Source organism: Salvelinus fontinalis, chromosome 26 (genome assembly GCF_029448725.1).
Source record: "Salvelinus fontinalis isolate EN_2023a chromosome 26, ASM2944872v1, whole genome shotgun sequence".
In the NCBI taxonomy this organism is placed as follows: domain Eukaryota; kingdom Metazoa; phylum Chordata; class Actinopteri; order Salmoniformes; family Salmonidae; genus Salvelinus; species Salvelinus fontinalis.
In genome coordinates this window covers 23,605,189-23,665,329 of record NC_074690.1, presented here as the reverse complement: position 1 = coordinate 23,665,329, position 60,141 = coordinate 23,605,189, and the positions used below count along the sequence as shown (strand labels likewise).

At 42.2% G+C, this 60,141-nt stretch overlaps 4 protein-coding genes across 14 annotated transcripts in view; 3 read left to right on the top strand and 1 right to left on the bottom strand.

The window, feature by feature from the left end:
* The window catches only part of LOC129823969 (GRB10-interacting GYF protein 2-like), a 28,585-nt gene extending 26,714 nt beyond the window's left edge, over positions 1-1,871 (top strand). For all 11 annotated transcript variants that reach the window (XM_055883142.1, XM_055883152.1, XM_055883151.1 and 8 more), the window contains exon 28: positions 968-1,871. In XM_055883142.1, coding sequence (XP_055739117.1) covers positions 968-1,035 — 68 coding nt within the window. In that variant the 3' untranslated portion in view covers positions 1,036-1,871. The remainder of the gene's footprint in view (positions 1-967) is intronic.
* A 95-nt stretch (positions 1,872-1,966) lies between these two features.
* On the top strand, positions 1,967-23,925 carry LOC129823970 (protein SNORC-like). The gene is made up of 3 exons (XM_055883154.1): positions 1,967-3,226; positions 20,617-20,787; positions 21,143-23,925. The coding sequence occupies exons 1-3, from the start codon at positions 3,151-3,153 to the stop codon at positions 21,250-21,252; spliced, it is 357 nt and encodes a 118-aa protein (XP_055739129.1). The 5' UTR covers positions 1,967-3,150; the 3' UTR covers positions 21,253-23,925.
* Positions 23,926-28,790: 4,865 nt separating this feature from the next.
* LOC129823968 (G-protein coupled receptor 55-like) lies at positions 28,791-38,304 on the top strand. The gene is made up of 3 exons (XM_055883141.1): positions 28,791-28,872; positions 30,298-31,030; positions 37,326-38,304. Exons 2-3 carry the CDS (start codon positions 30,305-30,307, stop codon positions 37,539-37,541), a joined length of 942 nt encoding a protein of 313 aa, XP_055739116.1. The 5' UTR covers positions 28,791-28,872; positions 30,298-30,304; the 3' UTR covers positions 37,542-38,304.
* A 10,777-nt stretch (positions 38,305-49,081) lies between these two features.
* On the bottom strand, positions 49,082-58,437 carry LOC129823967 (integral membrane protein 2C-like). Its single transcript, XM_055883140.1, has 6 exons — positions 58,202-58,437; positions 53,307-53,444; positions 52,837-53,025; positions 52,332-52,442; positions 51,672-51,825; positions 49,082-50,757 (listed from the first exon to the last, which is right to left on the bottom strand). Exons 1-6 carry the CDS (start codon positions 58,292-58,294, stop codon positions 50,666-50,668), a joined length of 777 nt encoding a protein of 258 aa, XP_055739115.1. The 5' UTR covers positions 58,295-58,437; the 3' UTR covers positions 49,082-50,665.
* Between the last annotated feature and the right edge of the window lie 1,704 nt (positions 58,438-60,141).

Here is a 60,141-nt window from a genome sequence, read left to right as displayed (position 1 = left end):
GCAGTGCCATAGACCGCGATGCAGTGCCATAGACCGCGATGCAGTGCCTTAGACCGCGATGCAGTGCCTTAGACCGCGATGCAGTGCCTTAGACCGCGATGCAGTGCCTTAGACCGCGATGCAGTGCCTTAGACCGCGATGCAGTGCCTTAGACCGCGATGCAGTGCCTTAGACCGCGATGCAGTGCCTTAGACCGCGATGCAAGCCTTAGACCGCGATGCAGTGCCTTAGACCGCGATGCAGTGCCTTAGACCGCGATGCAGTGCCTTAGACCGCGATGCAGTGCCTTAGACCGCGATGCAGTGCCTTAGACCGCGATGCAGTGCCTTAGACCGCTGCGCCACTCGGGAGGCCTGTCAATGAGTTTATTTATTAACTTCCTAAATCTCTTCTCATATTTGATACAGCCTTAGTTGGCAACCCAGAGCATGAACTATCCACCAATTTGTGTATTTAAAGAAACAGTGCTACACCAAGACATTCTAGTGAAAGGCCCTAACAGCAAGAAAGCTGAATAGCCAATGTATATATGGCTGAGAGCAGGCGGGATTCTTGGCCAATCACATTCACGTTGAAATGCTGTGTCACGCAAATGCTAAGCCATTCGTCAACCACTACCCTCTAGAAAGTCAGGGTATTCGTCAATAAACAATTTTCCTTAAGTACGTAATGTCACGATTACAAAACTATGCAATATTATTAAGGAGAAAGAGTTGATAATCTCACATCTCGGAAAAGATCTGTAATGTTGTGCGTCTTGTTCACGTAATTCATGCTAGTGTTGGGTTGATGAGCTAGCGCCCAATTGATTCCCATTCACTCCTTAAAGCTTTGCACTCCTTGACTCAGAATGTACTGTTCTCATTGGCTTTACGGCTAATGCTAATTGGATTAGCATCTCTTCTGACTACCACATGCATACCTCTGATACTAAATTCACTTTCCCTGTTCTCTCTCATCTTCCCAGGTTTTTCTGTGAACGCGGCGTCTGAGAGGTTGAACATGGGCGAGATCGAGACGGTGGAGGACTTTTAAAGGGACTGCTCTGCTGCCAACCCCACTGACCATATCGTTCTGAACAGCTGCCATTGTACCCCCTACAACCACCACCTTCACACCCCAATCCCCCTTTCCTTTTGTGAACAGCATCCTCTTTCCGTTCTGTTTGTACTTTAATTTAACATTTGTCATTGGAAGCTGGGGACGCTTGCCAGTGCTAGAGGACCCCTCAAAAAACATCCCAAATGAGTATTTTGCCCTATGTGAGACAGGGAGAAGGCTAACGAAGCAGCCAAACAATCAAACAGAACCATAAAAACCAACCAAGCATTGAATCGAGCAACAAATCAATCAATGCAAAGGCCTAACCTGACTTCTCCCAAAGAAGAGAGCTGAGGGGAGGACATGGATGTCTCCCTGTCTATGGTTGGCTGTTCAGTCCCCTCCTAGTATCTTGTCTGAAAGTATGCAAAAGAGAGACGTTACCTGATGCAATCTTCTCCCCATGAAATTGAACGCATTTGGGGGGGGGGGGGATAGAATACTTTTTTCTGTTTTGTTATTTTTATTTATTGAATGTTTTTCTCCCCCCTCTTCTCCTCCCTTCACTCCTGTTTTCTGCCTGTTTGTGGATGGTGGTGGTATTGTAGGAGCCAAGGATGTGTGTGCCCATTGATGTCCTGTTTTAAGGACATGTTCGAGAGTTCCAAGTAGTTATCCATTTCTTGTAAAATACTAGGCTGTTTAAAGAATAACCTTTCAATTCTGCATCTGTATTATAATATATGAAAATGATGAACTACTGGAGTCATACTTTTCTATTGCGGTATGAAATAAAACAGTCTCTTGTGTGGGCTGTTCACACCTCTGAATCAATTATCTCCTTCCACGCACAACACTTTACTCACGTTTGTACTCAATACTTTTTAATGCGGATTCACTTGACAGACTAAAATCTAAAATAACATAAATCATGTGTAAGTCCAAAGTTGAATGCAATAGTTGTGAATATATCTCCTCCCAGTTACTGGTTTAGATTGGTAGTTATCATCCTATAATTGATCTAATACCAAACCAAATTATTTTGCCCTCCTGAGTTTATCATTCCCTGCATTGATGTAATTTTGCGTTATATCCTAAACAATTCACCCTACTGAGCATACCTACCCTAATTTCCAATCATTCTTAAGCAATTATGCCCGAGGAGGTACGGCTAAGGGATGTTCTTACACACGGCGCAACACGGAGTGCCTGGACACAGCCCTTAGTCGTGGTATATTGTCCATATATCACAAACCCCTGAGGTGCCTTATTGCTATTATAAACTGGTTACCAATGTAATTAGAGCAGTAAAAATAAATGTTTTGTCATACCTGTGGTATACGGTCTGATATACCACGGCTTTCAGCCAATCAGCATTCAGGGCTATAAACTGGGTGGTTCGAAGCCTGAATGCTGACAGCTGTGGTATATCAGACCTCCGGATCGCGTCGTGCATAAGAGCAGCCCTTAGCTGTGGTATATTGGCCATATACCACACCACCTCGGGCCTTATTGTTGAAATAACCCACATCTGTCTGTCGACTCGAAACATAGGGATAGATTGAAACGCACAGCTTCTTCCAAAACCCCCAAATATCTCCAAGTGGCAAGCTTGACGCCCATAACCCCTTACCACAGATCTAGGGTCTGATAAGCCTACCCCAAATCCTAAACTTTGTGAGAAAATATCTGAGCCTGTATCAGTGACGTCTACTAACTGGAAGGTACAGGACGATGGACTGACTGTTGGGGAGGCGTTGCGATGGCCAGTCCTAAAGTCTTCCACTCTCTGGTTAGAAGTTTCCCATGAGCAGATCTAGGATCAGCGTACCCTGCCCCAGTCCTAATTTTAAATGTTAGTGTGGAAAAGAGTTGGAACAGAGCTTGGATCAGCGTCTACAGGCAACTCCTTGTTTGAGTAATATGAAGTGGGTGGGCCTTCATGAGAGGTGTTCGCAAAGTCTGCCCCATCCAGAAGCTTCTCTCTCCATACCCAGTCCCTCTTCCACCTCTCTCTTCCCCTCTTTTTTTGATCCAGCCCTCACTAGCACATGCTTCAGGAGCTCTGGAGACTCAGTCCAGTCGCCCTAGCTCGACACAGGAACCATCATGGCCAACTGCAGCAGTGTATCCAGACTCGTCCTTCTGGTCCTGCTAGGCCTCTGGGTAGCCACCATCCACTCAGGTAAGCTCCCTGCCAGACGTTGTCTCCTGGTTGTCCTTGTATTGGAAAGGAGTATAATATATGATACATGCATTTATTGGTCTTTGCATGTTTTTGAATATCCCAAGTGTGAATGCATTAAAAACCGTCCACACTAAGATACATTTATTTACTACTACATTATGTGTGTTTATGTTTCGTTACATTGCCTTACTCAGACCTCACCTCAAAAGGTCAAGGGATTGGAAAGATTGTTGGGGCAAGGGGAAAACAATAATTTGGTTGTTGAGGCTTCTATGGAGAGAAGTAGATGAGAAATGACACAATGTTTGTTGAAAAACACTAGATTTGCCACCAGAAATGCAGGGTTGTTGAAGTCAGTTGTTGCAAAGTTGAAAGCAGAAAATATGCTGCCTGCTTTTCATCCACTCCAACAAGCACATCATCAACTAGTCTTCTATTATCTGCAATTTCAGTGACATTCAAATTGAATTCAAATCAATGTTTGACTTGTTATTTCTGTGGACAAATCTGAAAAATCTATTATTCTGAATGTTGCTCATTTGAGTGGGATTTGGGTAAATATGGTCATATTTAGCTGAGCTCAAGGTGTGTATACGTGTCATTTCCCTCCACTATTGATCTAGAGGCCCGGTTGCGAGAGCCCTCACCCTAAATGATGCAGTTGTTTGAGCGAATGGAAATTTGGAGACTGAAAGCTAGTCTTTGACAAACACGGTGACTCACTTGCTTTCATAATGCCTCACGTTTAGAAGCTGTCTGAAACTGAAATATTGGCTCATTTTGCCAGTGGTTTCACTCTGCCAAGTGTTGTCGACCTTTTTATGTGCTTATTCATAAGGGTTTATGAACATTTTATTTCGAAAATTGTTAGGTATGAGAGGAGAATATCAAATACGCTGGTATTTGCGAGTTGACTACAGAAGAATGCACTGATAAAATGGTTGAAAATGATGCCAAGTACTAGCAATTTGTAGTGGTTTATTTGATTATTTTTTATTATCAGTGTTAGTGGCTTTGTTAGAAGAACCTTTTTGTACCATCTTTGTGTGTGGTTTTATTGCCGATCTAGATACAGAGTCAACAGATTCGCTGGAGGTATCTCACCCTCGTTTTCTTGTTCTTTTTCCCTTGTTTATCTCTCTCCCCCTATTTCTCTCACTGTCTTCTAGTTCTGTATCCCTCCATTTCTTTCTTTCCTCTTTCCAGTTCTCTGTTTACCTCTCTCTTCCTCTATCCATTTCCCTCTCTTTCTCTCCCTTCATTTATATGTCTGTCTCCTACTCTCACATCTGAGTGATAAGCCTAAAGAGCGGCATGGGAAAAGAGGGGATTCCACAAAGCCCGGTATTGTGAGGGCCTTGGGAACACAGCACAGCAGCATTAAGGCCCTAGGGGTCAGGTCAAGGGTTAGAGCCACAGCAAGCCACCAGGAACATAGCACTTTTTCCTCAAAACAATGACCTGTACACAACTGTCACTATGCAGTGAGGAAAATAAAACACCAGAATGATAGTAACATCTACGCATTTTTAGTTTGAGGTGGTTGGTTTGATAATGAACAGTGTTGTTGACAATTTAGTTACTGAACTCGCAGTTTCTTTGTTGATCTACATTTGCATGATCATGATGTCCAGTTTAACATTGAACTTGGAACTTTGTGCATTGTCTCTTAAAACTGCACTTCCTTTTATGATGATTTGTTACTTTAGGGATTTGCAGTTCCTTTTATGATGAATGTCTATGGTCTCACAAGCATCAGATTCTGTATCAGCACCACCGCATTCCGTTTTCCACAAGATAAGTAAATCTCCAAGATGACTCGTATGAATGACTTCCGCTCTACATGTTGTTTTGGACCAGTGATACCAGTCATGGTGCCACTCATTTCCTCTAGGACTGCTGACTTGACCGTAATACAAAGTGCTTACTAAATCGTTGCCACCAAACCTTTCTTTCCTCAATCTACAACTTTTGACCTATCCAGCTCATTCATCTCTTAGTGGGCACGAAGTAAAGTAGACAAGGAAAGAAAACAGTTTTAACAGTATTGGGACCCAACCAAAGTAATCTTGTTCTCCACTTGCAAAGATTCCAGAGACCCAAGCCCTCATCTCTTGAGAAGGGAAGTAAATTTAAAAAAATAAGTTTAGAATTATTTGGACCCAACCATAATACTCCTCCGTTGTACTAACCTCCCAGTGACCCATGCCCTCATCTCTGTGAATTCTAAAGGAAAGTAGACAAGGAAATTAAACTGTTTTACAGAATTGGGACCCAGCCATAGTACTGGCTGTTCTCCTGGGGGCTGATTCAGACTTAGGAAATCTATGCCATATGCACGCTTTTCCTTCTCCGTATTTGGTATTCAGACATACATTTTATATACAAAAGTATGTGGACACCCCTTCAAATTTGGATTTGGCTATTTTAGCCACACCCATTGCTAACAGGTGTATAAAATCGAGCACACAGCCATGCAATCTCCATAGACAAACATTAGCAGTAGAGTGGCTTTACTGAAGAGCTCAGTGACTTTCAACGTGAAAGTCATAGGATGCCACCTTTACAACAAGTCACGCTTCACCATCTGGCAGTCCGACGGATGAATCTAACTTTGGCGCATGCCAGGAGAACGCTACCTGCCCCAATGCATAGTGCCAACTGTAAAGTTGGGTGGAGGCGGAATAATGGTCTGGGGCTGTTTTTCATGGTTCGGGCTGGGCCCGTTAGGTCCAGTGAAGGGAAATCTTAACACTACAGCATACAAAGACATTCTAGACAATTCTCTGCTTCCAACTTTGTGGCAACAGTTTGGGGAAGGCCTTTCCTGTTTCAGCATGACAATGCCCCCGTGTACAAAGCGAGGTCCATACAGAAATTATTTGTCAAGATCGCTGTGGAAGAACTTGACTGGCCTGCACAGAGCCCTTACTTCAACCTCATCAAATGTCTTTGGGATGCATTTGAAAGCCGACTGTGAACCAGGCCTAATCGCCCAACATCAGTGTCCAACCTCACGAATGCTCTTGTGGCTGAATGGAAGCAAGTACCCACAGCAATGTTCCAACAGCTAGTGGAAAGCCTTCCTAGAAGAGTGGAGGCTGTTAGAGCAGCAAAGGGGGGACCAACTCTATTTTAATGCCCATGATTTTGGAATGAGATGGAATGAGATTACTTTTGGTCATGTAGTGTACCTTATTCCGTTGCATAAGGCGCTCTGCAGGTGTGGCTGCCTTGTTCGCTCTGAATACATGTCATTCAACTGCTGAGAACCCTCCCACCATCCCTTTAAAATACGTTGTACCTTTTAGTTAGAATTTTGTCGACAGACTCACTAGAATATATAGAGAGAACGGGTTCAGAATATTAGGGATCAATGAAAGAAAGCCCTCTAAATATATACATATTCATCTCCATTTCAGCTCCAATTGGTAGATTTAAAAAAAATACTCTGATCTGGAGAGCCTTTACGCACGGAAGAAAGAAAGCGGTGGTTTGATTCATTCTGAAAATTGCCACATTCCGTTATTTAATCCATGTTAATGTTGGAAGATTAGTGTGTATATGTAGAATTATAATAGGGAGAATAGTTTACAATAGTAACCTTGTCTATTGCCAGCATTAACCATGGAACTGTGTGATGACACGGCCAGGTATTGCTCAATGCGCCTGGTTCAAACTGTTAGGTCTTGGTCCACGCTCTGCTCCATAAACATTTAATTAGTCTTTTGTAATATTATCATCTGTTACTAATGATCCTCAGCAACAACAACACGGCCCTGACCGCGTTTACAGAGAGATCTAAAAGGTAAACAAAACAATGTCATTAAATGATTATGTAAACTCTGCCAACAAAGGAACTAACAGTAAATTGACAGTTGAATATGTGTGATTATCAGGTCTACTGACGACAGTCGAGACTGATAGTGGCTAATACTTAACTGGACAGAAATAGGAGACAAAGTCGGGGTAGCCTATAATTAAGACATTCAAGAGTCCTCATCCCTGCAAGTTAAAAGGCCATACAATATAAATTCTGCATAATGGCACAGCATTTAATAAACTTGTGGGAAAGTTGATATGCTTCAGTTTGCTGCCATATGACTGGTTTACATACACCTTAGCCAAATACATTTAAACTCAGTTTATCACAATTCCTGACATTTAATCCTAGTAAAAAGTCCCTATCTTAGGTCAGTTAGGATCACCACTTTATTTTAAGAATGTGAAATGTCAAAATAATAGTAGAGTGATTTATTTCAGCTTTTATTTCTTTCATCACATTCCCAGTCGGTCAGAAGTTTACACTCAATTAGTATTTGGTAGCATTGCCTTTAAATTGTTTAACTTGGGTCAAACGTTTCGGGTAGCTTTCCACAAGCTTCCAACAATAAGTTGGGAGAATTTTGTCCAATTCCTCCTGACAGAGCTGGTGTAACTGAGTCAGGTTTGTAGGCCTCCTTGCTCGCACACGCTTTTTCAGTTCTGCCCACAAAACATTCTATAGGATTGAGGTCAGAGCTTTGTGATGGCCACTCCAATACCTTGACTTTCTTGTCCTTAAGCCATTTTGCCAGAACTTTGGAAGTATGCTTGGAGTCAATGTCCATTTGGAAGACCCATTTGTGACCAAACTAACTTCCTGACCAATGTCTTGATGTTGCTTCAATATATCCACATAATTTTCCATCCCTCGTGATGCCATCTATTTTGTGAAGTGCACCAGCCCCTCCTGCAGCAAAGCACCCCCACAACATGATGCTGCCACCCCCGTGCTTCACGGTTAGGATGGTGTTCTTCGGCTTGCAAGCCTCCCCCTTTTTCCTCCAAACATAACAATGGTCATTATGGCCAAACAGTTCTATTTTTGTTTCATCAGACCAGAGGACAATTCTCCAAAAAGTATGATCTTTGTCCCCATGTGCAGTTGCAAACCGTAGTCTGGCTTTTTTATGGTGGTTTAGGAGCAGTGGCTTCTTCCTTTCTGAGCGGCCTTTCAGGTTATGTCGATATAGGACTAATTTTACTGTGGATGTAGATACTTTTGTACCTGTTTTCTCCAACATCTTCACAGGGTCCTTTGCTGTTGTTCTGGGATTGATTTGCACTTTTTGCACCAATGTACGTTCATCTCTAGGAGACAGAACGCGTCTCCTTCCTGAGCGTTATGACGGCTGCATGGTCCCATGGTGTTTATACTTGCGTACTATTGTTTGTACAGATGAACGTGGTACCTTCAGGCGTTTGGAAATTGCTCCCAAGGTTGAACCAGACTTGAGGGGGTCTTGGCTGATTTCTTTTGATTTTCCCATGATGTCAAGCAAAGAGCCAGTGAGTTTGAAGGTAGGCCTTGAAATACATCCACAGGTACACCTCCAATTGACATAAATGATGTCAATTAGCCTATCAGAAGCTGCTAAGGCCATGACATAATTTTCTGAAATTTTCCAAGCTGTTTAAAAGCACAGTCAACTTAGTGTATGTAAACTTCTGACCCACTGGAATTGTGATATTGTGAATTATAAATGAAATAATCTGTCTGTAAACAATTGTTGGAGAAATTACTTGTGTCGTGCACAAAGTAGATGTCCTTACCGACTTGCCAAAACTATAGTTTGTTAACAAGAAATTGGTGGAGTGGTTTAAGAAACAAGTTTTAATGACTCCAACCTAAGTGTATGTAAACTTCCGACTTCAACTGTATATATCGTTTCTTTCTTCGTATATATTTTTTATCTAATTTTTCCATCTACGGACTAAACATACTCCCCTGCAACCCGCCTCACCCAATGCGGTATGGATCTGTTATATTTTATACTTTAGAACTGTAACCCGCTTCAGTAGCTAGCCAACTAACTAGCTACTAGCTAGTAGTCAGTTAGCCATCACCATTAACTGGGACATCTGCCAGCTTCAGCCCGGTCAACTCCTGCCAGCCTGCACAGCGCGATATCAACCCAGAGCATATCGGAATGCTTTTCTTCACTATTTCTCTAGCACATCTCCGGATTCCTACCGCAAGCTCTGAAAGTTTACTCCAGCTCATCGCAGTTAGCTAGCTGCTATCCGAGTGGCTACTACTGGCTAACGTCTCTGTCCCGAAGCAAGCAGCAGTTAGCCTAGAGCTAGCCTCAAATCTAGGCCCATCTCCCGGCTAGCCGAAGAAATCCATCAGATAATCCCTGGGCTTCAATAGCTCTTTTGCCAATTGGCCTGGACCCTTTGTTGCCGAAACGGAGTCCCACTGATCCATCACGACTGGTCTGCCAACGTAACTGTCCGAGGGGGTTTCAACAAGTTCCCCCGTTGCGACGTCCCCCTGAGGCCCATCTGCTAGCCTGCTGCTATCCCCGGCCTGCTAGCTGTCTGAATCTCCGTGCCTCCAGCTCGCGTAGCTACTCACTGGACTCTATGATCACTCGGCTACACATGCCTCTCCCTTATGTCAATATGCCCCTTCTATTGCTGTTTTGGTTAGTAATTTTTTGTCTCATTTTACTGTAGAGCCTCCAGCCCTGCTCAATATGCCTTAGCTAGCCCTGTTGTTTCACCCCCCACACATGCGGTGACCGCACCTGGCTTAAATAGTACCTCTAGAGACAACCTCTCTCATCGTCACTCAATGCATAGGCATACCTCCACTGTACTCACATCCTACCATACTCTTGTCTGTACATTATGCCTCGAATCTATCCTTCCGCGCCCAGAAACCTGCCCCCTTTACTCTCTGTTCCAAACGCACTAGACGACCAGTTCTTTTAGCCTTTAGCCATACTTATCCTACTCCTCCTCTGTTCCTCTGGTGATATAGAGGTTAACCCATGCCCTGCAGCCCCATCATCTCTCCCATTCCCCAGGCGCTCTCATTTGTTGTCATTTGTTGACTTCTGTAACCGTAAAAGCATTGGTTTCATGCATGTTAACATTAGAAGCCTCCTCCCTAAGTTTGTTTTATTCACTGCTTCAGCACACTTCGCCAACCTGGATGTCCTAGCGGTGTCTGACTCCTGGCTTAGGAAGGCCACCAAAATCCTGACATTTCCATCCCTAACTATAACATTTTCCCACAAGATAGAACTGCCAAAGGGGGGCGGAGTTGCAATCTACTGTAGAGAGAGCCTGCAGAGTTCTGTCATACTATCCAGGTCTGTGCCCAAAACAATTTGAGCTTCTACTTTAAAAAATCCATCTTTCCAGAAACAAGTCTCTCACCGTTGCCGCTTGTTATAGACCCCCCTTCAGCCCCCAGCTGTGCCCTGGACACCATATGTGAATTGATCGTCCCCCATCTATCTTTAGAGTTTGTACTGGTAGGTGACCTAAACTGGGACTTGCTTAACACCCCGGCTGTCCTACAATCTAAGCTAGATGTCCTCAATCTCACACAAATTATCAAGGAACCTACCTCTTAGATATCATCCTGACCAACCTTCGCTCTAAAAACACCTCTGCTGTCTTCAACCAGGATCTCAGCGATCACTGCCTCATTGCCTGCGTGCGTAATGGGTCCACGGTCAAACGACCACCCCTCATCACTGTCAAACGCTCCCTAAAACACTTCAGCGAGCAGGCCTTTCTAACCGACCTGGCCCGGGTATCCTGGAAGGATATTGACCTCATCCCGTCAGTAGAGGATGCCTGGTTATTCTTTTAAAATTGCTATCCTCACCATCTTAAATAGCATGCCCCATTAAAAAATTTAGAACCAGGAACAGATATAGCCCTTGTAGAAAGAGGAGGAAGGGAAGCGCTACTATGGTACACAATAGTAAATTTGGTAGACAGAAGGTGCTCTTTGGTGAAAGGGGTGAATTGGTCATCAAAAAGAAAGGAGGACCAAGGCACTCTTCATATTAATTAAAATGCATTTATTAGTATGGCATGTTCAATAGAAACAAAGTTTTAAAAACCGACGCGTTTCGGCTGCATGGCCTTCGTCAGGAGTACTCCGTCGGTTTTTACACGTCGGTTTTTAAAACTTAAATATAGCCCTTGGTTCAATACAGTCCTGACTGCCCTTGACCAGCACAAAAACATCCTGTGTCGTTGTGCATTAGCATCGAATAGCCCCCGCAATATGCAACTCTTCAAGGATGTCAGGAACCAATATACTCAGTCAGTTAGGAAAGCTAAGGTTAGCTTTTTCAAACAGAAATTTGCTTCCTATAGCACTAATTCCAAAAAGTTTTGGGACACTGTAAAGTCCATGGAGAATAAGAGCACCTCCTCCCAGCTGCCCACTGCACTGAGGATAGGAAACACTGTCACCACCGATAAATCCACTATAATTGAGAATTTCAATAAGCATTTTTCCACGGCTGACTATGTTTTCCACCTGTCTACCCCTACCCCGGCCAACACCTCAACACCCCCTGCAGCAACTTGCCCAACTTGCCATGGGTGCACCTCAGCCACGCTCAAGTTCCTAAACGATATTATAACCGCCGTTGATAAAAGACAGTACTGTGGAGCCGTCTTCATCGACCTGGCCAAGGCTTTCAACTCTGTCAATCACCGCATTCTTATCGCACAGACTCAATATCCCTGGCTTCTCAAATGACTGCCTCACCTGGTTCACCAACTACTTCTCAGACAGAGTTCAGTGTGTCAAATCAGAGGGCATGTTTTCCGGACCTCTGTCAGTCTCTATGGGGGTGCCACAGGGCTCAATTCTCGGGCCGACTCTTTTTTCTGTAAATATCAATGATGTCGTTCTTACTGCTGATGATTCTCTGATCCACCTCTACGCAGACGACACCATTCTGTATGCATCTGGCCCTTCTTTGGACACTGTGCTAACAAACCTCCAAAGGAGCTTCAACGCCATACAACACTCCTTCCGTGGCCTCCAACTGCTTTTAAATGCTAGTAAAACTAAATGCATGCTCTTCAACCCATTGTTGCCCACACCCTCCCGCCCGACTAGCATCACTCCTCTGGACGGTTCTGATTTAGAATATGTGGACAACTACAAATAGCTAGGTGTCTGGTTAGACTGTAAACTGTCCTTCCAGACTCACATTAAGCATCTCCAATCCAAAATTAAATTTAGATTTGGCTTCCTGTTTTGCAACAAAGCCTCCTTCACTCATACCGCCAGACATACCCTCGTAAACCTGACTATCCTACCGATCCTTGACTACGGCAAATGTCATTTACAAAATTGCCCCCAACACTCTACTCAGCAAACTGGATGTAGTCTATCACAGTGCCATACGTTTTATCACCAAAACCCCATATACTACCCACCACTGCGACCTGTATGCTCTCGTTGGCTGCTCCTCACTACATATCCGTCGCTAAACCCACTGGCTCCAGGTCATCTATAAGTCTTCGCTAGGTAAAGCCCCGCCTTATCTCAGCTCACTGGTCACCATAGCAACACCCACCCGTAACACATGCTTCAGCAGGTATATTGCACTGGTCATCCCCAAAGCCATCACTTCCATTGGCCGAAAAATGCATTGAGTGGATATACAGTAAGTCATGCATATTGATAACATTGTCACTCCTGATGATCTGTCTTCCATAAACATGTCTGTTTGGCTCTAATGATCCTTTTAGTTGACTCTTGCTTTAGCACTTGGTAATAATTTCTATTTGTGAGTTGTTTTCAACTTGAGTTGAATCACCTTTCTACTATGTAGAAAATAGTAAAATAACGAAAAACCCTTGAATGAGTAGGTGTTCTAAAACCTTTGACTGGTAGTGTACCTCTGCCACACCTTCATTTATTCAATCTCCATCCAAACTAATAGCGGGTGAATAGCATGCTAGGTCGGAATACGCATAGAGGTTAAAGTGCACCCCCCCCCGAGACCAGAGCCCTCCTGTCTGACTTGTGACCTGTGCCAGCTTACAGGTGGTGACGAGAGGTCTGCTATAAATTCTGAAGCTCACAAACACACGATATTTGTAACTAACACCCTGTTTTGTGAGGAGGAGGAAGTCAAAGCGGGTGAGGGCATGGGTGATGCCCCTTTTTTTGGTGGGGGGGGGGGTAGTGCCGGGCAGGGTGGCGTTCACATACACCCGTTATGAAAGCTTTGTCATCTCTCCAGGCCGTGTGAAATCCTGACTGGAGAGGTCCAAGCCACAAACGTCTGTAGTACAGTATCGGATGTGTACAGGAGGCACGAAACTACTGAGATGGCATATTCCATCATCAGTGAGTTAGACTTTGGATGTGAAGCAGATTAGCTGTGTATGTTAGTGAAATTTGGATCTGTTCCCCTGGGTGAATGAGACATGGTGGTATGCCATAGAGGCTGGTTTAGACAGGCAGCACAATTCTGATCTTTTTTTCACTAATTGGTCTTTTGACGAATCATATCAGCTCTAAAAAATAAAAAATAAAAAAATAAATGATCTGATGTGAAAATATCTAATGTGATTGGTCAAAAGACCACTTAGTGGAAAAACAATCCGAATTTCGCTGCCTTTGTGATCACAGACAGTTTAACTGCCACACTGGAAATGCCCACCTAATGTCAATGAGTGACAGCGAGCCTATGTGTTTCCTTGCCTCATAGATGTAAGACCCATGTTAATGTCTTATGACCGACTGGTCGTGGGTACCAATATAAGATCCATGTACAGATATATGATCTTAATTTAAGCCAGTTTGCTACAGCAGGAAAATAATCCTGCAGCAACTGGAAATGTGAATAGAAATAAATAGATTCTAATTAATGGGGAAAAAATTATGGGTTGATACATTTTTCGTAATGGAAAATCAAGTCTGAAATTTACAAAAGTTATTCTGCAACAGGTTGATCAAATGAACATCCTACATCTGTAGAAGGATTTTGTAGACTGGAATTTCCTGAAACTAATAGCAAGAACACCTTTGGAAACTGCGTCATGGGATATAGCTCAGTGTCAATCTGTAGTAGATGGAGATTATTTAGCTGGCCAATGGTAGTGCTGCGATTACAAATGGGAGCCATTACTGGAAATTTACTGAGAAGCAAACTCCTCCTGCCCTCCTTGATGAGGTGAACAAACACCAATGGAAAAACATCGCAGCACTTTTTTCTCTCTGTCTTCAGTCAACCAAGCTATCCAAGGAGGTACAACCTTTTCACACAAACTCATACAATTTGATAAACAAGCTTGTTTGACGTCTAGGGGCTGGGCTACTCTAGGTTTGAGCCTGGCCGGCCGTTACCAGTTGGAGCCTGCCTCTACTGCAGACCTGCAGCCGCCCTCCATGACCGCACAAGCGGCCTTTTGTGCCACAGGCTGAAGGCCTCATTGATGGCAAGGCTGGCCAGGGGCCCAGGGCTCTGTACCTGCAGCCAGCCCCTGCACAGGAAGCCACACGTTAACACATGAGTCAACCAACACACACATCTGCATCAGAAATACCCACTCCGACCGCCCTCTGCTCGGCTCATCCACACAGGCCCTCACCAACAGAGTTGGCTATCGGAGTTTGTGTGTGATGTTGGAATCATAGTGATGGGCCCACAAGTCTTTGAACATTATTCTGTTTTTATCTTTGATAGTTGGAATTGATGTGGCTATGTGAGAGAGTCTTTTGAAGTGATACGTTTGGCTGTGTATTTTCGAGATTATCAAATTAAACGTATTGGCAAGGTTGAGTGGGAATCATAGCCAAGGGAAGTTGTTTTGGGGGGTTTTTTTGGGGGGGGGGGGGTGCACCCCTACTTCCCACGGCTACGGTGGGAATGCTTGGTTGTGAGTGTCAGAGTTCAGTAAGGTTTAGAGTGGGCGGTTTTATAACTGAACGGTAAATTATGTCTGTTGTGTTTAAATATTTTTGGTACATGGTTTTGTTGGTATGTGTAGCATGAGCACGGGTAGGATTTGTAAGTCTGAGTGGATAGGTGGGCTTGTGTGTGTGTGTGCACATGCACCACAGGAGGCTGCTGAGGGGAGGACAGCTTATTATAATGGCCGGAACGGATTAAATGGAATGGAATCAAACAACTGGAAACCATATGTTTGATGTATTTGATACCATTCCACTCCAGTCATTAACACAAGCCTGTTCTCCCCAATTAAGGTGCCTCCAACTTCCTAAAGTGTGCACTTGTGCGTGCATACGTGTGTGTGTGTGTGGACGTTTTTTTTCTTTGTAGATTTGGGATAGAATTTTCCCTGTTCCTTTCAATTAAAAAGTCAAGCTCACTCAGCTGTGCACTTAACACAAAACCCCTTCTCAGATCATTGAAGCAAATCAAGTCGCAGTTTAGTAACTTCAATTGGCCTTATCCAGAATCCACTTTTACTATTCTTGGCCCTTCACTCTCCTCTACTGGGGTAGTAAGAGAGAGAGAGAGAGAGAGGGATGTTTAAGAGATCTGGATCATGTTTCCATGGCTGCAATGAAGGTGTGAAAAGTCGTGTAGCACTTCCATGCTAGGACCTGTGGAATGTGGGTGAGGGGTGAGAGACGCGGGAGAGGAGATGTGTACAGTGAGAAGAGAAGAGGGGCAGAATGAGGAGAGCTGGAGAGAAGAGCGAGGTGTGCGAAGGAGTTGAGAGAGCACACAGAGGAGGCTACCTGTACTGTGTACAGAGAGTGTTGATCCCCATACGAAGACATCCTTTCAAGCCCTGGTCTGAGGCTGCTCGCAGAGAAGCTAGTAGCTTAGCAACTTTCCACTGTAGCATCAAAGACTGGGGCTAATACGTAGCTCTGTACTCAGTATCTTACATTCAGAGCTCTGCCACTCACTGGCTCTCTGATAGAAGAGCATACAGTAGCTTACATTCCTAAATTCGTATATATTAGCAGCCATTAGCAAAGCTACTGTAATATGTGTAATATAACATGAGTCATATTTTCAGTTCACACTCTTTCTCCAGGGTTGGTTTTATCCAGCTTATAGTATGTGAATTGCAACTTAAAGTCTAGAGAGTTGCAGGTCTGACTGAGCTTGTTCAGTTACCCTCAGGGAAATGTTTTATTTAACCGTTGTTTTACCAGGTAGTCCCATTGAGGGTATAATATCTATTTCCTGAAGAGATCTGTACAAGTTATGTTTTGCACTACGAATATGTACACAATGCTACATTTGAACAGTTTATACAGTGCCTACAGAAATTATTCACACGCCTTGACTTTTTCCCTCATTTTGTTGTTACAGCCTGAATTTAAAATGGATAACATTGATGTCACTGGCCTATACACAATAGCCCATAATGTCTCCCAAGTCTGTAGGGGGGGAGTTGCAGCGATGGGACAAGACTGCAACTACCAATTGGATATCACGAAAAAGGGGTAAAAAACATTAAATATACCATGATGTCAGTGGAATTACACATTTGGAAATGTTTTACAAATTAAAAATGATATGCTGAAATTTCTTGAATATTCATTCCAGTGCTGAATATGAGCCGGATCCTGCCACAACAGCATCCGACACCTCTCTGTTTTGGACTGTTTCTTTCCAGAACCTGTTTGGCCAGATACAGTACATCTAGTGGCTGAAAAAATCGTTTTCACTTTTTGCAATGTAAAAATTATATTAAAAGTGATTCAAATTCATTCGAGTTGACTCTTTGTTAATTTGTGAAAAAGTCGATTTTCAGCCCCGGGCCTGATATTCTATTCTAAGAGTTTATTAGGGTTTATGGTTTGTGCAACTTTGTAACCTATGTTTGAGACCCCCATTGTGTGGCTGTGTGAGAACTAAGCACAGACAAAATTCTAGAGGAAAACCTGGTTGTTTGCTTTCCAACAGGCACTGGGAGATGATTTCACCTTTCAGCAGGACATTAACCTTAAATACAAGGCCAAATATGTACGTATTCTCTTATTCTGTCCCTTAGGTGTGGGCCTTTTATCTCTCACATAACTAGAATGAGATTCACTTTATGATCTCTCTCAGCAATGCATCTCTCCAGCGTTGCACTTGATCATTTATTTCCTTATAGAACCATAGCCGCGAGAAGGGTTCTGGAGGGGCTACAGTACCCCTGATAAATTCAAATACATTTGCCAATGTTATAGAATTAGGCTACTCCTGTCTGTTCAGAAATAAATGAAATGATTCAGAATAGTCTACTTATTAATTACACTTTGGAGGGTGTATCAATACACCCAGTCACTACAAAGATACTTCTTAACTCAATTGCAGGAGAGGAAGGAAACCACTCAGGGATTTCACCATGACGCTAATGTTGACTTTAAAACAGTTAGTTTAATGGCTGAGAAAACTGAGCAAGGTTTATCAACATGTAGTTACTCCACAATACTAACGTAAATAACAGAGTGAAAAGGAAGCCTGTGCAAAATAAAAAATATTCCAAAATATGCATCCTGTTTGCTAAAAGGCTAAAGTAATACTGCAACAACAACAAAAAGGACAAAGAAATTAACTATGTTCTGAATACAAAGGGTTGTGTTTGTGGCAAATCCAACACATGACTGGGTACCACTCTTCATATTTTCAAGCATGGTGAGGGCTGCACTATGTTATGTCATCGGCAAGGGAGTTTTTTGGGGGGTAAAAAGAAACGAAATCGAACTAAGCACAGACAAAATTCTAGAGGAAAACCTGGTTGTTTGCTTTCCAACAGGCACTGGGAGAGGATTTCACCTTTCAGCAGGACATTAACCTTAAATACAAGGCCAAATATGTACGTATTCTCTTATTCTGTCCCTTAGGTGTGTGTATTAGGTAGTTGTAGAATTGTTAGATTACTTGTTAGATATTGCTGCACTGTCGGAACTAGAAGCGCAAGCATTTCGCTACCCTCGCAATAACATTTGATTTGAAATATACACTGGAGTTGCTTACCAAGACTACATCGAATGTTCCTGAGTGGCCTAAAGTCCATGGAGTCCATGGAGAACAAGAGCACCTCCTCCCAGCTGCCCACTGCACTGAGGCTAGGTAACACGGTCACCACCGATAAATCCGAGATAATCGAAGACTTCAACAAGCATTTCTCAACGGCTGGCCATGCCTTCCTCCTGGCTACTCCAACCTTGGCCAACAGCTCCGCCCCCCCCCCCCCCCCCCCCCCAGCTTCTCCTTTACCCAAATCCAAATAGCAGATCTTCTGAAAGAACTGCAAAACCTGGACCCATACAAATCAGCTGGGCTTGACAATCTGGACCCTCTATTTCTGAAACTGTCCGCCGTCATTGTCGCACCCCCTATTACCAGCCTGTTCAACCTCTCCTTCGTATCATCTGAGATCCCCAAGGATTGGAAAGCTGCCGCGGTCATCCCGGGAGACACCCTGGACCCAAACTGTTACAGACCTATATCCATCCTTCCCTGCCTATCTAAGGTCTTCGAAAGCCAAGTCAACAAACAGATCACTGACCATCTCGAATCCCACCGTACATTCTCCGCTGTGCAATCCGGTTTCCGAGCCGGTCACGGGTGCACCTCAGCCACGCTCAAGGTACTAAACGATATCATAACCGCCATCGATAAAAGACAGTACTGTGCAGCCGTCTTCGTCGACCTGGCCAAGGCTTTCGACTCTGTCAGTCACCATATTCTTATCGGCAGACTCAGTAGCCTCGGTTTTTCTAATGACTGCCTTGCCTGGTTCACCAATTACTTTGCAGACAGAGTTCAGTGTGTCAAATCGGAGGGCATGTTGTCCGGTCCTCTGGCAGTCTCTATGGGGGTACCACAGGGTTCAATTCTCGGGCCGACTCTTTTCTCTGTATATATCCACCTCTACGCAGACGACACCATTCTGTATACTTCTGGCCCTTCCTTGGACACTGTGCTATCTAACCTCCAAACGAGCTTCAATGCCATACAACACTCCTTCCGTGGCCTCCAACTGCTCTTAAACGCTAGTAAAACCAAATGCATGCTTTTCAACCGGTCGCTGCCTGCACCCGCACGCCCGACTGGCCTCCCCACCCTGGATGGCTCCGACCTAGAATATGTGGACATCTATAAGTACCTAGGTGTCTGGCTAGACTGCAAACTCTCCTTCCAGACTCATATCAAACATCTCCAATCCAAAATCAAATCTAGTCGGCTTTCTATTTCGCAACAAAGCCTCCTTCACTCACGCCGCCAAACTTACCCTAGTAAAACTGACTATCCTACCGATCCTCGACTTCGGCGATGTCATCTACAAAATAGCTTCCAATACTCTACTCAGCAAACTGGATGCAGTTTATCACAGTGTCATCCGTTTTGGTACTAAAGCACCTTATACCACCCACCACTGCGACCTGTATGCCCTAGTCGGCTGGCCCTCGCTACATGTTCGTCGTCAGACCCACTGGCTCCAGGTCATCTACAAGGCTATGCTAGGTAAAGCGCCACCTTATCTCAGTTCACTGGTCACGTTGGCAACACCCACCCGTAGCACGCGCTCCAGCAGGTGTATCTCACTGATCATCCCTAAAGCCAAAACCTCATTTGGCCGCCTTTCCTTCCAGTTCTCTGCTGCCTGCGACTGGAACGAATTGCAAAAATCTCTGAAGTTGGAGACTTTTATCTCCCCCAACAACTTTAAACATCTGCTATCCGAGCAGCTAACCGATCGCTGCAGCTGTACATAGTCCATCGGTATATAGCCCACCCAATTTACCTACCTCACCCCCCATACTGCTTTTATTTATTTACTTTTCTGCTCTTTTGTACACCAGTATCTCTACTTGCACATGATCATCTGATGATTTATCACCCCAGTGTTAATCTGCTAAATTGTAATTATTCGCTCCTATGGTCTATTTATTGCCTACCTCATGCCTTTTGCACACATTGTATATAGATTCTCTTTTTTTCTTTTTTCCTACTATGTTATTGACTTGTTTATTGTTTACTCCATGTGTAACTGTGTTGTTGTCTGTTCACACTGCTATGCTTTATCTTGGCCAGGTCGCAGTTGCAAATGAGAACTTGTTCTCAACTAGCCTACCTGGTTAAATAAAGGTGAAATAAAATAAAATTAAAATAAAAAGTTAGTTTTGACATAAATTGGCTTGAAAATCTACGACAAGACTTGAAAACGGCTGTATAGCAATGATCAATAATCAACTTGACAGCCTGGAGAATTTTTTAAATAATAATGTGCAAATATTGTACTATCCAGGTGTGAAAAGCTCTTAGACTTACCCAGAAAGACTCACAGCTGTAATCGCTGCCAAACGTGATTCTAACATGTATTGTCTAGGGTGTAAAATTAGATATTTCTTTATTTCATTTTCAATAAATTTGCTAACATTTTCTAAAAACATTTTTTCACTTTGTCATTATGGGGTATTGTGTGTAGATGGGTGATTTACATTTTATATAATACATTTTGAATTCTGTCTCTAACACAACAAAATGTGGAATAAGGCAAGGTGTATGAATGCTTTCTGAAGGCACTTTAGACTCGTCTACAAACATGCTCAAATTGTGAACACACACGGTTGTTGTTCGCAGAGACCGTGGAAGACCCCACGCCAACTTTACAAGGGGACAACAAGGACACACTGTCTGGTGGCGGGGCATATGACGTCACCACCAAAGATCCCTTCAAGGATATGACGGAGAGAGTATTAACCTTAGAGTATGAGGACACCACCCACTCACAGGCCATGGATGAGGAGGAAGGTGAGACAGGCACTTCATGTCATTCATTTTTTCAGAACATTTCCCATCACCAGTTTATTAATATCAATCATTTTGGTTGTACCCAGAGGATTAAGAGCATAATATATTCTGACAATATTTTCATGGCAAGAGCCATTGGTGAAAGCACAGTGGTGGGGTTATTTGTGTGTCTTAGTTGCTCCACACAACCCCTTTAAATTTAATGAATTGGTAATAAACCATACAATTGTATTTAGACGCTACATGCACTTAGAATAGAATTTTACTTTGAATTTGACTTGACAATCATTTTTTATACACTAGTGTCAGGTTGGTGATCTAACCTTTGCCTGTTGCATGTACTATGTGTGTCCAGGTGTCCTGGGCCCGGGCGCCATCACAGCTATTGTCATCGCTGTCTTCCTGGGGGCTTCAGTCCTCCTCGCCCTCATTGTCATCACACTCAGGAAGTTCATCGCTTCCTAGAGCCACAACTTCCTCTTCCTCTCTTTCAATCTCTCTCACTTTTCTTACCTCCACTTCTCTCTCTTATTCATCTATCCTTATGGTCTTTCTTGCCCATTCTCTCTCTTTTCACTTTTGCTCAGTTTCTCTTATACGCACACATATTGTGAATGTGACAACCCTTCTATAACCCCTGGATGCTCTAATATAATGTGGCAGGTCCCTTTGGCCTTGAAGCACAACCGACAATGAATTTCCTTCAGACTCTAGCTACTATAATCATATTGTTTATGTTGACACACATGTCCACTTGTTGCTAAAGGGTCAATCCTAGCTTCCACTCAAGTCAAAATTGATTTAAGTGGAAGTTAGGATTTGCCAATAAGATTACAACAGAGACGGGCAGGTTCTTCCAGTGTATAAAAATGCTGATCAGGCCATTATTTTCGCTAACATGGCTATGCCCCCATAGGATGACAATGCCCCCATCCACAGGGCACAAGTGGTCACTGAGTGGTTTGATGCGCAAACGATGTAAACCAAATGCCATGGCCGTCTGTCACCAGATGGGATATTCTGGAGTGGTGCTTGTGACAGCATTTTCCACCACCATCAACAAAACACCAAATTATGGAATTTCTCATTGAAGAATGGCGTTGCATCCCTCCAATAGAGTTCCAGACACTTGTAGAATCTGGTGCATTGAAGCTGTTCTGGCGCATGGTGGCCCGACGCCATATTAAGACACTTTACCTTGGTGTTTCCTTTATTTTGGAAGTTACTTGTAGCTTTAATATTTAAGGGCTAGATTCAATCAGATCCGCTTTAGCCAACATCCGCATAGCGGATAGTGTCAGAGGTGGAACTGCATTAGAGCTGTCAAACCTAGTGGCTCCAGGCATTACACCTAAAGCAGACATCTCCCTTGGTCACATTAAGAGAAATCCAATGCAGCAAGGGTGGATTGACAATTCTGGCAAATGTCAGATGGGATAGACCATTTTTTTGTCTGGTGGGTTGGTCTGAATTGACACAGACAAAAATATTTGTTTTATATAAAAATAAAACAATGAAAAATGTGACATGGCCAAAAGGCCATGGGCCTGTCAAGATTTCTTAAAGATTTTTGAACAATGTATCTGTTATACTAATCTGTAATGAGCCTTTGGCTGATCAGTGGGCAACGGCTGGTCCCCTTACCAAGATGGGCCACCTCGATTTTCTGATAGGCTGAGCTGAGATCACGCAAACTCTCATTGAAAGTCAAACGCGTCATCAGCAAAGAGACCTGCGCCGAATCTGTCATCAGTTAGACAGCCAAGAGCATGGATGTAAAAAACAAAATGGAAGGGATGCCTTGAAACGTATAAAGAGCACATTCTGCATTGTCACATCACTCAAAACATCCTATTTATTGGCCGGCTAAAGCCATGATTTGGTCAAACAAAAAGTGCATTATCCTCATGATTCCTGTAATAAATTGTCAGCACTGCCTCTGCCCTGGCTTGGGCGTGATGCTGTGATGAGCCAGCCACTTGGGCCTGATGCTGTGATGAGCCAGCCACTTGGGCCTGATGCTGTGATGAGCCAGCCACTTGGGCCTGATGCTGTGATGAGCCAGCCACTTGGGCCTGATGCTGTGATGAGCCAGCCACCTGGGCCTGATGCTGTGATGAGCCAGCCACTTGGGCCTGATGCTGTGATGAGCCAGCCACTTGGGCCTGATGCTGTGATGAGCCAGCCTCTTGGGCCTGATGCTGTGATGAGCCAGCCACTTGGGCCTGATGCTGTGATGAGCCAGCCACTTGGGCCTGATGCTGTGATGAGCCAGCCACAAATTTGAACACTGGAATGTGAACTAGATTAGGACGCTACAAATCCTTATTATTTGGTTTAGTGATTTTTCAGTTTGGGCTTAATTCTATATAGCCTATACTTTCTGGTTCTGAACTTCTAACTCGAGTGGGCAGATGTGGCTTCCTGACAATGTTTGCAAGAGCAGCTGCTCACGGATTTGAAGGCTCCAACTCAGTTCCACCTCGGACACCGCCAAAACGTAAACCTTATTTACTTTATTAATGATCTGTAGTTTACAATTGTGTGTCCAAGTGTTTTGTCGAGCATTGTGATTTGTTTTTGTAGAAGTCTTTTTTTTCTGACGGTTATGTTGTGGGTTAGAGTATCCTGTCTCAGTTTTTGTTTGTCTTGTGGATGAAAGGGTGTGATGAGTGTGTCTTTGTGAAGATTATTCCACCATGTTCATTATGTTGCAGTAATACTGAGTGCCTTAAAAGGCAAGTGTTATTGACAATAGAATGAGAATGAAATAATTTACCAAATGCAGGCTACTATACAAAATGCCAGATTTATTTCCCCAATGCCCACAATGTGTTACTGTTTATTGGCAAATAGGTGTTAAAAAGGAACGTTTGCCTATTTACAGTGACCCATATTGACCCAAAGATCTAATATTTTAAGATGAACATGCTTCAATAAATAAAGATAAACAGGGGAATTGGTTTGTTTAACCTGCAAAGCACATTTTAACCTCTGGTCTAAAAAGACAGGACAACTGAATGACAATACTTTTTGATGTGTGATGTCACAGTATGACCATTTTCTGTATTCCTCTGTGGCCTTATACCAAACGACTAACTAAGGCTGGGATTCATTAAAACCCGCCATGGAAATGTTTACGAGGTGTCTTTATTTACAGTATTCATCCCGTGCTCACACTTCTAATTGTGAAAAGTGAAAGCAGTCCTGAGGAGGATCGCCCTGGTGTAGTTGCAGGTTTTATACAGTACCCAAGACCAGTCTATGTTAATATGACGATGGAAAAAGAGCTACTGCATAAATACTGCAATGTGGGTTTGGTTTAATTGAGCCCTAATGCTTTAGTGAAACAAATATTATTTAAGGTAATAATATCACTGGTTTGAATGGTCTGGTTAAAAAAATAAAAAATAAAAGATGAAAAAATCCCTTTGTACAACCAAATAGTAGTTATAATATTAGTTCGTCTTGACATTAAAAATGTATATGGGTACAGTATTTTTTATTTGTAAGGTCGGGATAGAAAATGAAAGTATAAACAGGTAGTTTCATTACACTGAATTAAACTGATATATCTGATATTGGACTGATGCAATACACACTGAAGAGTGGGAGTGAGTCATTCACAGGTGCTCAATGCTGGATATGCTAGCTAGACAACATACAGTAGGTGTTCAGTTTGTCTCAGTGAAACGGGAACAATGAGTCATTGCAACACACAATTCAAGTACTGTACATCCCATCGGGGTTCTAGATTAGAACTAGAGCTGGTTCTGTGGGTTCTGGTTTGAAACAGACTCCTGTCATCCAGATTGTGTTCAATAAGAAATGCAAGTTTTCGTTTAACCATTGTGTACCCTAATGAGCACAGCCCAAGTCCAGGACACAGACAGGGTCGAAGGTTAGAATGACACACCAGGCAAAAGGCTGCTTCTCTAAGGAAAACAAACTAAATGGCATGGAAGATCATCCAACGACAACATAGGGAGAATCTGAATTACATTATCCTCACCTCGCCTACTTCTCAAAACCCATTGGAGAAGGTCAGAGTGGCAGGACCTCGGTCTTTGTCTTTTTCATCTAATGGGGTTTGAGAAGGAGGCAAGGAGCGAGAAGAAAGGAGGATGCAATAATATGCTATTGAGATTGTCCCATAGTATGATCTGCGTAACCGACAAAAGTTGAATCGAATCAAATTTATTTATATAGCCGTTCTTACGTCAGCTGATATCTCAAAGTGCTGTACAGAAACCCAGCCTAAAACCCCAAACAGCAAGCAATGCAGGTGTAGAAGCACGGTGGCTAGGAAAAACTCTCTAGAAAGGCCAAAACCTAGGAAGAAACCTAGAGAGGAACCAGGCTATGAGGGGTGGCCAGTCCTCTTCTGGCTGTGCCGGGTGGAGATTATAACAGAATATGGCCAAGATATTCAAATGTTCATAAATGACCAGCATGGTCAAATAATAATAATCACAGTAGTTGTCGAGGGTGCAGCAAGTCAGCACCTCAGGAGTAAATGTCAGTTGGCTTTTCATAGCCGATCATTAAGATTATCTCTACCGCTCCTGCGGTCTCTAGAGAGTTGAAAACAGCAGCTCTGGGACAGGTAGCACGTCCGGTGAACAGGTCAGGGTTCACCGACCCTGACCTACCCTGAACTACTGCAGCATAAATACTGGAGGCTGAGACGGGAGGGGTCAGGAGACACTGTGGCCCCATCCGATGATACCGGGTATCAAGTGGGGGTATCAAGTGTCAAAACAACATTGCATTAGGCGGGGCTGTAAAATAAAATATATTTAGCAGATTTTGACTGGCAATCTAATTGACTGTCAACGATTTTCCTTCTACTGATTTTTTTTTCTTAATATCATTGAGGTTTATGGAGTATGATGACATTTACAATAATGATAATCCATCTCCAATCCCTTTGATGACAGATGACAACAATGATTCAATGCCTCCGGTCTGAAACCAGGAAACTCTCAATTACCTCAAATGTGCCTAAGCACAGACTGCTGTCACAACCCTGATCCCTTTCACAAGAACCAGACTCTTTTTAAATACTAATTTCGAGTGAAAATTTTACAAACAAATCTTAACTTACAAATGGGCAACTTTACAAGGCTAAGGGAGGCCTTGTAGAGGGGCACTTACTCTGGCACAGTCCAATCAGTCTTAGGACTATGGCCATTCATACTGTACTCAATACCAGTGTGACTGTTAATGTGCATATATTCTACTCTTTTTCTGCTACTGTATGATTCATTTCCTAGTTGTTTTCTCACTTCCCCCATGTCAGGTTGTTACCACTGCTGCTCTACATACTGTATGGTTGGAAACTTAATGTAATATTTTCAACTTATAATACAGTTATTATACTGTAATAATATCCAGCAATATACACAGTTAAAAGTCATCAGTGATTGGACCATCTCTAAGTAACCAGAGTATCAAAGTCAATGACACATTTTCTAAACGCTGCTTTACCCACGTATGTTCTGGCTCTAGCCCAACCCATTGGTTTCTGGGACCAATCAGAACGGTTAAAAGTGTTTGCGTTCTAGAAATCGTCTGGGAGGTACTCAGATCCAGATTCATTGTGGAGAAGAAACTAACATCTGTGGGCGTGGCGTGATTTTTGGCTGGAGCAAGGAATTGGGTAGCCGGGCAACTATGGAAGATCCTCAGTCTATGACATCTATGGGCTTGGAGAGGCACTTCTTACTATTGGTTTGTGGCCTTTCTCTCTTTCCCTTTCTGTCTGTTCATGGCTGTCACTCTCCTGCCAGATCATGATAGCACCAAACAAAGTCTTTACACATGGAACACACCTTCAGATGTGTTGGGATTAATGCAGAAGACACACTTCATTTGAATGCATTTGTGCAACTGACTAGGTATTCCTTTTCCCTTTCATGACCCATAATCACTGTGAGAGACATCTAAACTGAAAGCAATCACATTTTCCAGCTAGTTTGCCAGGGGTGGTGTGCGCACAGTTGCCAAGAACCTTACTTACAGTCCATTGCACTAATTTGGAAAAAAATGGTATTTCATATTTTTTTCTCTTTTTGACTGGTGACACATCCATTCTAACTTGAAGGCTGGCAGTGATTGTGCAGCTAGCAACTATTCTTGGCTTCAAAACATTCACTATCAGTTTTTCACATAGCCAGAACTACCCAGCATTAGCTAAAAGCTGACACAAGTAAACATTGACTAAATTGTAAATGTAAAGCTAACTAGCTACTAGACAAGAGAAAGCGTATAGTTGCTCACGTTCGTTCTACATATCAAAGTTTATTTACATTCATACATTTTTTACTCAAACTTTCTTTGTTGTTGCCAACAACAATTACTTTTCCCAGTGTGATGTTGGTGTTGCTGCTGCACAGTGCTTTTTCTCTCACTAACACACTACTTGTAACAACCAAGAGTGAGAAGGAATCAGTCATGGGGCAGGGGAAGTGACTCACATTCCAGCAGCAGAGCCCTTTTCAAAATAAAAGTCCCTCAACACATCTGGCGACACATTTTTCTAAATAAAAGTCTTGCAATGTTTTATATGTTATTTTTATTGGGGGGGACCATTTTACCTGCTTCTAACATAGGGGGGTGGGGGGGCATGTCCCCACTGTCCCTCCTGGCTCCTACGCCCTTGGTTACAGTAACTGGGATTAAAGCTGTAGATTCACTTTTCTGGTTCATAGTTTGTGGGATTATTTTGCAAGAGATATATTGGCAAAGAGAGTCATTGGCACTTGCAAGAGATGCATTGGCAAAATAGAAAAACACAATTAGTTACTTATACACATCCCATAAAATAAATCAAATTACATTGAAAAATGAATACATGTAAAATGATTAAAAGGAAAGCTAGTGACAGCTGTATAGTGTATGTACAACATCAATGACATTGCAAGACGTTTGGACCTCTTGGTGAAAAGCGTACCTCACTGTTAAACTCATCTCAATTGCTCAAAGGGATGTGACTGTCTAACCCCAATTATTTCTGGCTATGTTGCTGCTGTGCTGACAGACATTGGGCTCTATTCAATCAGAACCACTTTAGTCGACATGGGCATAGCGGTTGTTTTGGTGGTGTCGGAACTGCGTTTGAGCTGTCAAATCCACAAGTGGCTCCTGGCATTATACCCAAAGTGGAAATTCCCACTGGCTGCACGGAGTTGCATTAAGAGAAATCCCATGCAACCTTGTTTACAAATTAGAACATTGGAATTTGAGATGTAATCTACACCTCGATTAGGCTGATAGAAATCCTCATTATTTAGTTGAATGATTTAGAATTTGAGCGGCATTATTTCTATATAGGGTTAGGATCATTTTCTCGTTCTGACCAAATGTGAGTGGGACGGGTGTGGCTTCGTGACAATGTTCAAGAGAGCAGCTGCTCGTGGACTCCCGAGTGGCGCAGCGGTCTAAGGCTCTGCATCACAGTGCTAGAGGCGTCACTACAGACCCGGGTTTGATCCCAGGCTGTCACAGCCGTCGTGACTGGGAGACTCATGAGGTGGCACACAATTGGGCCAGCGTTGTCCGGGTAAGGGGAGGGTTTGGCCGGATGTCTTCTCCTTGTACCAGGCCCGGTGCATGCCCGCTGACTTCGGTCGCCAGTTGTACGATGTTTCCTCTGACACATTGGTGCGGCTGACTTCCGGGTTGGGCGAACATTGTGTCAAGAAGCAGTGCAGCTGCTCACCAATTTGACAGCTCTAATGCGGTTGACGCTTGATCTGATTGAATCTAGGCCCTTGACTTTTTAAATCTGTATATAATATGTTATTATATGTGGTAGCAGAATGACACTATGTTCTCAAACAAATGTGATTGTTCTGAATTGTGTTTTGTATTTCTAAGTTATGTCCAAGACATAACCTCTTGTCTGCTGCTGTAACCTGGTGTAGAGAGCACCAGTTCAGACTATTGGTTCTCTCACATAGGAAGTGGTCATGAAAAAAAACAAAGGTACTGAAAGCAGAAGTGTTAAACTAATTTGTCTTGCACAGACAGATAGACAGACAGACAGACAGACAGACAGACCAGCAGACTGGCATCTATAAGGTAAGGTTTCACTTACTGTATATACTGTATGGTGGTGGGAAAAGTACCCAATTTTCATACTTGAGTAAAAGTAAACATACCTTAATAGAAAATGACTCAAGTAAAAGTTAGTCACCCAGTAAAATACTACTTGTGTAAAAGTATTTGGTGTTAAATATACAGACGGCACCATTTTCTTGTTTTTATTTTATTTACGGATAGTCAGGGGCACACTCCAACACTCAGACATTATTTACATACAAAGCATTTGTGTTTACTGAGTCTGCTCGATCAGAGGCAGTAAGGATGACTTGGGATGTTCTCTTGATCCATGAATTGGAAGATTTTCCTGTCCTGCTAAGGATTTAAAATGTAACGAGTACTTTTGGGTGTCAGGGAAAATGTATGTAGTGAAAAGTACATTATTTTCTTTAGGAATGTAGTGAAGTAAAAGTAAAAGTAGTCAAACAAATAAATGGTAAAGTACAGATACCCCCAAAACTACTTAAGTATTTTTACCTAATTACTTTACACCAATGATGGTGTTACATCATTACAACAGAAAACACACTCAGAGAAGAGTGATTATTCAAATCAAACCAATATAATAGGTGATGACCTTATCTACAACAACATAATAAACATAATCCAAAGTCATCTTAAACTTAGAAAAAGACTAACTAATAAAAATGTATAGGTTTGATTTGTGTTAAAGCTAACCATTATTTTACCAGGTTACTTTAATTTAGTTCTACAGTATTTGATGAGACACAGACACAAAAATATTTTGGTTCAGAATAGTATTTGGCCATACGGCATGCAGACTGGTAGTGAAGTGGTTTTAAAGTGATGCTCCGGAACTTTAGTATAATTTCAGTCAGTAGTTTTGAAAGTGGTGCTCACGAGCTAAAACGAGTCACCCAATTGTGTACTACATCATTCATTTCGTATGATATGTGTTACGTCCCACAAAAAAATACAACAAATGTATTTATTTGTGCAATTCGTACGATATGTTAGGATTACAATTCGTACAATATGTTACGAATTTGTTGTGCTGCTTTAAGGGTTCTCAGATTAAATCAGGCAGGCACTGCTTTCATATGTGAGGAGGGTACAACTACTGTATGCTACCCACACGACTGAGAAAGGAAAGGAGGTTTTGCTTATTGGCACGTGTGTGTGTTTGTGTGCATGTGGGTGTGGGTGTTTCAATCTCAGTGCCAGTAAAATGATACATGGGGTACATGGGGACAAGTAATTATCAAAGTAGTGGAACAATTATTGTGAGGAAAAAAGACAAATCATAAAGGTAGATAGTATGGCCATCATTTTTATCCTACATTTTGTGAGACTTAATCATAATCAAAACACCATTCCTTTTAGAAAATAAATGACAAAGTCTATTTGAATTGGCTTACCCAACGTCTCCCATTTACTCCTCAGCGACACCATGAAAACCAACTGCTCCTTCACCGAGGTAGACCGCCTCATGAAATCACTGGAACTTGCCATCTATGTGCCCATCTTCGTGTGCGGCCTTGTCCTCAACATCCTGGCCCTGGTTGTCTTCTGCTTCCTCCTCCGCAAGTGGACAGAGTCCACCATCTACATGACCAACCTGGCCCTCCTGGACCTCCTTCTCCTCCTCCTGCTCCCCTTCAAGATGCACGCCACCATCCACCACTGGGAGGCCCACCACCGCTTCCTCTGCTCCTTCCTGGAGAGCCTGTACTTTGTGGGCATGTATGGCAGCATCTACACCATTGCCTGCATAGCCATGGACCGCTGGGTGGCCATATGCCACCCCTTCCGCGCCAAGCAGCTCCGCTCCCGCCGGGCCGCTCTGGGGATCTGCATCCTGGTCTGGGTGGTGGTGCTGGGGGGCACCTCACCCATCTACTCATTCCGCACGGCGGGAAATGGGTCCTTCCACTGCTTCCACGGCTTCTCGGAGAAGGGCTGGCGCCCAGATGTGATCAGCTGCCTCTTGGGCTTTGGGTTTGTGGGGCCAGCCCTGGTGCTGGTGGTGTGTTCGGCCCAGAGCATCCGGACGCTGAGGCAGTCCGACAAAGAGAGCCATAAGAACAGAGCCTGTGTGAGGATCATCTACAGCAGTATCTGTGCCTTCCTGGTCCCCTTCACGCCTAGCCACCTGGGCATCCTGCTGCAGTTCCTGGTGAGTTAATTATAAACAGGCCCGGCTCCAGGATGACATGCCTGAGTGGCCATTTTAAATCCATGGGGGGGAACAACTAGTATTGCTTTAGAGCCCTAATACCACAAGGTAGATTGGTCCTACTACTGTTCACATGTAGCTGTACACATCAACAAGCATCGCTTTATATAATAACACAAGAAAGATATGCCCCACTACAACATGTGTATCTGAAATGCAGCCAAGCTCCAGTAGGCCTAGGCTACACATAACTTGCACCTACCAACACACACAGATCAGCTCAACAAGCTGAGCACCACTAACTTATCAAAGATTCTTACAGGCTTCATAACTTAAACTTCAATAATTACAACGACAGGCTACATTTCTGTCGAATTTGTGACAGTATGCTACGCAATGAGCATAACCAAGCCGCTACTTCTCTAGAGTTTCAGAAAAGCTAACTAAATAAAACAAAGTGTATATTCTATAGTCATAGCTGATGTGAAATGTCCTACATGACAGTAGCTAATTTGAATCTGCCGTGAATAAGAGTAAATTCCATTCCGAAAGCAACACACACAAACACACAAACACGCTATAGCAAATCAAATCAAATCAAATGTTATTGGTTGCATACACATATTTAGCAGATGTTATTGCAGTGGTAGCGAAATGCTTGTGTTCCTAGCTCCAACAGTGCAGTATTATCTAACAATACACAACAATACACATTCATCTAAAAAGTAAAATAATGGAATTGAGAAATATAGAAATATTAGGACGAGCAATGTCGGAGTCAAGAGTATAAATATATGTATCATTTATATATGTGTGTGTGATAGGATGTATAGACATTATGGAAAGTATATGGCTAGAATATGTACTATATCTGAAGAATACGTAGGATAGAGTAGTATATGTACAGCAATAGTTGAATAGGATGGCATTGACTAGAAAACAGTATATACATATGAAATGGGTAAAACAGTATATAAACATTATTAAAGTGACCAGTGTTCCATTATTAAAGTCAGTGGTGTGAAGTACCGAAGTAAAAATACTTTAAAGTACTACTTAAGTCATTTTTTGGGATATCTGTACTTTACTATATATATTTTTTGACAACTTTTACTTTTACTTCACTACATTCCTTAAGAAAATAATGTACTGTTTATTCCATACATTTCCCTGACACTCAAAATGATTCGTTATATTTTGAAGGCTTAGCAGGAAAGGAAAATGGTCCAATTCACACACTTAACAATTGAACATCCCTGGTCATCTCTACTGCCTCTGAAATGGCGGGCTCACTAAACACAAATGCTTTGTATGTAAATAATGTCTGAGTTTTGGAGTGTGCCCCTGGCTATCCGTACAAAAATAACAAATTGAAAATTGTGCCGTCTGGTTTGCTTAATATACGGAATTTTAAATGATTTATACTTTTACTTTTGATACTTAAGTATATTTTAGCAATTACATTTACTTTTGATACTTATGTATATTTAAAACCTAATACTTTTAGACTTTTACTCAAGTAGTATTTTACTGGGTTACTTTTACTTGAGTCATTTTCTATTAAGGTATCTTTACTTTTACTCAAGTATGACAATTTGGTACTTTTTCCATCACTGATAAAGTGACTAGTGTTTCATGTCTATGTACATAGGGCAGCAGCCTCTAAGTTGCAGGGTTGAAAAAACGTGTGGTAGCCGGCTAGCAACAGTTTGTAAGTTCAGGGCAGGGTACTGGCTGGAGGCCAGCGAGTGATGCCTATTTAACAGTCTGATAGAAGCTCCATGCAAGACACATTTTCTGATGTATTGCAATGCTTCACTGGTTCAGTCTGAAACTTTGCACATACACTGCTGCCATCTAGTGGCCAAAATCTAAATTGCGCTTAAACTGCAATATTATATTATGGCCTTTCTCTTGCATTTCAAAGATGAAAAAATAAATAAAAATATGCATGTTTTTTGTTTCTATTATCTTTTACCAGATCTAATGTGTTATATTCTCCTACATTAATTTCACATTTCAAAGTGTTTCCTTTCAAATGGTATCAAGAATATACATATCCTTGCTTCAGGACCTGAGCTACAGGCAGTTAGATTTGGGTATGTCATTTTAGGCGAAAATTTGAAAAAAAGGGTTTGATCCTTAAGATCTTAAAAAAGGGTTTGATCCTTAAGATCCCCAAAAAGACTGGTAGCCCAAGATGCGCTCATAAAAACAGCACTCACTGTGAGCATCGATTCAGGACCATGGACAGAAGGCTACCGCCAGTCAGCGTGATGAAAGGAGAAAGGCTGAGATTCTATCCGTGAATTCGGATAGTCAAGCTAGCACGCAGGCTAGGTAGTGTAGGTATCAGCAGCCAATCCATGAATGTCTGGAAACTCTAGTGCACTTTGATTGGTCAATAGCAACACGACGTCGCAGAGTATTTGCATGATGTTCAGTTTTTCCTAACTTTGGTCCCACCCTGTTCACAATCCTTGCCCATGCTTACATCGCCCAACGGTCCCCTCGCCCACTTCGCTTCTTTCATTGAAAATGCTTCCGTTGTGTCCTCGCCCCCAACATGATATGTCGATCTCTTGTGTAACGTTCTTAACCTTGTTGGAGGTACTGAACCCCACCAGTTTCATATGCGCATTCACCGAACCCTTCTTAATTGGAAAAATAAAATAGGATTTTTTTAAATTCAAAACATAGGTATATATTTTACTGGTGCACAAAATGAACCTTGCATCAACATCAACACCGTGTGTTCAAAGAACAAAATCATCAAAACATGATTTTCACACAAAACCAAAAACATAATAATGAATATTTACTGCAAATCAGTGTGACTTCTGCTGTTGCCTTTCAGAGACCAGTTCAGAAATGCGCGGCTTCACCTTGGCAAGTGCCACTCTCATGTCATTTTCGCAACAAAGTCTGTTCCTTTTCTTCGTTTTTATGTCCAGCATCCTCGAAAAGGATTGCTCGCAAAGATATGTTGTAACAAACGGTATGAAAATCTCCAGAGCTTTCTTAGCAATAACAGGGTACGTTACCATTTGTTGACACCAAAACGCTGAAAGCGTTGTTGTTCTGAAGAGTTGCTGTTGAACCTGGCTCTTCTGAATTTCAATGATTTCATCGAGGTATTCATCATTGACATCTGTTGTCTCAACACTAAACGTGAACGGCTGTCTCACCCATGCTGGATATGACTCTCTTGCAGGGAAGTATCCGTCGAGAGACTTTGTAAGTTCATCTAAGTGCGTGGCAATTGCTTGCTTCAGTTCCGCAGGTACAGAAATGTCTCCGATTCCAGATACATCTTCGATCTTACTTACACAGTCGTCCAGCAGGGGAAAGTTTGCGAAGTTATCGTTCTCTGTTCGTCGTTTGCATAATGGTAGCTTTTTTTGAAAAGCCTTCAGGTTTTCCTCCGCTTCGATGATGTTGACTCCACCGCCCTGCATCTTTTGATTGAGATGATTGAGAGCTGCGAAGATATCAGCCATGTACGTGAAAATGAGAATGAACTCAGAATTTTTGAAGCAATCTGCATGAAAATGTTGGTGCTCTTGCAAAAACAGGGCTAATTCCACACGCACGGCAAAAACACGATTCAGCACCTGCCCCCGGGATAACCACCGAACGTTAGAATGGTACAGAAGTACCTCGAATTCAGAGCCCATTTCTTTACACAGCTCACTGAAGATGCGGTGCCTCAGAGCACTAGTTCGCACATAGTTCACGCATTCCACTACAATTTTAAATACTTCTGCCAGTTTTGGAGGCAAGGTATTTGTTGCCAACGCATGCCTGTGCAGAATACAATGCGTAACAATGATGTGTGGTGCATCGGCTTTCGCTAGCGCACCAAAACCAGACTTTCTTCCCAGCATGACTGGAGCTCCGTCCGAACAAACTGCAGAAACCATATCCCACGAAAGATTGTCATCCACAAGAAGTCATCCACAAGTTTCCGAAAGAAGTCATCCACAAGTTTCTTCACATCGGCTGCCTTAGTTGTTGTTGTAAAGAGGCTTACAAAATAAAAAATCTTCCTTTATCACGTCGTCTTTCACATAGCGCACGAATACAGCAAGCTGGCTTAGATTGGTCTCGTTGAGTTGAAGGCTGAATTTTGCCGGGCTTGAAATCAGATCTGCAACTACTTGAGCCAAGATGTCTTTGCTCATGTCTTCTATTCTGTCGCTGATGGTGTCATTTGAAAGAGGAATTTGGGATAACTTAACTTCAGCCTCTTTTCCCAGCATGATATTCGCCATCTTCAACACAGCTGGTTTTATGAGTGTTTCACCAATGGTGTGTGGTTTGCCCTGCTTTGCGATCAGGTAAGCAACTTCGTACGATGCTGTGAGGATCGGTTTGTTGATGGGTACAAAGCCGAGAACAGGCAGAGTAGCCTTTTCATCGAATCTGGCTCTCTTCACCTTGAATTCAGCGAGCGTTGTGTTCTTGTATTTTCCATCTCCATGCAGCTTAAGAAAGTGTTCTCTTAGTTGTGCCGCTAGACTAGAATTGCTCAACTTGGCATTGCAAATCATGCAGTTAGGACGCTGACTCCCATCACGTTCCGTTATACATGTGAATCCATATTGTACATATTCGTCCGACCACTTTCTTTTTTTGCTCGACATAGTAAGTATGAAGGGATTAAAATATTAAGAAAGAAATCACAAGACGTACCATCACAAGTCGACTACTGAGCGCACCAAATTCCCTGCAGCACAGATAGATTAAACCAGTAGGCCAAGTGATGTAGCTTGATCACCTGCAGCCAATGATGGCCAAGTGGGGCGTGTCATCACGAATCATATGAGTCGGATGTGTGTCTTGACCTCCGCCGAACCCCTGAGACTGACTCACCGAACCCCTGGGGTTCGATTGAACCCAGGTTAAGAACCACTGTGTTAGAATCACTGCCAATGTCAACTTCACCTCAGAGCACAATCAATAGGCTACATTGGTTATTGCCTGTATTCTTGCCATAAGAAAGAATTCCCCTCGACCATCGCCACAAATTGTGGAAAACAAACATTCTTTCCCATTGACCCCATTGTAAAAGAGCTAACTTCGTTGTAACATGTATGTTATACAGAAATAACAAAAACGGCAGAAAAGCTGCTGTGTTGTTCAATGTACATGTAACCAGGTAAAAATCGCAACCTTCGGTTTGCAGTTATCACATGTAGGCAAATAGAACCTGGGAGAAAAGCCCTATGGCTTCAGGCTATTTGCAGCTATGTGTGTAGAATAGTATAGTCCATTTACATTACATTTTACATTTTAGTCATTTAGCAGACGCTCTTATCCAGAGCGACTTACAGTAGAGTGCATACATTTTTTTATTACATTTTTTTACATTTCATTACATTTTACATACTGAGACAAGGATATCCCTACCGGCCAAACCCTCCCTAACCCGGACGACACTATGACAATTGTGCGTCGCCCCACGGACCTCCCGGTTGCGGCCGGCTGCGACAGAGCCTGGGCGTGAACCCAGAGACTAGACCACTGCGCCACCCGGGAGGCCCCGTTTGTAACTCCACTCACTACTTGTAGCTGTATAGTCCATTTGATTGTGTTGTTGGGCACTCACTCACGTGGCTGCAAGCAGCGTCATGAAAAGGGGCATGAGGGATGCCCTACAATTTTACGTTTTTCTAAGTAATGAGAACACTCGGGAGCAGGCAATGTTGAAAAGTAATCTTTAGAAATGTTTATAACTGCCTAAAACAAGCAGAAAACACGAAATTTGCATTTGAAAAAGCTGTTTGAGTGACCAAGCCAGAACCCGGATGTGAACCTGATCAAACACCTCTGGAGAGACCTGAAAATAGCTGTGCAGCGACGCTCCTCATCCAACCTGACAGAGCTTGAGAGGACCTGCATTGAAGAATGGAAGAAACTCCCCCAATACAGGTGTGCCATGCTTGTAGCACCATACCCAAGAGGACTTGAGGCTGTAATCGCTGCCAAATGTGCTACAACAAAGTACTGAGTAAAGGGTCTGAATACTTATGTAAATGGGACATTTCTGTTTTTAGATTTAGAAAATTAGCAACATTTTCTAAACCTGTTTTTGCTTTGTCATTATGGGGTATTGTGTGTAGATTGATGAGGGGAAAAAACTATTGACTCACTTTTAGTATAAGGCTGTAAATACTTTCTTGAGGTTATCTTATGTGCATTAATATGTCTGGGACAACTTATTTTTCCCTGACCATGTGACTTGACCAGGAAAAACTCTAAGCCTTAAAGGAATACCTCTATCTCCTCCAAGGTACGTCAAGACGTGATCCAGGACTGCATGGCCAAGACGAATATCAGCCTGTTCCTGCAGGTGGCCATGAGTCTGGCCAACATCACGTGTTGTCTGGACGCTCTGTGTTACTACTTCATCACCAGGGAAGTGAGGACCTCCAAGCAGACCTTCACCTTCAAGAGGTCCAGGTCCAGCAGCCAGAGAAGAGCCACCACCAGCACCTCAGAGCTCTGACAAGACCAATGGAGGGACAAACACTGAGCAGAACTGGTTTAAATTATGTTTCAACCCGTTTTGCCCACTGGGAAATTACTGTGTGTGTGAAATCTTACTAGCTGTGTGAAAAATTCTGCCACTGTTTGAGGACAATGGACGTTGAGTAGGAAATAGGAGTATTTATTATTGAAAACCTACGCATTTTGGCCCAATTTTTCCTTTTGACCTTCTGCAGCCTTACCTCGGACAAGAGTTAACCCTATGAGACCAGATATTTTAATATATTTAACTTTCACTATATTTCACTGCTTCGCTTAAGTAAAAAGTTTTCAACTTCTTTGACTACCACAAAATACTTTTAAAGAACTGAAGCAATTCAAACAAAACATTTTCTTGGAAATGTTCCATTTGATTACAATTGTTTGTGCCTTGTGCAATGCCATCTATATGTGTACTGTATGTTCTGACAAGGGACTCATGAGACTTTGTCATCAGATGAGTGATGTGGGCTAAGACAGCACACCACTAGTTTCAACTGAAGGCATACCGAGAAAACCTAATTTGTCTGTGTGTATGCTGAATGTCGCTGTGGTTACGATAAAAACACATGTACACAAACTATGCCTTCAGAAAGTATTCACACCCCTTGACTTTTTCAAAATGTTGTTCTGTTACAGACTGCATTTAAAATCAATTAAATTGCGTTTTATGTGACACTGACAAAAACAAAATACCCCATAATGTCAAAGTGGACTTACATTTTAACAAATTAATAAATCATTTAAACCTGAAATGTCTTGAGTCAGTAAGTATTCAACCCACTTGTTATGGCAAGCCTAAATAAGTTCAGGAGTAAAAATGTGCTTAACAAGTCACATAATAAGTTGAATGGACTCACTCTGTGTGCAATAATAGCGTTTAACCAGATTTTTTTAATGACTACCTCATCATTGTACCCCACACATAAAATGATCTGTAAGGTCCCTCAGTCGAGCAGTGAATTTCTAACACAGATTCAACCACAAAGACCAAGGAGATTTTCCAATGCCTCGCAAAGAAGAGCACCTATTGGTAGAATGGTAAAAATAAAAAAGGCAGACATTGAATATCCCTTTGAGCATGGTGAAGTTATTAATTACTTAGAAGGGTGTATATATACACCCAGTCACTACAAAGATACAGGCGTCCTTCCTAACTCAGTTACAGAGGTTAATGGCTGTGATAGGAGAAAACTGAAGATGGATCAACAACATTGCAGTTACTCCACAATACTAACCTAAATTACAGAGTTAAAATAAGGGAGTCTGTACAGAATTAACATGCATCCTGGGCAGCAGCTACTCTTCCTGGGGTCCAGGAAAATTAAGGCAGTTATACAATTTTAAAAACATTACAATACATTAATTACAGAATTCACAACACACTAAGTGTGTGCCCTCAGGCCCATGCTCCACTACCACATATCTACATCACAAAATCCATGTGTACGTTTGTGTATAGTGTGTTTGTTATCATGTGTGTGTATGCATGTGTCTCTGCCTATGTTTGTGTTGCTTCACAGTCCCCGCTGTTCTATTAGGTGTATTTTTATCTATTTTTTAAATCTGATTCTAGTGCTTGCGCCAGTTACCTGATGCGGAATAGTTTCATATAGTCATGGCTCTATGTAGTACTGTGCGCCTCCCATAGTCTGTTCTGGACTTGGGGACTGTAAAGAGGCCTCTGTTGGCATGTCTTGTGGGGTATGCATGGGTGTCTGAGCTGGGTACTAGTCGTTTACACAGACAGATCGGTGCTTTCAACAAGTCAATACCTCTCACAAGTACAAGTAGTGATGAAGTCAATCTCTCCTTTACTTTGAGCCAGGAGAGATTGCATATTATTCATGTTTGTTCTCTGTGTACATCCAAGGGCCAGCCGTGCTGCCCTGCTCTGAGCCAATTGCAATTGTGGCACCTGACCACACGACTGAACAGTAGTCCAGGTGTGACAAAACTAGAGCCTGTAGGACCTGCCTTGTTGACAGTGATGTTAAGAAGGAAAAGTACCGCTTTATTATGGACAGACTTCTCCCCAGCTTAGCTACTGTTGTATCAATATGTTTTGACCTTGACAGTTTACAATCATGGGTTACTCCAAGCAGTTTAGTCACCTCAACTTGTTCAATTTCCACATTATTTATTACAAGATTAAGTTGAGGTTTATGGTTTAGTGAATGATTTGTCCCAAATCAAATATTTAGTACAAACATATTCTTGCCACCCATTCTGAAACTATCTGCAGCTATTTGTTAAGTGTTGCAGTCATTTCAGTTGCTGTATTAGCTGACGTGTATAGTGTTGAGTCATCCACATAGAGTTGAAGTCGGAAGTTTACATACACTTAGGTTGAAGTTATTAAAACTTGTTTTTCAACCACTCCACAAATTTCTTGTTAACAAACTATAGTTTTGGCAAGTTTTGAAAATTCCAGAAAATCATGTCATGGCTTTAGAAGCTTCTGATAGGCTAATTGACATAATTTGAGTCAATTGGAGGTGTACCTGTGGATATATTTCAAGGCCTACCTTCAAAATCAGTGCCTCTTTGCTTGACATCATGGGAAAATCAAAAGAAATCAGCCAAGACCTCAGAAAAACAATTGTAGACCTCCACAAGTCTGGTTCATCCTTGGGAGCAATTTCCAAACGCCTGAAGGTACCACGTTCATCTGTACAAACAATAGTATGCAAGTATAAACACCATGGGACCATGCAGCCGTCATAACGCTCAGGAAGGAGACGCGTTCTGTCTCCTAGAGATGAACGTACTTTGGTGCGAAAAGGGCAAATCAATCCCAGAACAAAAGCAAAGTACCTTGTGAAGATGCTGGAGGAAACAGGTACAAAAGTATCTATATCCACAGTAAAACGAGTCCTATATCGACATAACCTGCAAGGCCTCTCAGCAAGTAAGAAGCCACTGCTTCAAAACCACCATAAAAAGCCAGACTACGGTTTGCAACTGCACATGGGGAAAATATTTTACTTTTTGGAGAAGTGTACTTTGGTCTGATGAAACAAATATAGAACTGTTTGGCCATAATGACCATTGTTATGTTTGGAGGAAAATGGGGAAGGCTTGCAAGCCGAAGAACACCCTCCCAACCGTGAAGCACGGGGGTGGCAGCATCATATTGTGGGGGCGCTTTGCTGCAGGAGGGACTGGTGCACTTCACAAAATAGGTAGCATCATGAGGTAGGAAAATTGTGTGGATATATTGAAGCAACATCTCAAGACATCAGTCAGGAAGTTAAAGCTTGTTCGCAAATGGGTCTTCAAAATGGACAATGACCCCAAGCATACTTCCAAAGTTGTGGCAGAATGGCTTATGGATAACAAAGTCAAGGTATTGAAGTGACCATCACAAAGCCCTGACCTCAATCCTATAGAAAATGTGTGGGCAGAACTGAAAAAGCTTGTGCAAGCAAGGAGGCCTAAAAACCTGACTCAGTTACACCAGCTCTGTCAGGAGGAATGGGCCAAAATTCCCCCAACTTATTGTGGGAAGCTTGTGGAAGGCTACCCGAAACATTTGACCCAAGTTAAACAATTTAAAGGCAATGCTACCAAATACTACTTGAGTGCACGTAAACTTGTGATTAAATAAAAGCTGAAATAAATATTCTCTCTACTTTTATTCTGACATTTCACATTCTTAAAATAAAGTGGTGATCCTAACTGACCTAGACAGGGATTTTTACTAGGATTAAATGTCAGGAATTGTGAAAACTGAGTTTAAATGTATTTGGCTAAGGTGAATGTAAACTTACCCACTTCAACTGTATGTTGTCACGTTCTGACCATAGTTCTTGTGTGTTTTGCTTGTTTTAGTGTTGGTCAGGACGTGAGCTGGGTGGGCATTCTATGTTGTGTGTCTAGTTTGTCTGTTTCTATGTTTGGCCTAATATGGTTCTCAATCAGAGGCAGGTGTTTTGTGTTGTCTCTGATTGGGAATCATATATAGGTGGCTTGTTTTGTGTTGGGGTTTGTGGGTGGTTGTTTCCTGTTGTCGTGTCTTTGGCTATGCCAGATTAATTGCTATGACATGCTATTCTATAAAATAATTTCTCTGTAATTAATATTACCTGATTGAACTAATCATGTAAATATAATTAACTAGAGAGGGACACCAGAAAATAATATTTAAAGAGCTGTTATCTTCCGAATAAACTCTTAAAGATTTAGTAATATTTTACATCCATAGCAGTCACATTAATCGTCATTTTATTCAGTCTCATCTGAAAGTGGTAAATCCTTGGTTATCTGCAAGAATTCTGGCTAACAAGTTGAATCAGCAATACAAAATTGTGTTTAATTATTTATTTACTAAATACCTAACTAATCACACAGAGTCACACATACACAATTAAATCATAACTTGATTACAAAGTGCCGTCATAAAGGAAAACGTCCCTGGCGGGCGGTTTAGATATGACAGCTTGTTACACAAAGAAAAGGGGCGGGATTTTAGTGAAAGAGCGGGAAACTGGAACATAGGCGAAGCTGTACCATCGTAAATACAGTATCTTATGCATTCTAAATTACCGCCCATTTAGAAAAGGAAAATGCAATAAATATTTACTCTGAGCTGCGCTTCAGTGTTGTTGAAATGTTAATTATATAAAGCAGCCCATGTAATAATCTGCCAGAGTCCCAAGTAATACATTTGTGCCAGATAACACACACTGGAATCAGCCCGAGCTCAATCCCCACATCCTAGCCATAAGTGTGGTGAAGGAGGCTGAAGAAATTTGGCTTGTCACCTAAAACCCTCACAAACTTTTACAGATGCACAATTGAGAGCATCCTGTTCGGCTGTATCACCGCCTGGTACGGCAACTGCACCGCCCACAACCGCAAGGCTCTCCAGAGGGTGATGCGGTCTGCACAACTCATCACCGGGGGAAAACTACCTGACCTCCAGGACACCTATAGCACCCAATGTCACAGGAAGGCCAAAAAGATCATCAAGGACAACAACTACCCGAGCCACTGCCTGTTCACCCCGCTACTATCCAGAAGGCGAGGTTGCGGCCGGCTCTGTCGCAGCCGGCCGCGACCGGGAGGTCCGTGGGGCGATGCACAATTGGCCCAGCGTCGTCCGGGTTAAGGAGGGTTTGGCCGGTAGGGATATCCTTGTCTCATCGCGCTCCAGCGACTCCTGTGGCGGGCAGTGCGCGCTAGCCAAGGGGGCCAGGTGCACGGTGTTTCCTCCGACACATTGGTGCGACTGGCTTCCGGGTTGGAGGCGCGCTGTGTTAAGAAGCAGTGCGGCTTGGTTGGGTTGTGCTTCAGAGGACGCATGGCTTTCGACCTTCGTCTCTCCCGAGCCCGTATGGGAGTTGTAGCGATGAGACAAGATAGTAATTACTAGCGATTGGATACCACGAGAAAAGGGGGTAAAATGTTTTTTTTTTTTTATTAATAATTGTATTAGTCACATGAGCCGAATACAACAGATGTAGACCTTACAGTGAAATGCTTACTTATCTGTCCCTAACCAATAACGCAGTTTAAGAAAAATACAGAGAAGAATAATAAATAAAAGTAACAAGTAATTAAAGAGCAGCAGTAAAATAACAATAGCGAGACTATATACAGGGGGTACCGTTACAGAGTCAATGTAAGGGGGGGCGCTGGTTAGTTGAGGTAATATGTACATGTAGGTAGAGTTATTAAAGTGACAATGCATAGAGGATAACAACAGAGAGTAGCAGCGGTGTAAAAGGGGGGTGGGCATTGAAAATAGTCTGGGTAGCCATTTGATTAGATGTTCAGGAGTTTTATGGCTTGGGGGTAGAAGCTGTTAAGAAGCTTCTTGGACCTAGACTTGGCACTCCGGTACCGCTTGCCGTGCGGTAGCAGAGAGAACAGTCTATGACTAGGGTGGCTGGAGTCTTTGACAATTTTTAGGGCCTTCCTCTGACACCGCCTGGTATAGAGGTCCTGGATGCCAGAAAGCTTTGCCCCAGTGATGTACTGGGCCGTTCGCACTACCCTCTGTAGTGCCTTGCGGTCAGAGGCCAAAAAGTTGCCATACCAGGCAGGGATACAACCAGTCAGGATGCTCTCGATGGTGCAGCTGTTAAACTTTTGAGGATCTGAGGACCCATGCCAATCTTTTCAGTCTCCTAAGGGGGAATAGGTTTAATCGTGCCCTCTTCACGACTGTCTTGGTGTGCTTGGACCATGTTAGTTTGTTGTTGATGTGGACACCAAGGAACTTGAAGCTCTCAACCTGCTCCACAGTCTCCCCGTCAATGAGAATGGGGGCGTGCTCGGTCCTCTTTTTCCTGTAGTCCACAATCATCTACTTTGTCTTGATCACGTTGAGGGAGAGGTTGTTGTCCTGGCACCACACGGTCAGGTCTCTGACCTCCTCCCTATAGGCTGTCTCGTCGTTGTTGGTGGCCAGGCTTACCACTGTTGTGTCATCTGCAAACTTAATGATGGTGTTGGAGTCGTGCCTGGCCGTGCAGTCATAAGTGAACAGGGAGTACAGGAGGGGACTGAGCACACACCCCTGAGGGGCCCCTGTGTTGAGGATCAGCGTGGCAGATGTGCTGTTACCTACCCTTACCACCTGGGGGTGGCCCGTCAGGAAGTCCAGGATCCAGTTGCAGAGGGAGGTGTTTAGTCCCAGGGTTCTTAGCTTATTGATGAGCTTTGAGGGCACTATGGTGTTGAATGCTGAGCTGTAGTCAATGAATAGCATTCTCACATAGGTGTTCCTTTTGTGCAGGTGTGAAAGGGCAGTGTAGAGTGCAATAGAGATTGCATCATCTGTGGATCTGTTGGGACGGTTGCAAATTATAGTGCGTCTAGGGTTTCTGGGATAATGGTGTTGATGTGAGCCATGACCAGCCTTTCAAAGCACTTCATGGCTAAAGATGTGAGTGCTACGGGTCGGTAGTCATTTAGGCAAAATTCTACCCATACAAATGTTTTGTAACTAATCATTGATTTGGGCGTTTAACAGACTGTGAAAAACTTTGCTGAAGCATTGATTGAAATGAATGCACTTATATCTGTTCTTCTAAAGAGTCATGATATCCAAAAATGGATGGTGTTAAGCGATAGGTGGGAGGGGTTGAATGGAGCTGAAGGGTGGGACTAATAACAACAAGATAACCAATGTAAAACATACAGAGTCTGTAAAATGTATATAGGTTCAGAAATGTTGTGAAATAGCACAGTTACAAATAGAAATCAAACTGGATGGACATCAGAAATAGAGGAAGGACTAAAAACAAACAAAATATAACTGTTGTAAAATATATGGTGTCTGTAAAATGTGTAAAGTATGTATAAACTGAAGGTAGAAGCCTAAGTGTTATTGTTTATTAGTTTACTCCAATTGTTGGGGGGGTGGTAGGGTTTGCGGGGAATAGTAAAGGTATATTCTAAAAAAAGTGTGTATATGTATTTATGTATATATGTACAGTGGGGCAAAAAAGTATTTAGTCAGCCACCAATTGTGCAAGTTCTCCCAATTAAAAAGATGAGTGAGGCCTGTAATTTTCATCATAGGTACACTTCAACTATGACAGACAAAATGAGAGAAAAAAAATCCTGAAAATCACATTGTAGGATTTTTTATGAATTTATTTGCAAATTATGGTGGAAAATAAGTATTTGGTCAATAACAAAAGTTTCTCAATACTTTGTTATATACCCTTTGTTGGCAATGACAAAGGTCAAACGTTTTCTGTAAGTCTTCACAAGGTTTTCACACACTGTTGCTGGTATTTTGGCCCATTCATCCATGCAGATCTCCTCTAGAGCAGTGATGTTTTGGGGCTGTTGCTGGGCAACACGGACTTTCAACTCCCTCCAAAGATTTTCTATGGGGTTGAGATCTGGAGACTGGCTAGGCCACTCCAGGACCTTGAAATGCTTCTTACGAAGCCACTCCTTCGTTGCCCGGGAGGTGTGTTTGGGATCATTGTCATGCTGAAAGACCCAGCCACGTTTCATCTTCAATGCCCTTGCTGATGGAAGGCGGTTTTCACTCAAAATCTCACGATACATGGCCCCATTCATTCTTTCCTTTACACGGATCAGTCGTCCTGGTCCCTTTGCAGAAAAACAGCCCCAAAGCATGATGTTTCCAACCCCATGCTTCACAGTAGGTATGGTGTTCTTTGGATGCAACTCAGCATTCTTTGTCCTCCAAACACGACGAGTTGAGTTTTTACCAAAAAGTTCTATTTTGGTTTCATCTGACCATATGACATTCTCCCAATCTTCTTCTGGATCATCCAAATGCTCTCTAGCAAACTTCAGATGGGCACTGCAGGATTTGAGTCCCTGGCGGCGTAGTGTGTTGCTGATGGTAGGCTTTGTTACTTTGGTCCCAGCTCTCTGCAGGTCATTCACTAGGTCCCCCCGTGTGGTTCTGGGATTTTTGCTCACCGTTCTTGTGATCATTTTGACCCCACGGGGTGAGATCTTGCGTGGAGCCCCAGATCGAGGGAGATTATCAGTGGTCTTGTATGTCTTCCAATTCCTAATAATTGCTCCCACAGTTGATTTCTTCAAACCAAGCTGCTTACCTATTGCAGATTCAGTCTTCCCAGCCTGGTGCAGGTCTACAATTTTGTTTCTGGTGTCCTTTGACAGCTCTTTGGTCTTGGCCATAGTGGAGTTTGGAGTGTGACTGTTTGAGGTTGTGGACAGGTGTCTTTTATACTGATAACAAGTTGAAACAGGTGCCATTAATACAGGTAACGAGTGGAGGACAGAGGAGCCTCTTAAAGAAGAAGTTACAGGTCTGTGAGAGCCAGGAATCTTGTTTGTAGGTGACCAAATACTTATTTTCCACCATAATTTGCAAATAAATTCATAAAAAATCCTACAATGTGATTTTCTGGAATTTTTTTTTCTCATTTTGTCTGTCATAGTTGAAGTGAAAATTACAGGCCTCTCTCATCTTTTTAAGTGGGAGAACTTGCACAATTGGTGGCTGACTAAATACTTTTTTTGCCCCACTGTATGTATATTATATGTGTATTTGTATTTTTTTTTTACCTTGATTTAACTAGGCAAGTCAGTTAAGAACAAATTCTTATTTTCAATGACGGCCTAGGAACAGTGGGTTAACTGCCTGTTCAGGGGCAGAACGACAGATTTGTACCTTGTCAGCTCGGGGATTTGAACTTGCAACCTTCCGGTTACTAGTCCAACGCTCTAACCACTAGGCTACCCTGCCGCCCCATGTATGAATGTTTATATATATGTATATGGGTATCTGTATGTATGTATTTATATAGATATATATATTTACCCCAAAAATATATATGGCGGATTAGAAATGATTCAGAAAATTACATTGATGGAAGCAACAATCTATCTGCAATATTAAAGCTGATCCACCCCTTGAAAAAGATTTATGAGAAACTGAACATGACACTGGCTGATCAATCAATCAAGTTTTTTTTAAATAGCCCTTCGTACATCAGCTAATATCTCGAAGTGCTGTACAGAAACCCAGCCTAAAACCCCAAACAGCAAGCAATGCAGGTGTAGAAGCACGGTGAGAGCCAGATAGCTATGCCTCAGTTCTTGCACATTCTTCCACATTTACAGTCACTTCTGTCTCACAGTTGTCAACAATTGTCAACAATGTCTCACAGTTGTCAACAATTTCACAGCTTGAGTACAACTTAGAAGCTGTCATAAACAAGAACTGCTAAAAGAGGAAATGCCTCTTTTAGCAATCTTTCAACCTCCAGCTCTGACAGCTGCAGTAGTTCAGCGTTCGTCAGTCTTTTAATCAGTCAGTTAATCGGTCAGTCAGTCCATCCCAGCCCTCCAGAGATGTCCAAAATCACATGCAAAACCACCCACTACAGGTACCCTCTCTGCACTGGATATTTTTCTCTGTAGCCCATTGCAAAATGTGCAGAATAACATGAGGTTAGCTATAAAACTGCAAATGTTTATCTTTGCCCCATGGCAAAACGTGTAGAATGCTAGGAAGTCAGCTGTTTCCCCCCCCCAAAAAATGAAAAAATGAATACAAATAATATTTTTGTTTGGGGGAGAGCCTTGCTTAGACCTTGCGGGGGCCCAGAAACTGCGGTACGCCACTGACACTAGAGATGGTGCTAAAAGCATCTTTGTTATTATGAGGCATCATGTGTAGATGGGTGAGTACAAAAGTCAATTTAATCCGTTTTTAATTCAAACTTCTCCAGAATCGGTGGGTCCCCCACAGGACGTTTGAGCTAACGTAGGCTAATGCGATTAGCATAAGGTTGTAAGTAACAAGAAAAGTCCACAGGACATAGACATATCTGATATTGGCAGAAAGCTTAAATTCTTGTTAATCTATCTGCACTGTCCAATTTACAGTAACTACTACAGTGAAATAATACCATGCTATTGTTTGAGGAGAGTGCACAGTTATGAACTTGAAAAGTTATTAATAAACCAATTAGGCACATTTGGGCAGACTTGATAAAACATTTTTAACAGAAATACAATGGTTGGATCAGTCTAAAACTTTGCACATACACTGCTGCCATCTAGTGGCCAAAATATAAATTGCACCTGGGCTGGAATAATACATTATGGCCTTTCTCTTGCATTTCAAAGATGATGGTACAAAAAAAATACAAAAAAACGATTGCTTTTTCTTTTACCAAATCTGAAGTGTATTGTTCTCCTACGTTCATTTCACATTTCCACAAACTTCAAAGTGTTTCCTTTCAAATGCTATCAAGAATATGCATAGCCTTGCTTCAACGCCTGAGCTACAGGCAGTTGATTTGGGTCTGTCATTTTTGGCGAAAATTGTTAAAAAGGGTCCGATCTTTAAGAGGTTTTTAAGGCTGTAACACAACAAAATGGTAACTTTCTGAAGGCACTGTATTATTATATAATGTACTGTAGATGGACATGAATGTGTTAACATGGCGCATGCTAAGTTGTTCTTACACATGCTGTATTTGTGTATGCGTGTGACACGTCAAACGACAAATGTCAGGAAATTACTTTGTTTAGGGTGTTGAAATAAGAACCACACTCGTTTGTACTGTATCGCTTCCCTTGTGAAATTGACTTTCTTCTGTCATGTTTGGATGTTGTGGGGAAAAAATGTAACTTGTGTTGAGAGTGTGTGCAGTTTGTGTGGCAGGAGAGAGAGATGTCACTAATATCCCTGAAGTGTCCTAGATACATAATTCATGCACCAAATGTTGTCTATTACAAGTTACATTGCAGCTTCGGTCTATATACATGTTTATGTTATAGAATGTTTGTTTTTTTAAAGCTCTTGAATGTCTTCCTCTGAAGGGAGATGTAGTTGAAATGTCGCAATGTAATTTTCGATGATTATTGGTCATTGGTTTGACTTCTGTGCTAGGATTAATGGTGTTTTGCGGAAATTGTTATATTTTTATTTAAGAGAAATATGAAACATTGTAGATTTTGGTACCCATGATATCCTTTGTATTCTCCTGAGTTTATTTCTGTTTGTCTAAAACACACAATGAAAAAGCAAAGAAAGGAATATAGTTTTTACATGTTTATTTATTAGGTAGTAAGATAAGCTATTACAAGCTAAATGACTGTACAGCATGGCGAGTCAGAAGAGAAGGGGACAGATCATGAAAGCCTATATCATACAGTAGGTCCCCTTTAAAACAGCAACATAATTCCTCTATATCATACAGTAGATCAATTGTAAAAAAAGGTTAAGAGAGACAGGCATGCAATAGAGAGATAGTCTGGATAGTAGAGATGGAGACTGGCTACAAGGACTCAACTGCAGACAAGAGGCCAAGCCCATTACTAAGACATGAGGAAGAGGGCGGCTGCATCCAATTCTCCACCCTACCCCTGAAGTGTGTACTTGCGCACTCCCTCTCAGAATCAGGACGTAGCCAGAAAGACACACCGAAAGAAAGAGTTCAACTCTAAAACCTATCCAAATGTAGGATCTTAATTTGAGCCAGTTTGCTACAGAAGGAAAATAATCCTGCAGCAACAGGAAATGTAAATTATGTAGATTAGATGTTTTTGTAGGTGTTGATACATTTTTTGTAAGGGAAAATCAAGTCTGACATTTCAAAATGGAAATTACAAACTTCAGAAGCCTTTTTTAAACCTCAAATACACTACAAGTTTTACATTACAGGAATGTTCTTCTTGATCAAATTAAGAGGCTACATCTGTAGGTAATCTATATATGCCTAAACCCTCAGGACTCAACATAGCGTTAGTGACTATAAATTTGGTTCCGTTGGCCCGTCCAAAGCACTGCTACTTTATACAGTCTAAAGCCATGTGAGACCCAGAGAGTCAACCAGTGGAAGATACCACAAGAGGGACAAACCATAGAGAAATGATCATTCAATCACAAAACAAGCTCAGATAAAAATCAATGCACATTTGAATATGAAATCCAAGAAAAATCCATATACAGTAAATATTGCTTATAGGAACGATGCAGAATACATACACAAACATTTGATGATTTAAATTACAGGCGAAAAAACATCTAAAATATATGAGGTATGTTTCGGTATTTCTGGACATCCAATACAAGACAAGACATCATCAAGGGATCATTTTGGTTGAACCAAGAGACGAATAGAAACATGTGTGTGTGCACAACGCACGCAGCATCGTAACGCCCAATTCTCCTCACTGTCACACACACTGCACAGGGTTAGAAGTACTATACAGAAAGGACTAACTCAATCTGAATCGATTGAAGTAAAAACCTAAGATAACTCATCTGATTATGCTGGCGTCGACTTCAAATTGATACAAATAAAAAACATCAGTGCAACAACATGACATGAAATCCCAAACAACAAAAAAGCTACAGATTCATCGCATTACCGACATTATCAAAATATACAGACCATTGGAATACAAAAAACAAACAAATAATAAAAACAACACCAGAGCAGTAAACAACAATTCAACTTGGGACAAAAAAGGAATAAAAAACAACATTCAAATCAAAAACTATTGGACAAACACATGCTTTTTAAAGTGCAATATAAAGCCTAAGGGATGCGCGAGGTATGGTTTCAGAGTGGGCTTGGTGGTGTAGGGCGGCCATCTTGCCATCTTCTTTCTCAGTATTTAGACCCTGTCGCAGATCACTGTCTCAACGACGAAGGTGTTCTCAAAGTGACGGATGCTGTGGCAGTTCCTCGCCTCACGCTTGTCGATGCCTGGAGGAGGGAGAGAAGAATGGAAGAGAAGAGAGGTAATCTTACACCCAGTTTGATGTTTCATGTTCAATGATGTTATACTTATGATATATGATGTGACATGATCCATAGGGTTCGGGATATCTATGGTGCTATTGCTTTGCTGGGTCACAGAGGTAACTCCCCATATGTCAACATACTAGGTGCCTAATAACCATTATGGTATCATCCTCTGAAGACTAGATATTGAGCAATATAAACAGCTGAGGGGGCTCCCACTGCCTACCTCACTGTTACCATGACTACCAGTACCAGCCTCATCTTGGATCAATGGAGTTGCTCGTCAGCCCATATATGTGCTCAGAGGGAAGCATGTTACATCAATGCTCTGGTTTTACAACTAGCCAATCACAGAGGCTCACGGAGCACATCACTACTACGCATCACTTCCTCCCCCACGCACGCTGTCTGATCATTGGACCTGCGTGGTGTGTTGGAAAAATGACTCACATGCACACACACACGATGGCTCTGACATGGTAATCAAGAAGGATCTGTGTGTGGAGGTCACTTAGAACTCATACTGTGGGAGGCTAGCGCCTGGCAGAGCCCACACACTCTCTCTCTCTGAGCCAGCACAGGAAGCGCCGATACGGACCTGGCCATCTCCGTTTCCTCTGTGATGAGGGGTGTCACCAGACAGTCAGCCAGCCCATGGATTCAGACTGACTCAGTGACTACTGTGAAACACACGACCCTTCGTTCTCCTCTCCTCTGTACAGGACAGGAAGAGCCTAACTGATGACCTAGTACTTACATGCATCTCATGTTGACAAGGACATCTGTGTGTGAAATGTGTGTGTGTGTGAAAGTGTATGTGGATGTGCGAGACAGAAGGAGAAATTATGTGTTGTTGGTGTGTGTGTTGTACGTACGTCGACGTGCGTCGCGTCGGCGTCTGAGGCGGTAGGTGTCTTTGCCGTAGCAGAGCCGGTGAATGAAGGGCCCCAGCGGTCTCATGTTCCTCACCCTCCCCGTCACCACCATCTCCTCCTGGATAATGTAGGTCTGGGGCAGATACGTCCCCTTCTGTTGGAGAGGGAGAAAGACACAAACACAAACGTCAGTACAGGGATCATCAACTAGATTCAGCCACGGACCCATTTTAATTGAGTGGATGGTCGGGGGGCCCTGAACACAATTACAAATAATATGTAGACTGTAAATTGACAACAAGACTCCCAAACAGATTTAATGTTTGACTAAAACAATCATTTCAAACCTTGCTTACATTTGTATACGATCACGTCATATCTCTCTATTATGCATGGGACCACTTAGGAACAGACTTCTTAAATGAAAATCACTTGGAGCTGATTTCATTTTTTTTTTTACTGTATACCAAGTTCTGACTGTGGGCCGTCAGTTGGAAACCCTCCGTTAGTACAATGCCCTTCACAGTACAGACGGTACACATGACCGCAATGTCCTTTTGTATAATAAATATGCATGGGCAGACTGTCCCTCTGATGGACAGCCACACACAAACAGTTTTCCTCTGACAGACCTAACCCAGATATAACACAATAGCGTACCTTGACGTTGACCAGCAGCTCCCAGAGGTTCCTTGGTGGCATGACCAGGGTGGTGTTGAGCTCAATCACGTAACACTTGTCCAGGGCGATGTCATGGTACACAGTCAGACCCTGGAATTAGAAATGACAACAAAACATGAATCATATATATATATATTTTTTTTTTACTTTTGTTCATTTAGTAAATATTTTCTTAACTCTATTTTCTTCAAACTGCATTGTTGGTTAAGGGCTTGTAAGTAAGCATTTCACGGTAAGGTCTACACTTGTTGTATTCAGCGCATGTAACAAATACAATTACATTTTTATTTTCACTCCAGTATGCTAACTAACAGAAAAGATCACATAAAACATTCATTGCCTTATAGACCACTGATCCTAATAGACATGTCCTCCAGAATCCTATTCTCATATGTATACCAATGGGCGAGCATTTGGACACAAAATGGCAACCTTGTATCACACTACACAATGACTGTGTGGAACAGGCATAGGGATGACTTACCCTCTGGAAGTCATGGATGATGTCTGCGGGGTCGCTCCCTCCAAAGTGGGGCACGGGCACGCTGATCTGCTCATAGTTGTCATCCAGGTAGATGCCCACGTTCTCCTCCAGCTCCTGTCTGCCGTGCAGGGGGGCGTACACAGAGTCCTCGTACAGAACCCTGCAGTGGAACAGGCTGTCCTCAGGAATCTAGAACAGAGCAGAACAGGGTTAGTATAGTCATGGGGATATCTATCTGTGGTATATCTATCAGAACCAATCTGTCTGTATGATTGAACATGTGAAGTATGATGTAATAGTAGCTACTACTGGCAGTTGTACAGTAGTATAGTGTAGTATAAAGTAGTATAGTTGTAAGGTGTGTGAGGTAGTATGCAAAGGTAGTATAATATCTGACCTGTGGTATAAAATAGGAGATACTTGTGGTAGTTGTATAGTGGGGTGTAGAGTGGTGCAGTATAGTAGTATACCTGTTGTATGAAGTAGTACCGGTAGACGTATATGGAGGCCAGCACCAGTCCTGACATGAAGACCACCAGGCCAAAGGTGAGACAACACAGCCCATTCAGATGAGACTGCTTGGGCCTCAGAGGAAGAACTAGCTCCTCCTGGGGAAAGAAACAATACACAGGTCAGACCTACAGGCCAATGTCAGATAAAATTATTAAACTTAAGAGTTAATTAATCAAATGGCCAACCAGACTATTTACATTGACCCCCCCTTTGTTTTTACACTGCTGCTACTCACTGTTTATTATCTATGCATAGTCACTTTACTCCTACCTACATGTACAAATTACCTCAACTAACCTGTACCCCCACACATTTACTCGGTACTGGTAGCTCCTCTATAATACCTTTTTTTTGTTATGCAATTTTATTGTGTTACTTTTTTACTTTAGTTTTTTTTGTAAATATTTTCTTAACTCTATTTCTTGAACTGCATTGTTGGTTAAGGGCTTGTAAGTAAGCATTTCACAATAAGGTTATAGTCTGTTATAGCCTGTTATAGTCAGCGCCTGTGACAAATAAAATTTGATTTGATTCATCAGCAAGATGCTCCCACTATGAAAGAGCAGTTTCTGTTTTACTCAATGTTGGTGGTAACAGCTAAGCAGATAGTCACATTGATCAGAGGAGAAATAAATCTGTTTTATAATATAGGCTGAAGGCTAGAGATGCTGAAGATGCCTTATCATCCCAACAGCCCACCCCCAGTCTCTCAGCCCTACCGTCACTCTGTTTGCTATTAGCGACACACTACTCGCCACCTAGAAACTGTACCCACACAGTTGCTAGGGACTATGGAGTAGAGGTCGACCGATTAATCGGAATGGCCGATTAATTAGGTCCGATTTCAAGTTTTCATAACAATCGGAAATCGGTATTTTTGGACACCGATTTGACCTAATTTTTTTTGACACCTTTATTTAATCTTTATTTAACTAGGCAAGTCAGTTAAGAACACATTCTTATTTTCAATGACAGTCTAGGAACGGTGGGTTAACTGCCTCGTTCAGGGGCAGAACGACAGATTTTTACCTTGTCAGCTCGGGGGATTCAAACTTGCAACCTTACAGTTAACTAGTCCAACGCTCTAACCACCTGATTACATTGCACTCCACGAGGAGCCTGCCTGTTACACAAATGCAGTAGAAGCCAAGGTAAGTTGCTAGCTAGCATTAAACTTATCTTATAAAAACCATCAATCAATCATAATCACTAGTTAACTACACATGATTGATGATATTACTAGTTTATCTAGCGTGTCCTGCGTTGCATATAATCGATGCGGTGCGTATCGTTGCTCCAATGTCTACCTAACCATAAACATCAATGCCTTTCTTAAAATCAATACACAGAAGTATATATTTTTAAACCTGCATATTTAGCTAAAAGAAATCCAGGTTAGCAGGCAATATTAACCAGGTGAAATTGTGTCACGTCTCTTGCGTTCATTGCACGCAGAGTCAGTGTATATGCAACAGTTTGGCCACCTAATTTGCTAGAATTTTACGTAATCATGACATAACATTGAAGGTTGTGCAATTTAACAGGAATATTTAGACTGATGGATGCCATCCGTTAGATAAAATACGGAACTGTTCTGTATTTCACTGAAAGAATAAACGTCTTGTTTTCGAGATTATAGTTTCCGGATTCGACCATATTAAATGACCCAAGGCTCGTATTTCTGTGTGTTATTATGTTATAACTAAGTCTGTGATTTGATAGAGCAGTCTGACTGAGTGGTGGTAGACAGCAGCGGGCTCGTAAGCATTCATTCAAACAGCACTTTCCTGCGTTTTGCCAGCAGTTCTTCGCTGTTCTTCAAGCCTATCAACTCCAGAGATTAGGCTGGTGTAACCGATGTGAAATGCCTAGCTAGTTAACGGAGTGTGCGCTAATAGCGTTACAAACGTCACTCGCTCTGAGACTTGGAGTAGTTATTCCCCTTGCTCTGCATGTGTAACGCTGCTTCAAAGGTGGCTGTTGTCGTTGTGTTCCTGGTTCGAGCCCAGGTAGGAGCGAGGAGAGGGATGGAAGCTATACTGTTACACTGGCAATACTAAAGTGCCTATAAGAACATCCAATAGTCAAAGGTTAATGAAATACAAATGGTATAGAGAGAAATAGTCCTATAATTCCTATAATAACTACAACCTAAAACTTCTTACCTGGGAATATTGAAGACTCATGTTAAAAGGAACCACCAGCTTTCATATGTTCTCATGTTCTGAGCAAGGAACTTAAACGTTAGCTTTCTTACATGTCACATATTGCACTTTGTTTTTGCATTATTTAAACCAAATTGAACATGTTTCATTATTTATTTGAGGCTAAATTGATTTTATTGATGTATTATATTAAGTTAAAATAAGTGTTCATTCAGTATTGTTGTAATTGTCATTATTACAAATACATTTTTTTATTATTATAGAAGTTTTTTTTCTTTAAAAAAAAATAAATCGGCCGATTAATCGGTATCGGCTTTTTTTGGTCTTTCAATAATCAGTATCGGCGTTGAAAAATCATAATGGGTCTACCTCTACTATGGAGGATCAAAAGGGATGAGGCAGATTGCGTTGTGTTTGCCGAGTGATGGCGAGGGAGGCTGTCACGGTTGTCTGGGAGTTCTATTCTTAGGACTCGACTTCCACATGCCCTACTTGTAGCTGTGACAGCGTTACATCACACACACCTCCAGTGGGAGGGAGATCACAGTGATTGCGTGGAAGTGGAATCTCAAGCCAGATTTGGTATTAATAATCCTTATACACACACATACAGATTTGGTATCCGCACGTCTCCTTTGACGCCTTTGCGAGCATCCCCTGTCTCCCACCTCCCTACATGACGTCAAAACCATAACCATGTCATTACTAGTTATAGTTGCTCAATAATTTGAGGTACACGATCTCACACCTTCAGATTGGGACTTTCCAAACACAGATATATACTGAACAAAAATATAAATGCAACAATTTCAAAGATTTTACTGGGTTACAGTTCATATAAATTTATCAGTCAATTGAAATAAATGCATTAAGCCCTAATCTATGGATTTCCCATGGCTGGGCAGGGGTGCAGCCATGGGCGGGCCTGGGCGGGAACTTGGGATGGGGAGCCAGGGCCAGCCAATCAGAATGAGTTTCACATACAGAAATATTACCCCCCCCCCCCTGTTGTGTGACAGAACTGCACATTTTAAAGGGGCCTTTTATTGTCCCCAGTACAAAGTGCACCTGTGTAATGATCATGATGTTTAATCAGCTTCTTGATATGCCACACCTGTCAGGTGGATGGATTGTCTTGGCAAAGCAGAAATGCTCACTAACATGGATATAAAAAAAACCTTGTGCACAAGATTTTAGAGAAATAAACTTGTTGTGCATATGGAAACTATAAGGGATTTTTTTTATTTTAGCTCATGAAACATGGGACCAACACTTTACACATTGCGTTTATATTTTTGTTCAGTGTAGTTCTACGTCAGATCTAGATTCGATCTTACTTGAGCTAACTAATTTGACGAGCAAAATACAGCCTAATTTCTAGAGCTTAGAAACTCACATTCATTGGGGGGTCATAATCAAGTCAATGTAGACTATTTCTGAATCTGATGGAGGAGGGTGGAGTTATCTCATACAGTTGCTCAGATTGACAGTTTAACTACAAAGCTGTAAATGCATGTATTCTGTCACTTGCAGAAATACAATTCAATGTTCAGCATAAGTTTCAGATTTGCTATGAATTGTATTAGCCTGCCTGACAATATACCATCTAGGTGCACTCTAATGACAGACAGACCTATAACTGTGATGTCAGTGCTAACATATTGAGCATCTTCATATAGACAACAGTGTGTGAGGCTTTCTATGCAAATGCAGTACAGCCACCATTTTAGCAGCTCCCTGACAGCTGTAACCAAATGCATATTTCTTATGACTCTCTCAACCAGTGTCACTTCCTTTCCTCATCTCCTTTATCCGATTTAAAAGAAGAGAACAGATGAAAGCCAACCAAAGTATGACTTTCTTCTAGCATATTGCACCTGGGAAGTATTTTTAGATCAGTGCAGACTGCATAGATTAGGGTAATGACACAAGGTTAGGAAATCCCATTACACTATTGAAACGCATGCACCCATATTTCTAAAAACAGCCCAACTGCGCAGGTGCCCCTTACGTGCTATCTGCTGGATTTGCTGGGGGAAAAACCCGCGGTGACGTAACCATAACGCGGCGATAACGTCCCCATTTGTTTGCACAATTTACAGACTGTCGAGAATAGTCAACTTCCCAATATCAACCTATAAACGTGTTGTCTTGGAAGTTGTAGATAAACATAGTAATTGCTCGAGTAGCATGGACTAGGATAGCCAGCCTACGATTCGTGGTTACGTCTGCTGCACACTGAGGTATCTGCAGTGTCCCCAGCTAGCCTCACAAGGTGACGTAATGTCAACATCCTCGGGCTTTGCTGGCTAGCTTGTATCGATTTTAAAAAGGTTAGGCTACTTTGTATGCGTGTTTCCAGCGCTTTCACAGCAGCAGTGTATAATTTCTAGTAACAATAGTAGTAACACATGATACTGTAACAGTAGCCTAAATTATATCGTGGTAGCCTACAAATTAGTCTACAACTGATGTTATGGGCTCTTTTGGACTTTAATATATTTTGAAATCTACATCAACACAATCATTAGGCTACATGAACAAATAGAGAACGATTGAACTATAAAGCAATTAAGAAAACATTGCCCTGATATAATCTAATTATTGCATTGGTCAACAAAACATCCCTATTTTACCCCAACGCTGTCAATACATCATGGAACAAAGAAAAGAGACGCTGAACTCACGTGTTCATAGGGCATGAGAATCTCGGCTTTGTCTCCATCGAGCTCCTTCTCTGGTTTCTGCGCCGAGATCGGCTGGAAAGTTATCTTCACCATCTTTGTATGTTTTATCTTTTTCACTACACTGACTTCCTCATTCGACACTGGTGGATTATATAGTTGCACTGTTCTCTCGCCCCCGTCGTATCAGGCTCCTCTCTGACCTCAGATGAGCGTAGCTGTGACGAACAATCCTGTGTAGGACTCGAAAAAAAATCAGACCCCAATCGCTTTTCAATGTAAGAGTCGACATCCATATGGCTTGATCAACATGTTGCTTTTATTAACCTGTTGTCGATGTTATTATGTTTTATAATAATTTGATTAATGTTTGTATCGATATTTCTGGACTAAAATGTTTTTGCACCTGAATACACTGCATGAATTTGATTCAGAATAAGGGGTTTATTTGCGAGATTCGTTCAGGGACTTTTATTTTGAAGTTTTGCACCAGATATGGGTATAACTTCCTTATCTTATTTTTATCGTTTTTTCTCTGCTGATTTGTCTCAATAGGCTCTGATAATCCGGAAGTCTATAATGATACACATATACAGGAGTGATACTCAAATTATCTCTTTAATGACGTGGAATTGGATATGTGAGAGTATGTGAATGTTAACCACACATTTATAATCAGGGGTTCCCAACCAGGGGTGCTAGGACCCTTGGGGGTACTCTGCCCATCCACAGGGGTACTTGAGAAGACTCATGAGACCACAGGCTTACTGGTAAAATGCACATGAGGGGGTACTTTAGGGGAACTCCGGGCAGAACAAAATTCAGTTGGTATAGTAACTGATAAAGGTTGGGAACCACTGACCTAAGCTGTATACAGTGTATACAGTGTAAAGTCACTGTGGAAAAAGTCATGGTAACACTTTATTTTGTTTAAGGGCTGTTTTATTCCTATAAAGGCCATACCGTATGTGCATCTTCCTACTGAGCAGTAATCAACTACTCATATGAGATAATAACAACCTCTCTAGCAGTGTATGAGATGTCTGTATGTCTGTCTGTCAGATCTGTAGAGAGGAATAGAGCACAAATGGAGAGAAAACAATATTATCTAAAATGAATTGTACACCTCTCAATAAACAGAAGTATGGATGGAGCCCATGTGCCCAAGGATGAACAGGCCTACAGTAGACTACAATGTAGATAAGACAATCCTTTAGCCTATTCAAGACTGAAATAGGACTGGAATGAAATGTGGCACATTTTCCAATTCAAACTTGGCCTAAATGACTACAGACCTGTAGCACACATCCATAGCCTTGAAGTGCTTTGAAAGGTTGGTAATGGCTCACATCAACACCATTATCCCAGAAATCCTCGACCCACTCCAATTTGTATACCACCCAAACAGATCCACAGATGATGCAATCTCTATTGCACTCCACACTGCCCTTTCCCACCTGGACAAAAGGAACACTTATGTGAGAATGCTATTCATTGACTACAGCTCAGCATTCAACACCATAGTACCCTCAAAGCTCATCACTAAGCTAAGGATCCTGGGACTAAACACCTCCCTCTGCAACTGGATCCTGGACTTCCTGACGGGCCGCCCCCAGGTGGTGAGGGTAGGTAACAACACATCTGCCACGCTGATCCTCAACACTGGAGCTCCCCAGGGGTGCGTGCTCAGTCCCCTCCTGTACTCCCTGTTCACCCACGACTGCATGGCCAGACACGACTCCAACACCATCATTAAGTTTGCAGACAACATAACAGTGGTAGGCCTGATCACCGACAACGACGAGACAGCCTATAGGGAGGAGGTCAGAGACCTGGCATGGTGGTGCCAGAATAACAACCTATCCCTCAACGTAACCAAGACTACGGAGATGATTGTGGACTACGGGAAAAGGAGGACCGAGCACGCCCCCATTCTCATCGAC

What these genes read in the sequence shown, in the direction of transcription:
- LOC129823967 (XM_055883140.1), bottom strand. Translation starts at nt 58,294, where the DNA reads ATGGTGAAGATAACTTTCCAGCCGATCTCGGCGCAGAAACCAGAGAAG. An exon ending in TCATCCATGACTTCCAGAGG is followed by an intron (nt 52,443 to 52,836) that starts GTAAGTCATCCC and finishes TTCTAATTCCAG; the next exon opens with GGTCTGACTGTGTACCATGA. An exon ending in CCGACGCGACGCACGTCGAC is followed by an intron (nt 50,758 to 51,671) that starts GTACGTACAACA and finishes TCCCTCCTCCAG; the next exon opens with GCATCGACAAGCGTGAGGCG.
- LOC129823968 (XM_055883141.1), top strand. Translation starts at nt 30,305, where the DNA reads ATGAAAACCAACTGCTCCTTCACCGAGGTAGACCGCCTCATGAAATCA. An exon ending in GCATCCTGCTGCAGTTCCTG is followed by an intron (nt 31,031 to 37,325) that starts GTGAGTTAATTA and finishes ATCTCCTCCAAG; the next exon opens with GTACGTCAAGACGTGATCCA.
- LOC129823970 (XM_055883154.1), top strand. Translation starts at nt 3,151, where the DNA reads ATGGCCAACTGCAGCAGTGTATCCAGACTCGTCCTTCTGGTCCTGCTA. An exon ending in GGTAGCCACCATCCACTCAG is followed by an intron (nt 3,227 to 20,616) that starts GTAAGCTCCCTG and finishes TGTTGTTCGCAG; the next exon opens with AGACCGTGGAAGACCCCACG. An exon ending in GGCCATGGATGAGGAGGAAG is followed by an intron (nt 20,788 to 21,142) that starts GTGAGACAGGCA and finishes ATGTGTGTCCAG; the next exon opens with GTGTCCTGGGCCCGGGCGCC.